Source organism: Rattus norvegicus, chromosome 10 (assembly GCF_036323735.1).
Source record: "Rattus norvegicus strain BN/NHsdMcwi chromosome 10, GRCr8, whole genome shotgun sequence".
NCBI classification, from domain to species: Eukaryota; Metazoa; Chordata; class Mammalia; order Rodentia; family Muridae; genus Rattus; species Rattus norvegicus.
Genome location: NC_086028.1, coordinates 94,819,300 through 94,876,110, shown reverse-complemented (window position 1 = coordinate 94,876,110; position 56,811 = coordinate 94,819,300). Strand labels below are relative to the sequence as shown.

Sequence of the window (56,811 nt, the reverse complement as noted above, 5' to 3'; positions counted from 1 at the left end):
TTGAACAACCCTGGTTTTCTTTTTTTTGGGGGGGGGGAGCGGGTGCCTAAAACACAAATACTTATGATTCCTTGCAAAATTAGCAAGTAGCTGTGAAAATAGTTTTAAGGTTGGGGTGTCACCGCAATAGGGACGGGATACAAGGGTCACAGGAAACCTGCCGAAGGGTAAGCGGTCTGCATTATACTTGACATGGTTTCGTGAGTACTTTTGTGTGGTGTATGTTGTATGTGGTCGGGGGTACATACTTGTGAGTATAGGTGTGTATATGGGTGCATGCAAGCCTATGTTCTGTGTGTGTATGTGTGTGTGTGTAGGCCAGGTCACTCTCTTTTTGCATCAGGCTTCTCACCAACCCCGAAGCTTATATTCAGTCAGGCCGGCCGGCCGGTCAGTGGGCTTCAGGGGTCCATCTCTAGCCCTGATGTTACAGGTGAGAACCATCACACCTGGTTGTACGAGTTTGGGGAAGTCAAACTAAAGTCTTCACACTTAGAAAGCAGGAACTTCACTGAATCCTCCTCCCAGCCAGAGAACGAGGACTTCCTGATGTTCACTATGGTCTCTGGGTTGCTATGTTTGTAAATAGATTTATGGAAATATATAACACAGAAAAAGAGGATACTTCTGTGGTTCTGAACTCCACAAGGCCATCTGATGAAAGTGTCAGAACGGGAAGTGTTAATTGGGGATGTAGTCACAGGGTGAAATGCTGGGAACCCTTGCTACCTCCCTCCCAACTCCCCCCACCTCCGCAGTCTAAAATAAGGTTTATTGGCGGGGGGAAATGAATGAGGGTGTGTTGATTAGTGTTTTAAGGATTAGTTTGATTGCATCAAGCTTAAGTGTAGTTGTGGGGTAACCGGATGCAGTAACTACTAGGGACCCAGAAGCCTTCAGAGATCCAGCAACTCCAAGAGAAGCTGAGAGCAGGAGTGTTTCCCTCCTCTTGCTTCACACCTTAGAGACCCAAGGACTCTGGGAAGGCCAAGTCTCCACCTTCCTTCAGGAACCATTGACATGGAGGGAGACAGTTGGAGGTGCGGAGTAGATCTCTACGCCTTCAGCAGGGCGTGCAAACTTCTGCTTCAGAGGTAAAACGCCTCCCCGCCTTCACGCTCAATAACATCATGCTACCACGTCATTTGTAAATGTTTATTAAATGTCAGTAATTTTTACAAAGCAAATATTAATAGTAAAGAGACAAACTTTTGCAAAATATGTACAAAAGCAAAAAGCCTTATTGAATAGCGATTTGTTTGGTGAAATGAAACCATACCTCCCACTCTTAGACGCCCTGTAGAAATAATTTACTGCTACTCTGCTACTCTCGAACCAAAGCACTGACTCAAAAAAAAAAAAAAATTACAACAGTATCAGATAATGTGCTTAGTTCCTGGAAAGTTTTAAAAAGATGTATGGGAAAGAAAAAAGAAATCCTCAACCATGAATACTTTTACACAGGGTAGTATAAGCCATGTCTTGTTTGGGACAGCATCCATAGGGCCGAGCTGTGCCTCTAATAAGGCTTCTTGTGCCCTGTGAGCTCACATGCAACCAAGAAAAGTCGTTCGGGATATTTTGCGATTCTGCTTTCAAGTAAGAGGCAAAGAGAAGGTACACAGTATAGTATAGTATAGTCTGCTTCATTACCATATGCACCTAACAAGGACACAATGCCCCCTTCCTCCCTGTCATTCCCCATGCCATCGAAGAGGCACGGTTAATGTCAAAGTAGTCGCTCACTTTGGCAAGCGCTGTATCTGTGGATGGAATCAGTTACATACTGAGGTGGTTTATTACCGTCAGTGACCCTCATCGATCCAAAACATACCTCGTGGATTCACGTAGGCTTCAAACCATCTGGCAATTTCATCACTGATAACATAGCAAAGGTCACAAAAGTCACGTTATGGTCCTCTAAACACTACCACATGACTAGTGCTTTACTTAAAAACAAAACAAAAAAACAAGTGGTGATCTCTGCAGTTGGTGAGGTTGGGCCAGGAGGATCTCAAATTTAAGACCAGCCTGGGGTGCACAAGGAGACCCTGCCTCAGGTTTCCAAGCCAACAAATGTAAAACAATGTTATGTGCCACCCGTGACACTCAAAACTGGATGGTTAGACCTGAATGCTTTCATAGGGATGAACAGGTGAATTCAAATGCTGATCTACATCCGGGAGGACGTTAGGAGTTAGTGCGTGAACACTGCTTTGATGAGTCTGATACCCGACTGCCAGTATCGAGCTGATGGGATCAGGAAAGCCATCGTCAGGTCTTGACACAACATTCAGTCCTATTGTAAACTAAGCCCTGAACTCGTACCGTAAGAAAATGGGCATCGGGTGCCCTCGTGCTTCCTAGGCTGAAAGGCCAACCACATCCCAGCGTTACAAAAAAAAAGGGAAAAGAAAGGAGAAAATACTTTCATTCAAGCAGCACAAACCGTGGAATTCACCGTGCTGAGATCACAGGACAGAGCCATATAACAGTCTGATTTCCAAATAAAAGGGACCTGAGAAGCTTTATTCTGTCTTCCAAATAAAATTAAAAGAAATGAAATGGTGACGAAGTGGCTTTCTCTAGGTTTATTATGGAATTTCTTACAAATGTTTGACTGGGCTTTACAGGTAGGATGTATGGGTTCATACAGGAAATTCAAATTAACACGGGCGCTTGTTCTTCTCCAATGAGGAAAATGACATCGCTGCAAATTGCAACCCGGAGTCATGTTTCAGATGGTTTGTTTGGGGTTTTGTCTAAATGTATCATTAAATAATGAAAGCACCAATTTGAGGGTTTTCCAAATAGCTTGAGTTTCAGGATATAACCGCATAGCTTGGCCATTTTATTCTTCATACAAAGTAGGCATAACCGGATGTGAATACCAACACTGAGAAATACATGCCATCAAAACAGAAGCCCAAGCATCGGGCATACACACTGGAAGGTAAGAGTTACTTGGAGGCACATGCTTTTTGCTGCATCTGACAATTCTTATCACTTCTGGCACTAATGTGGTCTTACTTTCTCTTACTTTAAATCACCAGCTGCCACTAACTTAACAAGCGTTTCCCTGCTGAGTCCCAACTTGAGAACTTCTCCGGAGACCCTCTGAGTGTGAAGTACCCACAATGCACTGCGATAGGAAAACAAACAGAAAAAAAACAACATGCTCCTCTTCAGGACACCCCATCTTGCCTGGCTGAAGCTTCCCTCTGGCTATGAGCACCCTTTCCAGACAGAAAAGCTGCTACGGAGGCCTCCACTGAATATGGAGAGCATTTGTCGGAGAGCGACAGCTCAGGCCATTACGGATATCCTGGTGGCAGCTGCACATCTTGAACTAAGATCATAAGAAAACATGGAACAAAGCCCTTTCCCCATTAAAGGAAAAATTAAGGTCTAAATCTGTGTTGTTCTTTTATTTATAAGGCAACTCTGTAAAATATAAAAAAATGTTGAAGTCAACTAAGACACTTGTGTGGTTCTTTGTCAGTAAGCAGGAAGGCTGTGGGACTGAAGATGGAATCTTGAATTAGGCACAATCACTTTATGCACCCCAAGGCATTCGGTCCAGTGCCCAACGGAGCCTCAACTCCGAGGCATGGTTCAGGGGTGGGGAAGTCAGCACACTGAGGGTTGAGCACCTTTTCTATTCTGTCTACTACGTTTCGTCTCCCTCTTCACACAGCAGTATTTCACTTTACAAAAGGACCTGACTTTCGGGGTGTGGGGTCAGACTGTGCAAATGCGGGCTGTGGCTTTTTGGCTGAGCCCCACAGTTCTTTAAATTCTGAACAATCCTGCAGACATTACGTGTAAGTAACCCAACACTTCAGAATGAACCTAGACTACATCGGGTCTGGACATGCTGCCTGCTTCAGAGGAAGCTGCAGATGCCCAGGAGGATGCTGCCTCTAGTCGGGAGCTCTTGTTTTTTCTTGGTAATAGTCACAATGGAGGAAGTCAGAGATCCTGCTCTGTCAGGAAGGATTTCTGTGCTCACCACAGAGCTTACATATAACCAGACAACTGCTTTCTGGAGGGACTGACCTCTGCTTTCAGTGCAGCTAGTTGTGGCCAATGCACAATGTTTGCTAAATGAACACAGAACACATGCTACTGGGCACGCACTCAAATGTCCAGCAGCACCGGGGTCCTCTAACCCCATGGATTTAAATGATAGATTCTTTTTGGCAAAAAGGACCAGATGTAGAACCATCCAAATATCCATCGATCATGCCACCAACGCCTGCACTGGGACACTGGAGTACACACCTTACACTCATGATATTACCAAGGCAAGAAAGCACTGGGCTTTACAAACAGAACAGCAGTCAAAGTTAAAACCAGGACAAGTCAGGTCTCTCAGTATACACTAAGGGCCCGGCTCTCGCACCCTTCAGCAAGGGAAAAGGAAAGCTACTGCCGGCAGGCCTCACTGTTGGCCAGCTTTTCAGCGCCCAGCTTCTTGCCTGAGAGCAGTCACACAGTAAACCAGCAGGCATCGCTGCCCTCCTGCACTCTCCACGGAAAGCAGGCACGAGCTCAGGCTCTACAAACTCACAGGCCAGTTGGCCATGACAGATGGTTTAGTACACCAGTCGCTATAATTAATCACAAGCTACTTCAGGGGCACACTTTAACTTAGTGGTGTATATGTGTGTGTGTGTGTGTGTGTGTGTGTGTGTGTGTGTGTGTAAGGCAAACCTTAAGTATGAGCCAAAAAAATTACTTATCCTTAGATGCATTCCTTAGGCACTCACATGTACCTCAGTGAAGCTGCCATCTCACACACAATGACATCCACAACAGGTACACGCTATATCACAGAGAGTGACACTAGCCATCAACAGGGTACTGAAAGGACACCTTGAACAGTTCACAGGGAAACGTTGCCCAACAAACTCTCGGTGACAGGAGAACCCCGCAATGCCACAGTTCTGAGTTGCTGCGGTTGAGGGGCAAAAGCAAGAAGACCCGACAGCGATTCCCTCCAGAAGGCACAAAATCCAATGAGACAGGACCAAAAGCCTGCACTCTGGAGCCACTATGTTGATTTCTGTTGCCAAGATGTTTGCCCTTTCTAGTTGTTTTGGCCAGCGTGTCTCTAACATGGCACATTAAGTTGGTGACACTATGTATGGCAAAAGGAAACTGCATGAAACTGGTCACCTCAGATCAACATAGCACATGTACCATTTGTGACCACATCAGCGTCAGGCTGAAATCCATATTGTAAACTTAAACACTAAGACATTACCTTCAGAAATTAAAGAAATTGAGGACAAACAAACAAACAAACAAACAAACAAACTACCGCTGTGTGGGCAGGAGGCTAAGCCTCTGTAGGCTGAGATCACTGTTCCTTAAACTTTTCTGTAAAAGCCCTTTCAGACCAGGGCTCCCCCTAGCTAGGCATGTCACTGCTGTGTAAGGCACTCTCTCTTTAGAGCTGAAAGTTCATTATCTCATCCCTACAAGTACTTACAGATACTGCCTATTCTTGGCACTGCAGGAGAATTCAGTTTGCAAGCAGAAGAATTCAAAGCCTGAAATACACCTGGTGTGAGGTTGGCCAGGAAGTTATAATTGGACTCGAATGCAAGCCCCGGTGAAACCGATCAAAGCCCGAATTCCAGCAGATATTGGCAATGTGTTAATTCAGCAGCTGTCAGCCACAAACTAAAGGCCACAGATGGACTAAGATTTCCAAGAAGTTAGACACAGAATTAAGATTTTTCTAACTGCTGATGTAAACTGCTATGTAAAAAGAAAAACAAGACAAACAGAAAACAATCAAAATCACAACAAGGTATTAAAACAGCGAGTCTCCTCATCACTGGAGCATAAGCTGCTTGAGGTTGTCATGAAGGATCGTGTCCTTCACGTCTCGGAACACAAGGCGGATGTTCTCTGTGTTGATGGCGGTGGTGAAGTGGTGGTACAGCGGCCTCTGCTGCTGGTCCCGGCGTTTCCCCCGGAAGCATTCCACCAGAAACTTTTGGACGTCTCTTAAGCAGTGAGGGTCCCCTTCAAATTCTAGGAAATAGTCTTTGATGCTTACAACTTGCACTTTCTCCTCAAGCAAGTCTGTCTTGTTTAAGAAGAGAATTATAGAGACATTGCTGAAAACCCGGTTATTGACAATTGTTTCAAAAATGTTCAGGGACTCTGTGAGGCGGTTGGTCAGGCGGTCCTCCATAAGCACCTGGTCAAACTCACTTGAAGAAACAAGGAAGAGTATTGATGTCACACTGTCAAAGCATTCAAACCAACGTTTCCGTTCTGATCTCTGGCCACCTACGTCAACCATTTTGAAAGGAACATTTTTAATTTCAAAGTCATACTCATGGATGCCTTTGGTGGGTCTTCTGGCAAGCAGAATATCTTGCTGTGACGGAATGTAGTCCTAGAAGAGAAAAGGATTCATACTTAGGAGGCCACAAGTAGCAACTGGCCCAGTACATGGATGTGCAAATTAAATGATTAACAACCAACCACCAAGCCAAGGCTGGCCTCAAGCTTGAGGTCCTACCACCCCAGCCCCCTAGCTGCTGAATTACGGGTGACCGACACACCACTCACACGTAAGTGAACTCCCAGCTGACCTCGCCCACCTGAATTACCAACTCCTAGGTTATGCCAGAATAACCTCTCTGCCTCGGCATCTCCATGCTGGTCCTCGCCCCTCTAGACACAGAGGAGCTGAGGCTGTAGCTCCTGAGGCTCACTTCCCATGCTTGGTTCTGTATTCCATGCACCTTCTTCATTGCACACACCCGCTTCACGGCTGTGAATATGCTCTACGCTGTCCGCAGGGAAAACACCTTATCTAGCATGAATGACTAACCTTATGCATTGCAGACCTTAGGCTAGTCTGTTCCGGGCAATGGTTTAGGAAGCTCTCACTCACCAAGGAGGAGCATACTCTGAGCACCATGTCTGTTCCCACCTGGAAGGCACTCACACCTAGCACACTTGTCAAGACTGTTAGCTCTTCTGAACTCTTTATGGAACCACTGCTATGGTCAGTAGACTGGCATTGAATTTGTCATGATCCACCTGTCTCTGCCTTTTGGTGCTAGGGTTACACATTTACTCTCAAGCACAAGTGAGTGAAAGGGGCGGGAGGAGAGAGAGGGAGAGAGGGAGAGAGAGAGAGAGAGAGAGAGAGAGAGAGAGAGAGAGAGAGAGAGAGAGAGAGAGAGTGTGTGTGTGAGTGTGAGTGTGAGTGTGTGTTCGCGTGCATGCATGTGTTTAAGGCTAAGTCTTACTATGCTGTCTTGGCTGACCTAGAACTCACTGACAATCCTCCCGCCTTAGTTTTACAAATGCTAGGACCCCAGACCCTGGCACTGGGCCTAGCTTTCCAGACTGTGTGACCAGGGAAGCTCTAAGGTCTAGGACAAAGGCAACCGCACCCGGCGGCACCTTCCTCATGCCCCTGTCTGCTCCTCGCTTCTCATGTGGCCTCTGCCTTTCTAAGGGCTCAATGCAGAGCAGGGTTCCTGCAGCTTCAGATGGAGAGAAGCGAATGTGGTTCTCGTTCGCCCTAAGCTCAGAGAATGGCGATAAGATGCAGCACAGTCAGCCTGCTCTCCTCTCTCCTTGCTGATTATGTCATCTCCTTTCAGAACTATTCTAACCCTAACGGTTTAAGCACCTACTATCCATGGCTGGGACTGGCCTATTATTTATCTATAAACTTAAGCACCTACTACCCACCGTCGGGACTGGCCTACTATTTATCTGTAAGCTGTCTGCTGATTGCCTACTTTGTGCCAGGAACTGTCACTAGGCAAGCAAGGTAGGAAGTCCTGGTCCTCACTAAAGAATGGATAAAAGAAAACAAAGAAACCATTAGCGTGTTATATGCAACAAGGAAGCAGGGCCTGATACAGACAGGGAGAGGGCAGCTGTGTTAGCCAAGCCACCATGCCAGCACCAGGCGGAGTTCAAGGTCCTATTTTATAATATGGTGAGTTTAAATCTAACCTGAGCTACAAGAAACCTTGCCTCAAAAAACCCACCCAGCAAACAACACCAGAACCCCAGTGAAGACAACAAGCGTGTACATGATTGGTGTGCTTAGAAAAACCTGCTTGAGAACCAGAAAAGCAGATCAGACAAGCTCTCTTTAGACTGTAAGAAAGCACTGTTAAAAAAAATCATCCCAGCATGCCTTTAACTCAGTGGGAGGCAGAGGCAGAGGCAGGCAGATCTCAGTGAGTTGGAGGTCAGCCTGGTCTACAAAGCGGGTTCCAGGCCTAGGGAATGAGACCCGGTCTCAAACAAAGAACAACAACAAAAATCAGAGCTGGTCTGGGGTCTGACGAGGCTGTTCTTACAGAGGACATGGGTTTAGTTCCCAGCATCCACACGGCAGATGGAACTCTAGTTCCAGGAAACCTAACATCCTTTTCTGGGTTCCCGGGGCACCAAGTAAGCACAGTAGTGCTACATACATGGAGACAAGCACTCAAACAGTGAAATGAATGAATGAATGAATGAATGAATGAATGTAAAACATGCTCAGGGCTGGGGAGGGGAGCTCAGTAAAGTGTATGCATACAGCATAAGCCTGAGGTTCTGAGTTTACACCACATAAAAAGGTGGGTGCTAAGAGAGCACCACCTATGATCCTTGAGCAGGGGACAGCAGACAGGAGGGCTTGCTGACTGGCAGTCTAGATAAATGTGTGAGCTCCAAGTTCAGGGAGAGACTCTGTTTCAAACAAGGCAAGAAACAACTGAGGAAGACATATACCAGCCCTAGCCACTCCACCATCATGTGCACATACCTGTTCATATTCACCACGCCACCCACTGCATACAGGCTGTTCCTAATGCTTTTCTCTGACTGTCTGTATTATGTGACAAACTAAGTTATAAAGAACTCAAGTTCTGGGAGATACTTACATTTGCAGGAAATAGGTAAAAAAAAGAAACTCCTTGAAAGGTAACATACACAATTAAAAATTTAGGTTTCATTTTTTGAAATAGGCTGGCCTTAAACTTATGATCCTCTTGCCTCAGATTTCTGACTGCTATAATTACAGATGTGTGCCATCAGAACCAGCTGGCAAATTCAAATAGAAAATATAAGGACATGTAAAACTGAACCTGCTAGAGAAAATAAGTGTAGTCCCAGTGCGGCATTGGGCTTTCTTCCTTATAGCAGGCCAGCTCTGAAGCCTCAGGACCACGGCTCATCGAACACAGCAGAAATGTAAGAGGAAGCTAAGGCAGCTGCACTAGGCTTCATGACCAACAGCTCTGGGGCAGAGGCTCTAGGCAGTGAAACCTTAAGAGAACAGACAGTAGCGCTCACTCTGCCTGCCATGGGCCTGGGAGAGACAGTGAGTCACTGGCTCTGAGGCAAACACTGGGAAGATAACGGGCTCCTCCCAAGGTGACTCTCTCTCACTCCAAGTCTCCTCTACGAGCCTTGGGAATAGAGCCCCATTCACCAAACTTCAATACCAGTGAGGCCTGTTCTATTTCTGCTACAGAAAACCCAACACTGAAGAATGGCGGTGTGAAATCTCATTTTCAAACACAAATCTCTTCCATGTTGACAAAAATTAGAAATCTGTCAATGTTTGTAGGAAGATGACTCAGGCCACTGGCACTAGAAGAAAAGGAAAAGGCTAGCTGCTGGTGTTCTCTAACTTTCCTAACAATCTGCCCTAAACAGGACCAATGCTATCCCCACTACTACTTCCAAGTATCAATGACCAGAACTACTGTTTTGAAACTTACCGGTACTCCAAGTTTATCCAAGTTATCCAGGAAATACTTTACAGACTCACCCTGAAAAGAAGAAGAAAACAAAGTCAGGAAGGCTTGACCGTCACACAGTTATGTTGTACTGTGGGGCTGTACACTTGGTCCGAGTAGACTTTGGTTAGTCACATTAGAGGAGCTGAAGAGGGGACTACCAAGCGTGAGGAGGCCAAGCCAGGGAGCCAAAAAGTGAACACAAAGACCTTTGACACATACAACGTTGAGGCACCACTAACGGGGCAGAGGGTGCAGCAGAGCAGGGCTGGTCCTCAGCACTACATCAAACAGATACTCAAACAGCCGATAGAAGTGCAGTAGCCACCTCGTTTGCGGCTTAAGGGATGTCCGAGACGTTAGCTCCTGTGCTCGACTTGAAAAGGAAAAAAGATGTCTACCACTACGAATAATGTCACTATAAAAGTTTTCAGGTCACATTGAATTTGGTGGGTCTACTCCTTGAAGGCTGGTCCCTAAGGGACTAGTGACCCTCATGAGCTCTCAGCCCCTGCCATAGGAGGGCCCTGTGCCCTGCACTCTGTGTGGGTCTTTACCTGGCCACAGCTCAGTGGCTCCTGACACTGGTCAGGAACGTAGCAGATCACTTAAGTTATCAAAGCTTTCAGATGCTGGCATGTCTTATTACACAGCATTCAAAACCACATTTCTGTCAACTTTATCAAGTCCATGGGGGAGCTGCCGCACTCACTGGGCAGAGCTGGGTTCCTACATTCTTGCTGAAAGTGTAAGCCTTATACTAGGAGCAATGTAAATCCAGGCTATTTTCCTTGAAATAGTGGGCGACCAAAGCACCCAAATGTCTGTCATTCCTTTAGGCAAAAGCGGCTGCCCTGAAAAGGGCAGCTGGGGCAGCTCGCAATCAGCCTCGTCAGTCACCCTTCAGTTCCTGCAGACACACTTCTGGCCACAAAAACAGGCTGATGAAGAACACAGCCAGCATGCCCTGAGGCTCACACACTGATCTGCCATCTTTACCTGAGGTACAGATGGCTATGAGCTGCCTGATTGGTGCTGGGACTCGAACCTGGGTCCTCTGGAAGAGCAGCCAGTGCTTCAGCCCCGAGCTTCCCTTTTCACAAACTGGGTAGCATCCGTTCCCTCAGGCAACCTGTGTTGTTTGTAGGCTTAGAATCCCTTCCACCCCCGAAAACACACAGTGAAGCCACTAGGCATCATGGGAGCATTTAATGTGCCTAAATTAATTTTAAGGTGATTTCTACAGCTGAACTGAACATTAACACAGGACAGGTCATTTACTATTCCTCCCTCTGTCTCTAATGGGACACATAGTGACTTGTTTTCAAGGACATGGTAAGGGTAAAAGGAAGTTGCTATAAAATTGATATTTCAGAGTAAAAAGCAGGGATCGTGTCACTGGCTGCTGGCCTGCAGCAACTACAATACCCCCAACACACACACATATTCACGAAATAAAAAGAGAAAAATGTGTGCACACATGTGCCTGTGCATTCAAAGTCAGAAGAGGGTGCTGGTACTCCCACCCCCACCCCCGTAATCCTTTTTGAGGCAGAGTTTCTCTCTGAACCCAAGGCTTGCACACTGTAGGCTAGGCCAGCAAGCCCCAGTGAGCTTCCAGTCTCTGCCCACTCACAGCTGGGATGCTTGGTTTGTTGCATGGGTGCCGGGATACAAACTCTGGTCGTAGCGATTGCACAGCAAGCATGCTTAACTGTTGAGTTGACTCTCCATTGCTAAGTAATATCTTTTTTAAACAACAAATCATTTTAGCGCCCGCCCCCCACCCCCGCCACCGTTTCCCGTTTTCTTTTCCCTCCTTCCCTCCTTCTCTCTCTTTTGAGGCAGAAATAGCCAGGGCTGGCTTTGAACTCACAGCAGCAGTCAGCCTCCCAAGTGCTAGGTTCAGGAGTGGGTCGCTGCCTGCCAGTTTTAATACCACTTTGATGATAAACAACTTTGAATACACAACTTTTTGTATCTTTCCAATTATATCTACAGTGATGCTTTGGGTAGAGTTAAACATTGTTTAAGATTCCTGTTAAGCTCTCTTGGGTCTGCCTCTCCACACAGGTGAAAACACCAAGTTCATTCTTCAATAGAGTCTACACGAGGCTAAAAGAAACCAACCGGTGGCACAGCCTGTAAGCCTGGCACCTGGAAAACGGAGGCAGCCTGAGGACCAGTTCGAGGGGATGCTCAGATGGCGGTTCAGTCAGCCCGGGTTATGTGAGCCTTAACTACCAAACTACCTACCTACCTAACTACAACATAAGAAGAAAAAAGAAAAAGTTCCCCATCCAAGGCAACAGTAAAAGTTTAACTTCATACGAAACAGTATTATTTATCTTATGGAGGTAAAGTAAATCAAAGTTAAAATACCCTCACATGAGTATTATCTGAACAGCATCCTCCCTTCCTAACACGGATTTACATCACTGTACTGTGGGAGGGTTTACAGAAAACAGTGTACACATCCTAGTGGCATTACGGATCTATACAAACCTCTCAGAACGATAGGAGCATTATGTCCCAGAATCATTTAGCAGCCTTGTCTGCTCCAAGCAATTACTCAGCATAAACAACAGGATGTACATAAAAGCACAGCGAGGCTGGGAGCGGGGTCCACACTGGAGGCTCAGGAGTCCACAAAACCACGAGTTTTAGATGTCAGTCCAGGATATATAAGACCCTGCCTCAAACACCACCCCAAAGGGAATGAATACATAAAGTATCCTTTATTCAGTGCTTCCTACAACAAATTTGGAACATTATTTTTCCACATAGAATTAAGGAAGAAATATAAAACACCTTAAGCTAGCAAACATAATTATTTGATATCAGTCACATATGAAATACTTGCACTATTAAATGCGTTGACCTGAAAGGCATTCTGTAACTTTGCAAGTGTGGAACAGTACACGAATGGCAGCAAGGCCTGACCCAGATGTATGCCGGGTCTTTAGCTGTTTAGCCTGCGTGGCTAACTTATTCCAATGTTTTCATGCACAGAAAGGGGGGGTCACTGTCTGTGTGCTTGGCCTTGCCTTGCTGTCATTTTAAGAAACCTTAATTTCTCTAGCACATCTTAATTCTAAGATCTGGGAGACTATTAATTAGCTCAGCTGTCTATTAAATTAACTCCTTAAAGTATGGGCAGAGGTAACTCGGTAGCACTGTACTATCTTCTTTCTGAAAACGAGAGAGCTATGCTTGGCAGCCAACTCCTATAACCCAGCCCTGCTGAGGGGCTGCCAAGAGTTTGGGGCGAGCCTACCATATGAGATTAAGTTGCAAGTAGGCTTGGGATACCAGTGAGACCATGAGGAATCAGCTAGCAGGGGTGGGGCTGGGGGAGATAATCTCTGTCACATGTCTTCTTTTGGAACTACAAACACTTTCAATGGTTCAGAGTGCATGCTACTCTTCCAGAGTAGCTTGGTTCCCAGTACCCACAGCCAGCAGCCACACGCACTGGCTCACTGGAAATTCTAATTCCAGTCCAGGGGAGTGGATACCTGTGAGCATAACTAAAAAGTAAATCTTAAAGATCATCTTGTGAGTCCAAATTAGTCTGTGCTTTATTTATTAGAAACTCCAAAATCTCACGAAAACCAAGTGGTAATAACCACAGAAAAAGGTATGTTATACACAGACAAAACAAAACAAAACAAAACAAAACAAAGCAACAATGACAAAGAGACAAGTCAGCCAGGGCTACATCGTGAGATCCCGTCTGAAACGATGAAGAAACGGTGACTGCTATCAACCCTCAGCATCTAGGGACATGACAGAGAGCAATTCTGTACTTTATGTGTTCAAGACTTTGAAATGAAAACATTCTAAATTCCCTTACATTTAAACATACGGATGAACTTCCACTGTTAAGTCTTGCCTTCTCTCGCATGTCAGCCACACCTACTCTAGGACATAATACATTCAATGTTATTCCTGTGGCAAGCATATTTTGGTTAAAATTAAGTCACTAGTCAAAAAGAGTTGGGGCTGGAGAGAGGGGGCAATCTGGCTTCATTCTTGCTCTCCCCTTGCCTGCTGCCTGTGCCCCTTTCTGACAGGGTCTTGCTGTGTAGCCTACAGTGGCTCTGAAGTCAAGACAGTCCTGTCGACACCTTTAAGTCCTCATTTATTTGCAGCTTTGAAATTTTATTGAGAAGAAAACCTACAGGAAAAAAACTTTTATGATCTCAAAAAATTAAAACCAAAAATGTGTATAATCTGCAGTTTACCCATGGACACTAACAGGGGCTCTGTACTGGGGGCCTAGGGCTTCTGTTGGTCCTGCTGATGTGTCCAGTGTCTGGATTCAGCAGCCTTTCTCTCTAAGACCATGTGAGAATGGCGAGTGAGCCAGTGAGAACGAAGGCCGCCCTAACTACCTTTTCCTAATACGCTCAGAAGGGCTCAGCTCCTCTGGCTTCCCAATGCTACTATGAAGGAAAGGTTCTTTCTATCACCCCAAGTAAGTGATTTGATTAAGTCTCCAAACTCCCCCAGGTCCCAATTTCCCCAACTTCTGTGAAGTAAGGCAAAGAAGTCAGTGCTTCAATAACCAACCCTTTTCTGCATAAGGTCCACTGACTAGAGTTGCCGTCCAGCAGAGGTCATGTTACCGATCTGAATCGAGCTCCTGCTGTCTTGTTATTCAAGCGACACACCTTAGTCTCTGCAGACACAATGCAGAAGGAGTCCATGGAACACAAAAACACTACAACCTTAAGACTTGAAATTGGGTTAGCTTTTCCCAGTCCATTCTCCACTACTGAAAGAAATTTAAAATCAAATTTCAAATTAAAACCCATTTCCTAGTTAAGAGTTAAATGCTATGGTGATTTATGTCACCTCTAATTCTTTTTTCTCTGGACATTTAGGCTCCACCTGAACAGGCCACCGTGGCCTGTTGGCAAAGTCAATGGTTTCAGTGGGCTTCGGTTACTTTCTAATGTTCAAACCCTGGGAGGTTACAAACTTTACTTCTTATCAGTTTCATCAACTTGCACCTAAGCTGGAAATAGCTTCCTTGTCCCTCATTCCCAAGAATCAACAGTTAAAACAAGCTTTCTTTGCTTGTAAATACACACTGGTTCCAGGAATCTAAAAGCTGAAACTTAAGAAATTTCTATAAAGCAAATAGACAGTCCATGTTCACGGGACACCTACTGCCCAAATGAGAGATGTTTTTAGCCATAGAGAGTCAAGCATAGACAAGAAGAAACTACTTTTTTTTTTTTTTTGGAGAAAAAACATACTAAGAATACTGTCAGCTTTATGCCAATAGGGAAAGACAACTTTACTTAGCAGATAGGTTAAGAAGTAAAGGTCTTAAAACCTTAGCCAGGGTTCAGTGGTTAAGAGGTTGTCATTCTTCCAGGGGCTCCAAGTTCAGATTCCAGAACCCAAGTCAGGTAGGTGGCTCAAAACAACCTGTAATTCCAGCTCGGAGACGCCAATGCCCTCTTCCAGCCTCCGTGGGGACCCACAAACACGACACAGGCACGCACAAATAAATCTCATGCTAGAACACAATCTGGCAATTTGTAGCAATGCCTTTAAAAGACTGTCACTGGAGTAATACCAAAAGAATCTGCTCAGCTTCAACCATGTAGTCAGTTACTGCTGACAGAGAGGCACTGGATTGTTTTCATTTATCTAGACTGTAGATCAGATGTCTGCTCCCCACAAACGATAGCAGCCCACAGGCCAAATCCCGCCCACTGCTTGTTTCATGGCTCATTTCTAAGTGATTGGGAAAACATGAAGATGGTATTTTTAACATGTGAAATGGTATAAAATCAAATTTCAGGGTCTAAAAATAAGACTATACTGGAGCGCAGGCAGCCACACACGGTTTACTCGCTGGGCATCTCTGACTGCGTCCACACCCTGCGCGAGCAGGAGCAGTGGAGGAGGAGCCCCCGGGCGACGCTTTCAGAGCTTTGCACCACTGCACAGGGCACTGAGTTTGAAGCTGATACTTCAGATGGCACCAGCATGGCCAGCTGACCCCGACCTTTGCCTCTCTCACACAGGTTAAGTTCATATTCATCACAAAAAGAAACAGAAAGAGGGTTTTGAATGCTATGCTTTTAATATACACCAGATGCCAGCATTTGCAGTTCCTGTGTAGTGAAGGACACTGCAGCGGACTCAGAGAACACAGAGCAGGTGGGCACTTGCAGACTAACCATCTCCACCCACTTCCGGAGTTTCCCTGTGGCTCACTGTTATCCAAACAAGGAGTGCTGTTTCCTGCTGGAGAATTAAGTTGTGCTCACTGCAGCAGCCAAACAAGTCTGTGCAGAGATGACAGACCGTTGGCTCTTCAGTGAGAGCGGATGTTCAGAGCTGAGGACGGCAGCCACGCTCCAAATCCCAGGTGGACTTCTGAGTCCCTGGGCCCGGCCAGGGCTACACAGCAGGACCCTGTTTCAAAACAATACTAACTGCTACTAACAATAACAGACTAGTGAATTCTGGGACTTTCCTCATTCTTGCTGAACAACTCTACTACCAACAGTGCTTACTCAGCTGTCTGTGAAGTTTGGAGTACCTGGAACCAGCCTGCACAGACGGTCTGGATGCATATCTGTCCACCCCAGGAGAATCTGTTTAAGAAACTGAGACAACTCAGTCAGCATAGCTGCCACTGGACTCTGATGGGGAAAGCGGAGCAGAGCAAGAAGGAAGTGGTGGGACAAATGCACAAAGCCATGAATCGGTTGGCACTGGATTCCTCACCAACAGGTACTCTGTGGGAAACACACTGAGTCTATCAGTGACAACAAGGAATTTAATTTACTCTTGGAAATTGAACATCACTATGACCAGGAACTTGGTCAGAAATAAGAGTCACTCTTTTTCTGGGAAATGCAGCTCAGTAGATGGAATGGCCTGCCTGGCATGAATGATACCCTGGGGCCTACCCCAGCATCAGAGTGCAGGAGCGCGTTACTAATGTCAGCACTTGGACAGAGGCAGGAGGGGTGGGGGTGGGGGGTCTAAGACCACCTTCTGCTTCACAGCAAGTCTGAGCTTAAAATGAACAAGATGAGACCCAGTCTCAACAGAGAAGGGTCAGATAGATGTCTGACTCTGACACACACCTTACAAGTTCAGTGTCTTGGGCTGGAGAGATGGCTCAGTTGTTAAAGGCTGTGCTCATGACCAAACCAAATTCAATGGCTCAAGAGTGATGACTGTTTACTAAATTTTCTGAGCACTGGGATGAAATGGACTTGTTCTTCTGCATAAGAACCATCCTTGGGGCTGGGGATTTAGCTCAGTGGTAGAGCGCTTACCTAGGAAGCGCAAGGCCCTGGGTTCGGTCCCCAGCTCCGAAAAAAAAGAACCAAACAAACAAAAAAAAAAGAACCATCCTTAACCACTGCCACCGAAAACTGGGTTTTGAAATTAGCTTTGGGGAAAAGTAGATTCTATTCTTGAAAAAGTTCAACCTAAAATTATAAGGCAAAACAGCCTTTTTTTGGTGAAGCTTATACTCTGGAAAACTCATCTCAACAACTGGCACTGACTGAATCTCTAGCAACGTCAAACTGTTTTTATACACTCGCCTGTGGTCAAAAGGAAGTGAAACACCATCCACACAGTCCAGTTCCTGCAGTATCACTCCAGTCCAAAGCCCATTCGACTGCAAATTAAAGCTCCCCCCAGCATCCCAGGAGGAGTGATTAGTACACCCAGAAGCACAGGGGGAGGGCCGAGATTCTTCTGCACAGTAACTGCCCAACAAGATCCTGTGCTCTGAAGGTGGACCAGGGCCTCACACATGCTAGGCAAGGACTCTACCTTTCAAGGATGAGATCTATAAAATATTATTACATATCAACATTAACGAGTGAGCATCTGTGATTGGTTGGAAGGTAAGCACTGAACCTGAATAGGAAAACACCCAATCCTTCTGACCATAAAATCTCCCTTACAAAAAGCTATACATAATTTTATTACATTTTGAATTGCATTGCTAAAAGTTTGTGGGAACTTCTATTCTCTCCTATGCTATGAGTGCTTTCTGTAATGTTCGTCACTTTACGCCTTGCCACGAGACGTCTCGACTATATTATCTAGTCCTTAGGGAATGAATATGTTCTAGGAATTTTATTTCAAGACTTGAATAACTCTGACTGGCCAAACTCGCTATGTAAATTAGGCTGGGTCCAAACTCACAGAGACGCAGTGGTTTCTGCCTCAGAAGCTCTAGAACTTCAGTGTGTGTGGTGCCACATCAAGGACTTTTGTTTTGAGGTGAGTCAATGTCCTCCCTCCTCAGCCTCCAAAGTATTAGGGATACACAGCTCATGCTGCCACGCCCAACTGAGAAAAGTGGTTCTTCTTACTGGTATGGACTAGAATTGCTTGATGTACTATTGAAAGAACAGATTCCCTGCTCTACTACAAACCCGCCATGCTCTTAGTAAGCTGCAAGAAAAATGACTATGAGGTAGCTATCCTTGGGGTCACTTCACGGTGACATGCATTTTAAAATTAACTTCATCTTTTGTGACTATAGGAAGTTAACTTTAAAAAAGCCTGATATGGGTTAGCAAGGTGGCTCCAGGGTTAAAAGTGGCTGCCCTTCAGAGGGCTGAAGTTTACTTCCCAGCACCTCACAAATGCCTGCAACTCCAGCTCCAGGGGAACCATGCCTCAGGCCTCCACAGGACTTACCCAAGTGCACACATGCACTGATTTACTAAGACTTAACTAAATTAAAAAATATAAAAGTAAATCTTTAAAAGACCGGTAAGAAGAGTTAGAGATGGCTCAGTGGTTAAGGGCACTGGTTATCTTGCAGAAGACCTGGGTTCAGTTCCCAGCACCCATGTGGTAGCTCACAACCGTCCATGACTCCAGTTCTAAGGGATCCCAAGTTCTTTCAGTCTCTGAGGACACCAGGAATATAAGGGATTTACAGGCATAATGCAGGAAAAATATACATCTGTATAAAAATTAAATAATAAAATAAAAATAAAAGCCTGATTAAAAATGCCAAGCTACTAAGAAACTAGGCTAGACATTTATTTTTATTTTATTGTAAGAGTAAGTTTTAAGCCACAGTGCATATTCTTCATAATTCAATTAAGTCACAATTGTGTGCACACCTAAACAAAGACTCTATTTGAGTTTAAGAACAGCTTGGTCTAGAATGAATGAATGAATGAATATATGAATGAATGAGTAAATGGCTAGTAGATAGGGTTAGACACAGGTTTAATACTGAGAAGTTCATCTGACTAGGAATTGGTAACATACAGATTTTAGAGAAAACTCTGGGATCAATAAGGTATCAGGGATCCAATCTACATGTGTTGCTTGGTTAAACTCTACGAGCCAGCCAGCCAACTCTATAGCCACACATGCAATCCCAGAACAGTCTGAAGCGGGAGGATCTGTGAGTTCAAAGCTAGCCGACAAGCTAGAACTATACATACATATAAAGACTTTGTTGACAAAAACTAACAAGCTAGCATTTTGTATTTTATATCATCTCCTATATTCTATACTATAGTTATACCATACTATAATCATAGTAAACTATAATGTACATGCTCTTAAAAACGAGCCCTGAGCCAGGCATGGTGGCACATGCTTGTAGATCCCAGCACTTGAGGCCGAGACAGGGAAGGCACCTTGAGTCCTAGTACAGGCTGGACTATACACGGCTGAGAAGAGCTTGAGTTCTGACCAAAGGCCCCTCCCTGTGCATCCTTCTCTCTTCTGTGCGGCCATCATTGCCAGACACAGCTCCTTTCATTTCTGGCTGAGGACCTTATAAGGAGAGACAGAGGGATTCCCAGTAGAAGAGTCTGCAGAACAGCTAATCCTGTTCATTTTACAAATTTTGAAAAGTCTAAAAGTCAAAAATTACATGGCTTATCCAAGACTAATTTAGGGGGTAGAAACTGAATGATAACTATTTTAGTAGCAAGAACTGAAAATCTTGTTGTCCCAGTAAGAATTGGTTCTTGAGAAACGTGAACTGAAGACATTCATACCCATTTTTACTCTCTTTCCACTGACTGTGGTTTTCGCCAGCTGCCCCTGACCCAGGACCATCCTGTTGTGTGCACTGAAGGTGTGCACCTTTCCTAGCATCTTATTTTGATCTACGGCCCTGTGCGGAAACACCTAGACTCAAAACTTCTTCTTCCTGCATCCCAGGATGGGATTGTTATCTTGTACAGGGTAACGGCCCCAGGACCGTCTGCTGGGTGCATTGTATGGTACTCGCCTTTCTGACATCCTCCTTTCATCCTGTGTTTCTCCAAACTTCAGTCACCGAAAGGGTAATATTTGGAAGGATGGTCACTGGAGTTACCAATTACTGTGTTACATGTGCTTAAGAAGATGTAGGCGGACTAGAGGAAAACCAGCAGATAAACCTCCATGTAAACAGCTCAGTTCTTCCAAGGCATAAAGCCCATTTATTTTTTGCAATATATCTGACTGTGGGAAGTTACAGTATCAAGATGATATAAAGAGAACATTCAAAGATCTTCTGGTACGAGGGCAAACATTAAATGCTACCACCAATTAAAAAGGCATGCAAGAAAAGTACTAAGGGCTGCAAAAGAGGACATACAAGTAGAATTTAAAAGCACATTTATTCATGTGTGTACATGTGCACATATGCATAAGCTGTGGCACATGTGTGGAGGTCAGAGAACAATTTGCAGGAGTTGGTTCTCTCCTTCCACAGCATGGGTTCCAGTCATCTTGCTGGCCCTCAAATAGGACTTGAAGGGATTAGATGATGGTAAATCTTCAGAACTGCCCTTTTCTCTAAGTAGATTTAAGTTTCTGAGTACCTGTCTCCTAACCAACAGCCAGGCAGGGCGGGGCCTAGGCCAGGTCTCCATCTGCGAAGAAGAGGAGCAGCAAAGATCGAATCAAGTCTGAAAGGCTTCCCCACACAGGAAGGAGCCATTCTAATGCTAACACCAGTACAGCTGACAAATGTCTAAGTCTGACAGCAAGAACTGTAGGTAATATGTATCATATGTGTTTTAATATCCAGGACTGGGTTATTTTTATAGACTCTGATGAGAGTCTGAAGACAAACTGAAATCTGCCATTCGAAGCCTGTTTGAACACTAGGAATTAGCTCAGTGACACAGGGTTTAACTGGCAAGCCTAAACCCCTACATTTGGTCCCCAGCACTAAGGGAAATAAAATGTTTTTGAATGTGAACCATCATTGCTTAATCTCATAAAATGTGAAAAGCTTAAATGCAAGGCAATAAATATGTTTCAAGTAGAAAAATAAGTTTGCATTAGAAAAAATAAGGTTTTTAAAAGATCACATTTTTATTTACTGAAGGTTTTTAGCTGCTACCACCATCATCTAAAAAACTTCTGCTTAAAAAATAAAATCATTGGGGCTGGGGATTTAGCTCAGTGGTAGAGCGCTTACCTAGGAAGTGCAAGGCCCTGGGTTCGGTCCCCAGCTCCGAAAAAAAGAACCAAAAAAAATAAATAAATAAAATAAAATAAAATCATTAAAAATATTAGAATTAAAAAAAAAAAACCCAGGCTGGAGAGATGGCTCAGTGATTAAGAGCACTGACTGCTCTTCCAGAGGTCCTGAGTTTAATTCCCAGCAACCACATGGTGGCTCACAACCATCTGTAATGAGATCTGAAACCTCTCTTCTGGTGTGTCTGAAGACAGCTACAGTGTACTTACATATAAAAAAAACAAAACAAACCAAAACAAAAAAAAACCCTTCCATCCATTCTTCAATATTCACTTTGCATAGATGTGTAATCAATCAATCAATCAATCAATCAATCAATCAATTTTCCCTTTGCAGGGCCTAGTGACATAGGCTTTGTGGAAGGCTGAGGAGGTGAGGCAGGTGCACTGGCGGACACTTCAGTCCCAGTCTGTTCCATTTCTGCCTATCTTGCCAAGGGACTTTTATTGATTCTTATCTTAGAGGTTGCTTTTGGTTCTTTGCTTTAAAATCTTTTACTATTTCACTTTTTTCTTGGAAAGCATTTAACATGATTACACAGTACCATTTTCGAGAAGGACAGTGTTGACTGCAATCTCTGTAAAACTGCAGAGGTAAAGCACCTCACGTTGTTGGGATTTGTTTGTTGTTTTGTTTTGTTTTTTGGTTTGGTTTACAAGGAGCATAACAATATTTACAGATAGCGAAAGGAACTGATTTTTTTCCCATTGCTGTCAATATTCTAAAACCAACTACACTCCAAGTTAATAAAACTTCAAATTTCTTACTAGTATTTTCTATGTCACAGTTAACAATTCTAAGAGCCAAAATTAGTCATTTATGTTAACTCTCATTATTTGAAAATTATTTTTCAAAATAAATCTTTCTAAACTAATCTAAGATAATTTCCTAAAGAATAATATCTTCGGCTTCCTTAGACCACAGCTCAGTCCAGTTCTTCTACCACAGAAACAGTAACAGCAAGTTCACAATGTAAAAATACCTATGGGAAGAAGCACGTCACCAACTTTATTGTGCAGGCTGCCTCTGACTTGTCACAACTCGGCCAGTAAATGCTTCTTTATGTCACGTGTTTTCCATTTATCACAAAGTAATTTGTGGCTCGTAATCTTTTTTTTTTCTTTCTTTCTTTTTTTCGGAGCTGGGGACCGAACCCAAGGCCTTGCGCTTGCTAGGCAAGCGCTCTACCACTGAGCTAAATCCCCAATCCCGTGGCTCGTAATCTTAATGATGTAACTTATGCACAGAACAGTAATTCTCCCATTACAAAGTCACAGAAAGCATCTTATTTTATTAAGATGCTCTATCCTGACTCAGCTATACCTCTCCTGAGCATTCTGAAGTGCATGTGCTCGAGATCCTACCTCTCGTCAAAGTAAAACTTTACACAGGAATGACCTTCATGCTGCAAAAGTGAGCTAGTTCTGTCCAACAGGGCAGAAGTATGGTAAGACTTATCTTAGGATGCTTCCTAAGACTCTCTGGCTTATAAAAAGTGTACGCCCATTTCTGAAGAATCTGCTGGTACTGAGAAAAATCACTGTCAGGAAATGCTAATGCTGTAACCATAAAGGAGCAGGATGTGAACTGGACAGAGAGTACAGAAGAGTCATCTCGATACCCGACATGTATTCGAATCCCAGAGGCAGAAAAGCGAATGTCAACACAGACGTCTCCCCGTGGTGCGGGGGAGCATCACTCCCGGTTCTGGCCTCTTTGGGCACATGCACACACATGATGTACCATGTGTACGTTCAGGTACACGCAAATAAAACGTGACAAAGAAATCTTAAAATAAAGTAAAATTTAAGCCATTCCCTCCAAAAAGTTCATTTTCCTACTCTTCAGTTTTCACAAAACACATTTAACACAATACAGGTTAGGATCCTAAGTTTTGACAAGTGTTTCAGTGTTCAATATAGTTTTGAGAAGAGCCAATCACACACAATCTCAGAAACTGTCTCCATCAGATGGTATGCAGGAGCGTGTGGACAATTAGTGAACGCATGCAGGAGGGCCTGGCCCTAGACAGCAGTGCCACCGCTGGACAGGTGGTCCTGGTGGTTAAGAGCAGAATGAGCACAGCACAGGGAGCAGGCCATGGAGATGCTTTCCCCATGGCCCATGATCCACACAGCACCTGCCTTCGGGTTCCTGCCTTAGCTTTCCTCAAACCCTTTCCTCCCCCCACTCCAGTTCTGGCCAGTGTTTTATCACAGCAGCAGAAAAGCACAACAGGACAGTGGGTAAAGCACATGCTGTGCAAATCCTGACATACAGAGTTTAACCCCTGAGCCCACACAGTAGGACAGACTCAACTTCACAGCTGTCCTATGACCTCCACACATGTCGCTGCGCATGCACACGCTCTCACGCCTCTTACACCACACACACACACACACACACACACACACACACACACACACACACACAAAGAAAAGAAAGATTATAGTATTGAGCTTTGCCACTAGAAGTCTTCAGTAGTTCATTGGTTTTTATTTTCTCTTTTTCTTTTCATTTTTCAAAATTTAATGACCTCACCTTCAGGCAGGCAGGAAGGAAGGAAGCGGAGTAAGAGAAAACAGGCAGCATTCTTACATACCCTGTCCTGGTTCAATCCCTTGCAGTCTCCACAGAAAGCACTGTCACCCACAGGCCCTATGGGTGCACAGCAGATAGAAGCTTGGCTCTGCAGTGATATACTGCAAACCCTCAATGCCAACACTGCACAGTAATTAACATTAATTAAGAAATGAGAAACAGGTGACAGGAAAGCCCACATGGCCTTAGTCCCAGTTTAGCATTGGCTCTATATCCCTAAGCTCTCCTGCCAACAGTGAAGTCCCACCCAGCCTATTCCTCTCATCCCCAAATCCTATCAGACAGCAAAGCAAGGTGACCGGAAACTATTTCAAAATACTGCAAATGAGCTGAGAACGTATCTGGGCACATCAGTTCCTGTCTCCAAAGTGTGATCTGATGAATCCTGTCAGCATGAGAGGCTGAAAAGCAGGGACTGAGTAACAGGCCCAGCTATGGAGCCCTTCTGCCTGGGTTGGATTGTGAGCCGCCTGCATTCTCTGAGGTCCTCTCAGTCAGAGAGCAGCAGCAAAGAGCACAGTGAGAAAGAGCACTGTCAACTGAAGACCTGCCGCCTCCTCTTCACGAGCACTGACCACTCCCAGGAAGGCAAATCAGCGGTGCCCTCGCTCCTGTGGACTCGGTCTCATCTGGGCCGCAGCATAGGGCAAAATTCAATACATGCTTGGTGAAGACCTAAAGGGTACCAGGTCTATACTGCTCACGTCCCTGCCCTCAGAGCACTAAATGGAAAGTGACCACGTGTAGTCACTCAGTACAGTGTGCATCCATGGGTTCTACAACCTTAGTCTGAAACACCTGACGAGCCAGGCATGGTGGGCAGCACACGAAACGCTGCAAAATTAGAAGCCAGGCTAGGTAGGCTACATAGCAAAGCAAGAATTCCATCTACACTGAACACACATTCTCTTTTTCTCTTGTCATTATTCCTGAAACAATAAAGTCCAATGCTGCTTACACAGCCCACACTGTAGGAGGCAGTAGAATACAGTAGAGGTAATTTAAGCACATGGCAGGCTATACTTAGGTTATATGCAAATACTAGACCAGTCTATACCAGACACTGCACACTGAGATTCTGTTATTCCAGGACTTCGTTGCCAGACCCCTGAGGATATGAAGGAACAGCTGTACAAAACAAAAAAAACTCTTGTATATTTATTTACATAATAATTATTTTGAGACAGAGTTCTCTCATGTGTCCCAAGCTGGCCTTGAACTTGTTACATCACGGAGGAAAAGGGCTGACTTCCTGCCTCCACCTCCTAAGTGAAGGACTAGAGGTGTGGTGCTACCACACACCGTTTATGAGATGCTGCACCAACTTTGGGCAGGTGAGCACTCTACTAAGTTATACCGGTAGTCCTCACCTTGGCCACTAACTCACACTTCCCTCTCCTTGAGAGCACTACTCCAAGATACCAGGCAGTCTGCTTAAATGTTAAAAAGGTCTGAAAAACCACAGCTCGCTAAGCCAGGTGGTTGAAAGTGCTGCAAAGGGAAATGAGAACAGCCAGCCTGACTTCAGTGAATCTTCCCCGCTTCCTCACCTCTCGCCTCCTCAGGCACTTCCAGCGAGGCTCCTCCCTCCCCGTGTCACCTGCCAGCCAGCACTCAGAACCCTGCAGCCAGCTCCTGCCAACACAGCCCGTTCTATCTCAAAGCACTTTCCCAAGCTCTTGCAGCATTTCTTCTCTTAAACAAATAAACAAATAAATATACAGTTTTTCAGACATATTACTACGCAACTAGGTGATTCAAACACGCAATCCTCCTGCCTCAATCTCCCAAGTGCTATGCCAGTCCACTCCAGAGCACTTCTCCTTTTCACAGCAGATTTCTGCTTCTGAACAGTCTCAAAAGACACCAAGGTTCTTTTCTTTAAGACTCTACTCTGAGCAGCCCCTGGTTTTACACCCTTACACTGCAAACAAAGTTCACTAACTTCTCCCTCTGGTCCCAGACTCTTCCCTGGGCTCCAGACCTAGGGTCAAACTCTCTTCAGTGTCTCCCCCACCAGGATGCACTGCTCCTCCTGCAGCTCTCCCAGTCCAACTGCTGCACCCAGGGCAGACCTGGGAGCAGGGCTCTCCGCACAGCAGCTTGCAGAAGCTTGCCCAAGGTCTTCCAGTGAACACTTCTGACTAATACACAGGTTATTTGTATTTGGTCTTCTAGCAAACAAGCCTCCAAAAAGATACCTGTCTCACCAATAGGTGTGCAACGGCATGCGACTGACTGCAGGTGCACCCGGAGAACTGTTAGAGTCTGCAAGCCTGCACCCCACTTTTCTGTTACCCAGGGCTTCCTACCCCCACCATCTTTTTATATTTGCTTTTTTTTTTTTTTCTTTTTTTCGGAGCTGGGGACCAAACCCAGGGCCTTGCGCTTGCTAGGCAAGCGCTCTACCACTGAGCTAAATCCCCAACCCCTTATATTTGCTTCTTATTCCACATTAGAGAAGAGGTAAAAAAAAAAAACGAACAGGTTATAAGAAATTAGACATTTTAAAGCACCTTAACATCTGCACACACACACCAATATAAAAGCATCAGACATATAACTCAGTGTTTATCTATTCAATAAAACATGGCCGCCATGCAAAAAAATTAGTTCTATAAAAATTTAATTGCTATAAAACAAAACTTTTAAGTCAGATTAAGATATCATATGTTAAAGTCAAAAGTGCAAATACTTTAGAATGAAGGAGGGGAACCTTGGTTCTCTAAATTGTAACATCATTTTGTTTTTTATTTTTTGTTTTTTGAGGCAGGGTTTCTTTGTGTAGATGTGACTGTCCTAGAACTAGCTGCCCTTTCCTCTTGAGTGCTCGGATTAAAGGCTTACGACACCACTGGCTGGCCTATAACACCAACGTTTACACTGGATGGTATGCTGGGTAGTTTTATGTCAACAGAACACAAGCTAAAGTTATCTGAGAGGAAGAAAAACTGAAAAAATTCCTCATAAGACCAGGTTGTGGGCAAGCCCGTAGAGCAAACATTTCCTTAATTAGTGACTGATGGAGGAGAGCCCTACTTATTGTGAGTGGTGTCAGCCCTGGGCTGACAGTCCTGGGTCCTGTAAGAAAGCAGGCTGAGCAAGCCATGAGGAGCAAGCCAGTAAGCAGCACCCCTCCATGGGCCTCTGCATCAGCTCCTGCCCGGCCTGAGTTCCTGTCCTAACTTCAATGATGTGTTGTGGACGTGTAAGCCAAATAAACACTTTCCTTACCAACTTGCCTTTGTTCCTGGTGTTTCGTCACAGGCCATTCATGTTTAGTGCCACATGCGGTGGGTGACTTGTGCACCTGCAACCCAACACTGGGGAGACTGAGGAAGGAAGAGAGCTGTGACTCTGAGGCCAACCTGGGCTATGTAGTGAGCTCCAGGCCAGTCTGCACTATAGAGTAAGACCCTGTCTCAGGAAATTTAATCAAAGTCTACCTCAAAACAGTGAAAAGCATTTGGGAACTAGGCACAGTAGATGAGGGAGGAGGTTTACAAATTCTAGGCCAGGCTGAGCTACAACCAGACCCTCTCTCAAAAGCCAAACAAAGGAAAACCTGAAAGCATGAGTCTGATGTCCACTGTGCTGGAATCCCTAGCACTGGGATAAACAAACAACAAAGGAGGGCTGGAGAGACGGCTCAGCAACCAGGAGCGAGGGCTATCATTCCAGAAGATCCCAGGGTTGAGTCCCAGCATCACAAGTTGGCTCACAACCATCTGTAACTCAGGAGACCTGCTTCCCTTTTCTGGCCTCTGAGGGCAGCAAGCAAGCGCGTGCTGCACAGGCATCGGCCCTCCCATAGGAATGAATGAATGAGTGAATGAATGAATGAATGAATGAATGAATAGCTATCAGTATGGTGGTGCATGTCCACATTCCCATCACCGAGGTGGAGTCAGGGTTAGCTCAAGACCATCCTTGACTGCACAGTTCAAGGTCAGCCTGAGTGGTAGAGACCCTACCTGAGAACAAAGAGCAGGGAGGTGGAGACGGAGACATTCACTGAAGTTATTGGGCTGGAAAGACAGCTCAGTGGGTAAAAGCACTGGCTGCTCTCCGAGGTTCAATTCCTGGCACCCACATGATGACTAATCACCCAGAACTCCTATCCCAAGGGACCTCACACCCTATTTTGGCCTTCATGTATACTACATGTGGCTGGGCACAAACACAAGCAGGCAAGACACTCATGCACGTATATTTTCTAAAAAATTACTCCAAGACTAGAAGACAGTATCCCAGGATTAAAAATAAAAGTTCCTAGAGCGCTTGCCTAGCAAACGCAAGGCCCTAGGTTTGGTCCCCAGCTCCGAAAAAAAAAAAAAAAAAAAGAAAAAAGAAAAAGAAAAGTTCCTATTCCAAATAGTCATTTCTATTCTTTTTCTTCTTAAAAAAAAAAGAAAGAAAGAAAGAAAGAAAGAAAGAAAGAAAGAAAGAAAGAAATTGTTCTAACTAAATAAAACTACAAACTAAATATAAATGCTCTGGTTCAAAGAACCCCAAACCTTTGAAAAAGTCAAGGCACGATAGGAATAATGTTTTAATACTATAATCAATGACTATTTTCTTTTTCTTTTTTAAGGAAAACAAATGTGAAATCTGTTTTTCTTTATCAAAAGCAAGTAGAAATTCTCTATTAGATTAATGGGTTTTTTTTAAAGTTATCTTTGTATAAAATGCTAAGTTTATCCTACAAAAAGCAACATAAAATCATTTTTAACACTGAGCATTGAAAAATAAGAACGTAAGGAATTTTTTTTAACCTTGGAAATGAAGGCTAATTTGCCCTCTGTAAACTGGGAACTCACGGGACCTCTGCCAAGTCACAGGCAGGGGAATGGCAGAGCAGGAAAGGGGAGGCTTGTGTGCATGTGGAAGGGCCACAGAAGGGACAGAGACAATGGGCAAGGGGATGAGAGTGAGCATGCAGTGGGGTGGTGAGCAGGGCCCCTGCACCTGTGGAAGACACCTTAGCACACTTCCGGCAGGGCACAGGGATTTACGCCCTTCTCCCTACATGACTAGGGCTTCTCAGTGTCTAGGAACTCCACAGTGAGTCAGTTCTAACAGCGCTCTATAGAACGCTTTACTACTTAAGTCACTTTATTTTCAATGCCAGTAGAGTAATCTCCAATCTCCAAAATACAAACTTCCGAAGCTCTGATATGATGCTGCAAGTGGAAAAGCCTGTGCCTGGCATCATGTGACATCATGTGACATCATATGACATCATGTCTCAGTCAAACCCAGGCTCGCTTAGAAAGCTACACAGCTGCTTTCAGGTTGTCACAAAGTGTGCGACAAGGATACACACGTCACAAGGGTGAACATCACCTGTAGGCCTGCGCTGCCATCCCTAAAAAGAGGTGAACTCTGAAACCCAAATGTGTCTGAGCCCAGGCATTTCAGACCAGGGATATATCTGATTCTTTAGGATTAAAGAATTTATTTTTAAAACCATTCACAAATATGCATCCAACAGCAAGTTCACAACTGCCTAGAACCTGAGTTACACTGAGAGGGGGTTCAATGCCCTCTTCTGATGTCTGTGGGCACCTAAGTACATGTGGTGAACACGGTTTGTACATAAACTCACATAGGCATACACATAAATATTTCTATCTGAAAATCAAGCAAGGCATTGTTAAAAGGCAACAAGAACCAGGGTACTAATGATCACCTCAGCCCTCTGGAGCTGAGATCCTCCTGGACACACAATCAGTCACATTCCACCGACTCAGAACCCAGTGACTCCATGTCACCTTAGCAATCAAGTTGAGAAGAGTAAAAACCAACCACAACCTACTGTGTTTCTTCTGACAGCTACTTGTGTGGCTGGGATATAAGGAATATCAATAGCTAACACTAACACCACTAAAAAAGCCAGGCGTCGTGCGAAGGTCTTACATGCATGGCTCATCCCATGTCATCCTCACAACAGAAAACAGAACCCATAGTCTGTATTTTATGGTCACTGAAAACAAGTCAGAGAGGCTGGGGACTTGCCTTAACTCACGGAGGAGACTGACAGTCAGGAAGGACTCTGGCTGACCTGTCTCCTTGCTCTGCTTTTAACCCTCCAGCCAGAAACCGCCTTAAGGGGTTACATTAACACCTATGTCCATTCTTTGAAAGCAGCTAGCTTTTTAACAGTATGAGAAAGAAAAGCATATGCAAGTACACAAGTGAAACAAATCAACAGAAATTCTACCCAAGGGGTCTATGTCCATTACAGACACCGTAAGATGAGAAAGTTCTCCCACCACACTGACTAAAACCCTGAATTGGGCATGGTGCAATAAGCCTGCGCCCCTGCACTCAGGAGTCTGAGTGAGAGGATCACAAGTTCAAGGCCAGGCTGAGGTGTCCCAAACAAACAAACATTTGGTGCATTTTATAAAAGAACAACAATTAAACGTGAAAGATTGACTACCCTCACTACGATGTCACCAACTTTAGCCGAGTCACAAAAGTCTAGTTCTCGAACTATTTCTTTGATCCCTATCAGCCCAGTTGAAACTGCTCTGCTCCTGTGACTGTAACAAATTCTTTTGAAAAGAAGCATCTTGTTAACAAAAATAGGCTTAAATGCAAAGATAAACGGTATCACAAGGCTAGAGCTAAGAATGACGTATGCTCAAGCAAGGAATAAAAGAGACTGCAAGTATGAAGAGATAGGGTTTTTAAAATGACGGAAACACAAAGTTGTGAGTAGCAGCAAGCTGGGTGCTCACACACAGTATGGGCAGGTGACGGACGTCCCCACACGAGAAGCATCATCAAGGAATTCTGTGAAAATGGCCTGTCTGATATTCCTTCCTCCAAAGCAAGAGCAAATCTGGGAAACAGACACGCATGGGGCAGGCACCACTCTGCAGTGACGTTTCTGAGAACAGCACCTCGGATGAGGACTCCATCACAGTGAGGAGCCTTTACAGAATGGAGACTCAAACCGAGCCTGCCCCAGATAGACCTGCACACAGGAACACTCCAAGAAGGCAAGCTCGCTATCAGTGCCATCCAAGGGTGCTTGCATCCCACTGTGAGTTAGCAACGTACACAGGGAATAAACAGGAGCACTACGGACACTCAGAATGTAAAAGGGATACGTGAATATCACTGCGAGGCCAAACATTAACAAAACCTTGCACATACTCAAAACTATGTGCTGGAACCCAATAGAGGGTGCTGGAACCCAATAGAGGGTGCTGGCTCTCCAGGAAGGAGTCGTCCAAAAATGCTGAGAACCAGAGGGAAAGAGACTGTTTCAGGGACATAATGTTTGAGTGCTTGCAAAGTGGTTCAGTGACAGGGCGAGGAGCGATGGACTGGGTCGGCAGGCAGGGCTCCACTTCCAGTCTATGATCATTTACTAGGTCTAAACCAAAGCATCAAGGACTGTGCCCTGCCTCACTTTTCCATCTGTGAGATGGGAACAGCAAGTATCTTGTCACTGTTGGTTGCTGAGGGGTCAGGGGATAACACATGCAGCAGTGACTGGTGAACAGACAACTGTCCCCAGCATTAAGGCACTAAACAGAAACTGTAGTTAGCAGCACCATCAATGAACTCTCTAGAAAATTAACAGATGCCCCGACTTGTTTAAGCTCAGGCCTGTCTGTAGGGGAGAACTGGAGCTTCCATCCAGGAAGTGCTTCTGTTCTCTTTAAAGTGAGCTCATAAACTGTTGCCCCGGAATAGGTTCACACACGGAGTAGAATTCTGAAACTAAAGCCCAATTCTCACAAGACTGTATCCCTGCTCAGTCACTTTCTTATTTAATCAACCTGTTAGCCGCAGTGCCAACTCCTTACCAGAAACTCTGCCCTCCAAGGTGATACAAAGGCACTATGCTACTCTCTAAAAGCATATCCCCTAGGGTTGCTGGCTCTGTCCAGGGTCTCCAACACAACCCTTACATCCCAGGCTAGTTTCCAATCCAAGACCCTCCTGCCTCAGCCTTATGAGAGCAGTGATTAAACAGGAGAATGTCTCAATGCTGGCCTAAATCATCTTTTAAAGCAAATCCAAATTTGTGTTAAAAGAACAAACAAAAGATTTGGATGGTATTCTATTCCCAGTATGCGCTGCAGTACAGAAAAATATTTTACAAACCAGAACAGAGGATACTAGTTTTACTTAGTTGAAACTCAGCTCCTTTTTACAGACCACTCATGAACCAAAACAGCTACTTTGCTACAGAGATTGCAGAAGAATCTGTCTTCACCAGTAACAATCTCAGCTTAGAGAAGTGAAGCCATCACCAAGCACAAACCATGCCATCTGAGCAAGAACACTCAAGCCCCTCTGAGGGGACAAGGAGAATAGTTTTGGTTTCAAGAGCTGTAAAGGCAGACTGGCCATTACAGGAAGCTGTACTAATGCTGACAAAGTTAAACTGTTTACAGAAACTAGGAAGCTGTCCCCTGTTCCTCCCACTGTCACACACCCTGTCCTGTCCTCTGTGGCCAGTGTTGCTTATACTGCTCAACTGTAACTGTAAACTGAGCTGGGAGACTGGCAGGCGCTGACTCCTAGGCACTGGTTAGTGTGCGCTGCCAGCTGTATCATATCCAGCCAGCCCTCCACCACCCACCTCACCTAGACAGGCATCCACATCAGCAAGTGCCCTAGCCACTGCCAGCTGAGAAGCTTTCCAAGGGACGACAGGTCTCATAAGCACAGTGGTAGGCTTCCAGGACTGACACCAAGGTCAGGTACATGCTAAAGGACCACTCCTTCTGACAGATCACCTGCATGTGCCAGCTACAGCCGGAAAGCCACCTGACGTCTGGACACAATGTGACACTGAGGTTTTTCTCTTCCATGTAAGCTATTTAGTTTCCCACAATAGAAACTCACCAGAGAGGGACATGTTTGATGGTGAGAATTTTGAGAAAAACATATCAGCACCCAAAATTCCAGCTAACAAAGGAGTGTTCTACTGCAGGGTCACTTCCATCACCTTTTGTCTGAAAACCAAGAGGTACTCGCTCATCTGAAGCAGAATGTAAGATGTGACAGGCGCTCTAAAAATGCAACTCTTCTCATTTCGATTTCCGTAAGAAGTCTGAAAGAATCAACCACAGGCCGAAAGGAAACCTTTTAAAAACATTTATCTAGTCACTGAGGAGAGGTGCTTATGTCACAGCTTGAGTGTGGAGGAGGGTCGCAAACATCCATAAATTCAGCTCTAGGAAATCTAATATCCACTTCTGACCTCCATGGGCACTAAGCCTACATGCAGGCAAAAAACACATTAAAGAAGAAAGAACTAAAATAAACAAGCAAATAAACAAATAAACCAATAAAAATCTGATTATCACTGTTCCAAATAAAGATCTAATGTATACATGTGACCCAGAAAAACCATGGCAGAACTATATAAAGAGAGCTAGGGAAGTGGAAAGTCATGCCACATGGGAATTAGGAGGTTACGAGGGTATGTGTGGCTACCTATCAATTATACTGTTGAAATCATGGGTAAGCTAACTGGAGCCTTTACCCACAACAAGAGGTACATTCTCCAGGCAGAAGTGCGCTCTCTGAGTAATCCCATGCTGTCTCAGGGAGACCACTTCTGAAGTGTTAGAGCAACAAAGAACACCACAAAAAGACGTGAATGAACTCCCAAACTTTACGGAAGAGAAGACAGCACGTGGGCCTCTGCTCTACGAGGGAAAGGTGCTGACAGTGACTTCAAGCAAGGTGCTCTCTCAGTGCCAAACACCATTACCCATTCAAAAAACACAATAGTCAAGTACCCACCAAGGCCAGGCACTGCTGACAGTGCTGAAACACTCTCAGGGTAGGACAATCCTCAATCTGCTTTACAAGTAGATGCCAACTTTATTTTCTTGTCTGTCCCTCTACTTTTTTATCCGGGGTGGAAAGGTATTTCTGGAGCCTGCCTCTCCCTGGTGCTGATAGCATTCTTCTACTGAAACATTAGCTGGCCCGAGTCAAGAAGACACAGGCCTTCTGAGTAGGTTTGTTTATTCGTAAATAAAACACACACACAAACCTTTCTCAACAAGGACACAGACCTTAATATGAGACTCAGATGTGAAAGCACAGATTCACAATCTGTCCGTGACACCCCAACTTCAATTAGGTAGGCTTGGGACAAACACAAGTTTCTTTCCCACAGGGAACTGTCAGGTCCACTGTTGTTCCTTTATTCATGGAGGGTGTACTGACTGCTTACTGTGGGACAAGCTGTTTTCTCCCTGGCCTTTGGAAGATAAACATCTGAGAAAACACTGGAAAGGGAGTCTACCGAGAAAAGAAACTAAGGAGGCCAAGAAGCTACCCTCAAACAGGAGGGTGGAGAAGAAAGCAAGGAAAGGGGATATGTGGGGAGCAAGCCCAGACTCCAGAATACAGTGACGACAGGGACCAAAGGTCAAAGCTAGCCAGAAATCTGGTGACTCCATGTCACTGATCAAGTTAAACTCATACTTCTTGATATACAATGCTGCCAGCACTCAATGAGATTTAACATGATGTATATCCACGATGAACTATACTAGCCAGACATACTACATTAAACAGTAAGGAGCACAAGACATGGGTTTAGCCAAAAAGATACCATAAACCTTCCTTGTAATTGTTCTAGAAAGCATAGACTGTTCCTGAATACTGACGGCACTAAGGAAGTCTGGTGGCTGTACATCTCTGTCTAGTCACACCCATGAGGATCTCTTGAGTGTTCATGACATCATCAAACAATTTCCTAAGCAGTTTTGCTTTAACTGTCACTCTACTGTAATTACATTACAGGAAAGTGCTTAGGACCTGAACTATTGCTAAACTGCACACTGACCACATTGCTACTCTGATGGACCCTTTCTGGTTTTCGGCAAATAGAACCAAATACAATCAAAGCGCTCACAATTAGATTATAAACCATTTGATTAAAAATTCCATCTCAATTCTTTTTTGTATCTTTGTTTTTTAAGTCGGGGCCTTGCTGTGTCACCCAGGCTGGCCTGGAACTTGTGATCCTTCTGCCTCTGGTTTCCAAGGAGCTAAGATTACAGGCATGAACCACCACCTAACCCAGTCCATGTATCTCTCTTTAGCCCTGGGTTATATCGGGCTTTCCTACTCTTTCTTCAATGGTGTATAACAGCTACAAAGTATCTTATAGTCTTTTTTAAGATAAAGGAGGGAAAACAAATGGAAATTATTTCCCATGAAAATAGTACTTTGTTTCTTATAAAGAAAGAGTTCAGTCTCTCAGCTAGCCACAGTGGGACTCATGTCTATAATCTCAGCACTTAGGAGGCAGAGAAAGGAGGGTTACTGTAAGTTTAAGGCTAGCCTGGTCTACATAGCAAGAAAAGAAAAAGACTCTAATCTCTCTATAGCAAACTCATCTGTGTCACTGGGTAAGTGGTTCAAAGGCTGACTGGAACACGTAAACCACCACATTCACCAACCAAACTTCTATTCTAAAAAGCCATCGCTGGAGAAGAGCATGGAAGTCACAGTTGTAAGAAAAATAACTTTTTAAAGAGAACAAAATTAGAATACCGGGGAAAGTCATTCCAACCTTACTTTCTAACCAGTAAAACAGCTTTACTACACCTACAGAGTTGACCTCATTTTTAACCTTGCTTAGTAAAAGGCACACACAGCAAACCGAGTTTCTGAGGCTACAGTTTTGAATTGATACATTACACTGTGGAAGTCTATAACAGTGTGCTAAACCTGACATTGCTAAATGTCATTAAACAGAAGCACCTCAGGGTTAGGGTGGCTCAGCAGGTAAAACACTTGCCCCCAAGCCTGAGGACCTGAGTTTAATGCCCAGAACCCATACCCTAGGAGAGAACCATCTCCCACAAGTTGTCCTCTGGCGCCTACACATGTTCTGGGGCATACATGTACCCACACACACACATAAATAAAACCTCGAAAAATAAAAATAGATAAATAAAAACACATTTTAGACAAGCGAATGTCTTACCAGTTGGAATTCCCGGCGCCGATCGTAGGCATTCTGTATGCCACTGTCATCCCATAAGGCTCTTATAGCAGGAAGATACTGCAAAAAAACTCGAGTCTCCACCATCCCCTGGGCAGCCATGGGAGCTCGGGTATCAAATGCCATCAACTTGTCTCCGTGGACCTGGTTTTTGTTATCTCCCCAGGGAATATGAAGCTTCTCTCGGGCATCTACCAGCACCCTCATACCTTTGTTTAAAAAGAAAAAAAAAAAAAAACTGTGAGGAAGAGTCATGAAGATACCACCAGAGGCTTTGGCCCCAGGGTTGGTCAGTATTGGTTCCTTAATTTTTAGCTATCACAGAAGCCCCACTTCCAAAATGGAGACCAAAATCAAAACAAAACCTTTATGTTCTCAGAGTTAAGAAACAAGTAAGTGTTCATTGTTTCTCAAAACCAGAAGCCTTGAAAATATTAATAACAAGAACACTTTGGGAAGGATTTTAATATGCTGCGATTCATAAAAACCATTTCTGGAGGAGGGCAGTCAAAACCAGAGACGGAAAAAATAAATAATGTTGTCTAGCCTGAAGCCAGGCTAAAGTCAGCCTGGCACACGCTAAGAACGGTTTACGGTGTGCAGTCGTAGTCCTTCAGCTCCCTGCCCACACTATCTTCTAGGACACACTGAACCTCAAAGCTTCCTCAGTCCAAGCTTCTAATCAGTGCAGTCACACACTGGCTGTAGAGTTACCCAAAAGGAAAACCAACTGCAAAATAATCCGAGACTGCACTTACACAGGTTAGCCCGAACTCCACGACCCTGTGGCTACACTGCTACTTCTGTCACCGGGAAGTCATTTCTTAGGATACTCGAAGAAAAAAAATTAAGCTTTCACTTTTCTGACCACGGCGATTGAAGAAAATAAGATGCCTAGTTAGACTTAGACTTGATCACACAATAATGCTCAAAGTAGCTCTTAGGCCCAGTGTATAAGGAAAAGCAGGTGATTTCCCTCACTCACAAGTCTGTTCATTAACATAATTCTTTTAAGTTCAACTGTATCAGGATACAAAGGTACCTTCAATTAAGGGCTGGCAAGGTGCAGTTTACAGCCTTAGAGGAGACTTTAATTAGTTTTGTGCTGAGCATTAAGGCAGACTACCCACAACCATCCTTTTCACTTAACAGCAAAGGTACAAGGTCTTAAGTAAGAGCAAGCCATGGTCTGCTCTTGGCCTCGCCCTGCCCTCTCCTCTCACTGCCCAGCAGCGAATCCTCTTTAGTTCTTCCCTACTTGAAACACTGATGGGGGGAGGAAGGGACCCATGAGGGAGTTTGCTTATGCACTTCTTGAACAACAACAAAAAACTGGCTTTGAAACAACTCCCTGAAAAGACCTACAATCTTACAGTTTGCTTCTGAGCCCAAGATTTAATAGGGTGACTCCTCGACCCCTCAGAAATCGGCTGCTGTGCCCCAATCCTGCCAACTTCTCTTACACAGAAAATATTTGACACTAAAGGGGAAAAAAGGGCGATTCTTTTAAATGACAAAATAAAAAGCCACCTCCGCGACTTATCTGAACACTAAGGAATACTTTGTGTGGTTTTCACTTAGGAACAGTCTTTAAAACACTGTTCAACAGGATTTGTAAAGCCCATCATCCAACTCAATGCATATTCCCCGCCTCTCACTAACTTGTCTTGGATGGTCTTCTAAGACTTTTATGCCAAAGGGTCTTTATATTTAAACATGAATTCGTTTAAGCATTGGTAACGATGCCGTTTTTCTCCTGCCTCAAGTTATTAAGCAAAAAGAAAAAAAAGTGTGCAACATGTTGGGCTGTAATTACAAACATCCTGTAGCAATGAGCCGATAAAACCACTGGCGCTATTTTTTTTAATAGACTTTCCTGATGCCAGTTCAGTAAACGCGAGTTTCATACTCTTACCTCAAAAGGCTCTAGAGGCTGTCACTCTATGCCCTTGACAAGAGTCTCAGGGCAAAAAAAAGTTTCCTCATTACGACCGTTCCAGAACTTGCTTAAGTCAAGAGGTGGCCTAGGACGCCCAGAGCTGTAAGGGTGACAGACCGGGTTACTAGAGTCACCCACTCTGGACGGGCAAATAAGGGAAGAAGAATAGAACCTAAAGCTACTGATGGGTGGTCGTGCCTGGAGTTCAGGGAGGACACAAGTTGCCCCGCTGCCCCGAGTCACTCTGCTCGCCGCACTTCCCTCTCGGAGGGGGCGAGGCCAGCCGCGGAGTGCGGGGCCGACCGTGACCCTCACTGGGGTAGCACGGGGAGGGGGCGGGGGGACAGCAGGGCGTCCCGGATCGAAGGGACTCGGGCACCGCAGCGCACAGGACGGTGACCGAGGCGCGCCCACAGGATTGCCCGTCCGATCTGGTCTGGTTCGGTCTCCTCAGACTTGGGACCGGCGGGTGAGGGCGGTGCCCAGCCCGGCTCCCCTGGGGTCCCCAAGCCCCGCCGCGCCCCGCACCTTTGATCACGTTGCTGTAGATGGTGGGGCGGAACTCCTCGCGCGCGCGCTGGTCGAAGTCCTGGCCGTGGATGATCCGCATCTGCTTCAGGAAGGTGGACTTGCCGCTCTCGCCCGCGCCCAGCAGCAGGATCTTCACCAGCCGCTTCACGTAGGTCTTCTCCCGCGACAGGCATTTGTCGATCTCCTTGGACTTGCGCTGCTGCTCGGCCTCGCCGTTCGTCAGCACGCAGCCCGGGAAGCACACGGACAGCACGGAGCGCGACGGCAGGAAGTCCGCCATCTTGCCGCCGCCGCCGCCTCGGCGGGCCCCTGCGGCTCCTCCACCTCCTCCTCCGGCAGCGGGTGGCTCCGGCAAGGCGGCTGGAGGGCGGGGAGCGCAGCGGCGGCCCGAGCGCGCCCGGGGAGGGAGGGAACCCGAGGACTGACTCGCCAGGGCGGGACGCGCCGGCCGGGGGAGGGTGGGAGGGAAGGAGGGCGGGCCCGGGGAGGGGCGGCGGCCCTCTGGGCGTGCGCGCGCCCGCCGCCTGCCGGGTGCGCGCACGCAGGCACGCAGCGGGGGCTGGGGGGGGCGGCGCGAGTCACGCGCTCGCTGGCCTGGCTGAGGCCAGGAGCGCGCGCGGAGAACTGCGGAGTCCGGGGTCACGTGGGCCAACCTGGGCGCGCGCGCGCCTGCGGATCCAGAGTTTCTGTTTCCCTTTAGTGCCACCGTTTCCCGGAGCCCCGAGGCGAGTAAGCAAAGCCCATCCAGACCCCTTTCCGTTAAGGCATCCTTATCTCTACAGTTTCCACTGCTCTTTCCCATAGTTCCTCGCCCGCCGCTTACTGTCACCTTCACGCGACCATTGGCTGGGACATCCCTGCACGGACCAGGGCATTCGTTACATTTTGCCTTTTTTTTTTTTTTTTTTTAAATTCTTGAGACAAGTTCCCTGCGGCTGTAGCTGGCTTAAATCTGTGACAATTGTCTTATCTCAGCCTCCCTGTCTACTTCTGGTATTACAGGCCGGCCAGGGCTTTATTTCAAGCTCGTGCACTTAATTAGCAGCGGTCACCGCCTCCCCCCCCCACGGCCCTCACCCTACCCCTGCCATCCTAACCATCCCGAAGGATAAGTAGATGTCGGATGTCCTTATTGATCAACACCTCTTCCTAGCAGCTCAGGGCACTATTGATAACCTGCCCTGGCTGGCTCACTAATGTGGATTCCCAGCCGGGCTGCATTTGTGACTTGGGTAATGCCTGCTGAGGTCAGTGAATGGTGGAGAGGGTGAGGTCATGTTGAAAATCCCCCTAAACCGGACACTATGATGCGATGCTCATTCTTCCCAAGGAAGCAGATAAGCGTTCAGCCTAGGACTGCGGCAGGCACATTTTAGGTTTCCTGCCAGACTTCAGAGGATATGACAGACAAGAAAAATTTTTTTTTCTGTCACACCAGCAGATCAGGCCTAACACCTGAAAAGACTCCCAGGGAACACGTGACAAGTGACATCTGAGTGACTGTGTAGCAAAGACCTCAGAAGCCAACTTCTTCATTCTTTGTCAGTTTCAAAGGGGAAAGGCGGTTTGATGCCTGTCTGGTTTTGCTCCTGGGTCCTGGCTTGTGCGCAACTTGGGAACTTCCTGTGTGTTAGGGAGCTGGGGTAAGAGGTCAACACCGTGATATGCGCAAGTTTAAATTTTAAAAACCAGTGCTGTAAATCAGTCAGTCAGTTACTGTCAGTTTGGGCCAGTGACTGAGAAGCTCATGACTCACTACACTGGCTGCAGTAAACAATACCTGTAGTGGAATTGTCTCCTGTTACACCCACAGAGACTGTGAGTGGATCTAAGCCCACAGACTAGACCGGCTGCAAAATAGGCTGTGCTCACTTTCAGAATCTGTGGATTGCTAAGGTCAGGCCTGATTCCAAAGTCTGCTATGGATGGATGGTCACTATATAACCTTGACCACTGTTAGAGATGCCCTCCCTGTTCAGGGTCCATGGAAAGGCTACCCAGGACAGGTAGGTGCGAAGCCCTTCGGGGTGACCTCCGTGTTCTAATCTGAATTCTTTAGCAGAAACAGAGGAGGGAAATGCATACGTTAGATTAAGCATCTTCGTTTTCCTGAGGTGTGCACAACATAATGGGAAAGCAAGCATGCCTAGGAGGCAGGAAGGGATTCCTGCCTGGCCAGTTCTTGTCGGGACTTGTAGTACAGCAGGGAGGCTGTTCAAAGCCCTGAGTGGAACCTCGCCTCGGAACAAATTTGACTGGAGTTGAGCCTGGCTGCTCTAATCAGGGTTTCTGAAAAGAAACGTTTAAAGCCGGGACCCGGCTTTGGTTGCTGCGTGTAAACCAGTGATCAAGACACTTTGCAAATCATAAGCATGAAAAAGTCAGTTTAGTGGTTCTTCAAAAGCTAAACACAGAACTACCACGTGACCCGGCAGGTCCACACCTAAGTGTATACCCTCAGAAAACCGAGAATGCTGCTCAGGCAAAAACTTGGACACCCATGGTCCTGGCAGCGCTGTTAAGAACAACAACGACAAAATAAATGAATAAAATTTAAAGGGGGGCGGGACTTAAAAAGACCCAAATGCCCATTGGCAAATGAATGGCTAAACAAAATGAGATTCATCCAAGCAACAGGTCTCCCAGTCAGAAAAAGGGTAAAAGTGCTGCTAGAAGGGACTGAGGAGGTGACTCAGTGTTTAAAGTGCCTGATGTTTAGACATGAGGGCTGTAGTCTGATCTCCCGGAGCCCACAATAATGCCAGGTAGCATAGTGGCTTAGAAGACAGAGACAGGAGGTCCAGAGCACACTGACTAGCGAGGTTAGCTAAAGCAGCAAGCTCTGGGTTCAAGTGAGATCCTGTCTCAACGAATAATGAATGCATGCTCGCAGGTACACGCGTGTGCCTCTACAGACGTGAACATTTACCAAACATACGCTGATACACGTTACAAGAATCAACTTCGAGAATATCACCCTCAGCGTGGGAGGCGCCTATGGTATGGTTTGGTTTCTGTGAAATTTCCAGACTAGGTAAACCTGCAGAAATGGAAAGCCTAGTAGTCGTGAGGGCTTGAGAAGCAGGGAGGAATGGGGAGAGCTTAATGGGCTGTTTCCTTTGAGGGCGAGGAAAGTGTCTGGAAACCAGAGAGTGGTGATTGTGACAGACCACTGTGACTGTACCAAGAGCTGAGCTGCATAGGTGAAAATGGCCAAGCCATTCATATGTAAGGCGAGTCTCACTACAGAAGGAAAAAAGTGAATTAAGAAAGAGCTTTGTTACATAAATGATACTTGGCATCAGCTGACGCTAACTTTATGGAAGCGCCAGTCTGTAACATTAATGAAAGAAAGGGCCACTATGTAGCATCTAATGAATAGGGATGTTACACTGTGCAACCTGTCCTGAATGGCAGTGCCACTGTGTCAAACTAACACGGAGCAAGTGATTTACAGAAGAAGTGGCTGTCTCCCCTTACGGTGTCATGCATTGGTGATATTCTCAGTCACCGTGTTTTTCTTAGAGGGAAAAAATAAAACTCTAACTTCTAAGGGATGGCAGAGCCTACCTGTTAGAATTGAGCCTGCTGGAGCCTGTTTCTAACAGATCCAAATGTTCATTCTTAGGAAAGGTGGATATCTAGACTAGTCAGTCAATCCGTATGCAAAAGAGTGGTTTGGCCCTGCCCCAACCCCAAGCTGGGTTACAATGATAGGGACACTTGAGCAGTTGCACTGTTTTTTCTGGAAGGTCAAAGTTTAGTGGCAAGACGAAAGGAGCCCTTCCTTGTTTGCTATCTCCTTCCAAATCGGTCCACAGTCCTTCAGAAGCTGAAAGACTTCTGTCTTGAAGTCACTGTTTATGTTTAATTTTTGAAAAATGATATTACTTAGCTTATTTACCAATCTCTGTGCCAAGTAACTTTGGCCTGTTTACAAAAAAAAAAAAAAATCAGGATTATCCACAAAGGACAAAAATGTGTCACCCTCAGACATATTCAAAAGAATGTGTCAGACGCTCCAGCAACAGTTCCAAAGAGGAGCTAAGAAAGAAAAAATAAAAAGGTCTTTCTTTTGAACGATGGCAAATATAATTCAAATAAAGGCTTGGCTTACCAAGGTGACTACTTACTGGTCAGGATGGGCCAACACCCATTTTGACGTGTTTATTTAAAAGTCAGTCACATCAGTTGGCAGTTAAATCTTGAGTTAACTTTCTAATGGGGGACAATGACACATGCAGCGTTGGACTTGCGAAACTCTCACCGCGTGAAATAGATGGATTCTAATCCTTCCTTACAGATAAAGTAGGCATGAATACTCTCGTGTGTCCCTTTCTCTTCCAGGAAGGGAAGGGAGCAGGGGATTCCTGAGCACACTCCCCCCCTCCCCCCCCCCCCCCATAATACAGGCCTTGCAGTGTGTAATGTTTAAAATGCCTGCAAGCACTCTGACCTACTTTATCTCATTCACTCCTCACAATAGCCCGACTAGGAACACTAGGCCCTAGCCTCCTGCTCTTTGGCCACCGCAAAAAGCTGCCAGGAGGAAAAGCTTAAACGACTCCCTTAAAGTTTCGCTTACTGTGGCCAGCTGCAGAGCCTGCCAGGACTGGAAGCACACACTATTTTGATTGGAGGGGGAGAGGGAGGGCGTGAGACAGAGTGCCTTGTAGCCCAAGCCGATCTCGAGCTTTGTGTGGTTGTTGGTTCTCGTTAATTGGTTGAAACATTTTAAATTGATTTATGTGTGTAGGAGTGGTTTTTGCTTGCATGCGTATATGTGCGGCACAGGCATGCATGGTGCCTGAGGAGGTCAGAAGTCATCGGATCCTCTGGAACTGAAGTTATAAGTGGTTTGGAACCGGCATGCGATGCGGGTGCTAGGTACAAGAGCAGCAAGTGCTTTAGACTGCCGAAGCCTCTCAAAAGCACCTCATATGTATATGCATGTATGGTTTTATTGAGACAGGCTGTCATGGTTTGCAGCCCAGGCTGCCCCCCCCCCACCCTGTGTGCTGCACAACTGTGCTTGTGCAGGTCAAAGCCAAAGGGGAGCTTTGGGTGTCTTGTTTCATAGCACCCCACCTTATTCCCTTGGTTCCTTATCACAGGTCTCTTCACTGAGCCTGGAGTTAGACTAGCAGCCAACAAAACTCAAACCATCGCCCCCAGCCAAGGGGTTACAGGTCCATGAGGCCACAACCTATTTTTTATCCTGGGTGCTGGCAATTCACACTCAGATCCTCATGCTTGCACAGCACTTAGCCTCTGACCTTGAACTCTTTATTCCCAGACACTGGGATTTCAGGCATGAGCCACTGTGCATAGATCCTTCTTTGACCGCTATCACAGTGTTCTCTCTGGTACTCCCAACTAAGCCCAAGGCTCAGAATCCCTGGATGGGTAAAGCTCAAGTCTGAGACAAGAAGCAAACTGTATTTAGCTTTAAGGGACTGTAGTGTTCTGCCGTTTTGTTTGTGGGTTGGTCTGTCTGTTTTTCCAGCCCCATCCAGGCTGGCTGCCATCTTGAAGTTCTCCAGCTGTTAGACTGATTCTAGTGAAATGTTCCCTACTTCGAGCTCAGGCTCTGGTTTGTAAAATGTTCCAGGTGGCTGATGGAGGAAAAGAGAGAGAGAGAGAGAAGAGCAGAGCTGGTGGCAATATTTACCTGGGATGTAAACCCCATACGTTACTCGCTTAGCAGGGGTTAGCGCTAAAAAGACAATGTTTCTGTTTTCTCCAATGCAATCTGATGTGGCCCTTCCCAGAGTAAGCTTCTCATGTGGAAAGATTCAGATGAGACCAGACATGTGGAAATAAACGGTGGGTGGTTTTGTTTGTTGTTGTTAATAACGGAAAACATGACTTTAATTCTTGGTTGTATTTTTCTCAGCCTCCAAAACACATCCACGAGCTGCCGATGACCAGCTGAGACCTCAGCTCATCCTCAATCAGAGGTTCAAAGACAGGCATGGGTGACCACAGACACACCTTGCTCTGAAGCGTCAGACCCATCACAGACAAAGCCCTGCCCACACATCCCAGACTCTTCCTGGAGTGTCCTAAACTTGCTGTTCACTCTATCTCATTTATTTTCTCTTAGCACTGTGTGTGTGTGTGTGTGTGTGTGTGTGTGTGTCTGTGTCTCTGTGTGTGTGTCTGTGTGTCTGTGTGTGTGTCTGTGTGTGTCTGTGTCTCTGTGTGTGTGTCTGTGTGTGTCTCTGTGTGTGTGTGTCTGTGTGTGTGTCTGTGTGTCTGTGTGTGTGTGTCTGTGTCTCTGTGTGTGTGTCTGTGTGTGTGTCTGTGTGTGTGTGTCTGTGTCTGTGTCTGTGTGTGTGTGTCTGTGTGTGTGTCTGTGTGTGTGTGTCTGTGTCTGTGTCTCTGTGTGTGTGTGTCTCTATGTGTGTGTCTGTGTGTGTGTCTGTGTCTGTGTGTTGTCTGTGTGTGTGTCTGTGTGTGTGTCTCTGTGTGTGTGTGTCTGTGTGTGTGTCTGTGTCTGTGTGTTGTCTGTGTGTGTGTCTGTGTGTGTCTGTGTGTGTGTGTCTGTGTGTGTGTGTCTGTGTCTGTGTCTCTGTGTGTGTGTCTGTGTCTGTGTGTTGTCTGTGTGTGTCTGTGTGTGTGTCTGTGTGTGTCTCTGTGTGTGTGTCTGTGTCTCTGTGTGTGTCTGTGTGTGTGTCTGTGTCTCTGTGTGTGTCTGTGTGTGTGTGTGTCTGTGTGTGTGTGTGTCTGTGTCTGTGTGTTGTCTGTGTGTGTGTCTGTGTGTGTGTGTCTGTGTGTGTGTGTGTGTATGCTCGTGCCCCTCTTTGATGTACATGCTGAGACCAGAGAAGGATGTTGAGACAGGGTCTCTCATTGAAGTGGAAGTTCCCCATTTTAGTTAGACTGGCTGGCCAGTGAGATCTGGATAGCAACCTTTTTTTGTCCCTGGTGGACACATCAGCGATGACCAGCTTTTTTTTTTTTTGTACAGGTGCCATACATACATTTAAACTCCTGCTTGCTTGCAGAGCAAGCATTCTTACTCACTGAGCCATCTCCCCAACGTCCTCCACTTTCCCCCTCCTTGAAATAGGGTCTCACTGTGGAGCCCAGGGTGGCCTCATACGCAAATCATCTTAGCCACCCGGGTGCTGAGGTTATAGGTGTGTGTCACCATGCCTGCTTCTCTTGTCACTTTAAAAGATGACAGGTACTTGTTTCTTACCAGTAACAAGAACTGTTTAAATACAAGTTCTCCTTCCGCAGGGAGAGTCATCTGCTCCCAATCTGATGGCAGCGGTTTGGTTTCCAATGGAACGCCGGGTGAGCAGGCTTGGACCTGCCACTTCCATCCGCAGGCAGCCACTCTCCTGTGGCTGGCTGGCTCACAGGCTCAGTTTTCAGGTATTGTCACATGTCACGGCCTGCTGAGCTGGCCTTTGCCTCACTGAAAAATGCCGGGATAGAGTACGTCAGCCGGCTGTGTTTGTCTCACAGCCATAAAGGCCCATCCAGCGGTGCTGAGAGAAGGTCCACATGGCTTTTGTCTGTCTGTGACAAGGCTCCCGGAGCAAATAATGTCACCGGCTCATCCTTCTGACTCCAGTGTCAGCTGCTAAGGAAAAAAAAAAAAAAAACGTCGAGGAAAGAAGGATTCAGGGGAAGGCAGCAGATGCTGAGTCAGAATCATGGTGTTGGAAGGCTCACAGGAGAGGCTTTCAGTCCAGACCAGGTTCCTTCTGCTTGAGCGTCAGCCTCATGCCACTGCCTGCCAGGACCCTGCGGGAGAGGGGAGGAGACAGCAGAAGCCAGGGGAAGTGGCTCAAGAGGTGACCAGGAATTTTGTGCTTGTGACCTGGAGTAGGAGAAGCTCCTTTAGGTAGAGACCTCAGCTACCCTCCCGGCTCCTTCTACACAGGTGGGACTCTTATTTTTTTTTTTTTTTAATTATATATGTGTGCACTGTAGCTGTCTTCAGACACACCAGAAGAGGGCATCAGATGCCATTACAGATGGTTGTGAGCCACCATGTGGTTGCTGGGATTTGAACTCAGGACCTCTGGAAGAGCAGTCAGTGCTCTTAACCACTGAGCTGTCTCTCCAGCCCAACACAGGTGGGACTCTTAGATCACTGGCTGTCCATTTTCTAATTCAGAGAAGGGACCATTGCAGTGGGGGAACTTAGTAGACTCAGTTGCCTTTCTTATCTGTAAAAGAGCCACCGCATGTAAAGAGTGGTGAAGATTAAACAATAGGCACGTGTGCTCAGTGTCCGTTCTGCAAACGGGAGGCATGATTTCAGACTATTACAGGAAGAAGTGAGTCAGTGGTTTGAAAGCCCTAGGGAACTTAGCAGCGTTCTTCTCCTGAGGGCCACAGAGATGGCTCAGTGGGTAAAGTCGCCCACCACCAAACCCAATGACCCGAGTTTTGATTTCCAGAACCCACAGGAGAAGGAGAGAACCAATTCCCACAGGACCTTTGACCACCACGCTTAAACACCGTGGCACACGTGCACAGCCACACACGAACACACAAAATAAATGTAATGATAATAATAGAAAAGAGGAACAAGAGTGTTGGACCCTTCCTAAGCCTCCCTACCTATGGATTAAACATGTTTTTGTTTGGTTGGTTGGTTTGTTTTTTTTCTCTTTCCCATGCTCAAATTTACTCACAGACCTGTTCCCCAGTAAGATCTGTTTCTGTTTGCAAGGGCCTGATACAACTAGGAGGAAAAAACAGGCATATTAAGAGTGTCCCCGGGGGGGGGGGGGGGGGGGCTGGGGATTTAGCTCAGTGGTAGAGCGCTTACCTAGGAAGCGCAAGGCCCTGGGTTCGGTCCCCAGCTCCGAAAAAAAAGAACGGAAAAAAAAAAAAGAGTGTCCCCGGGCTGGAGAGATGGCTCAGCGGTTAAGAACACTGACTGCTCTTCCAGAGGTCCTGAGTTCAAATCCCAGCCACCACATGGTGGCTCACAACCATCTGTAATGGGATCCAATGCCCTCTTCTGCTGTGTCTGAAGACAGCTACAGTGTACTTATAGAATAAATAAATATTTTTTTTAAAAAGTGTCCCCTAAAATGTCAACATAGCACTTCCACCAGAAGCCTAAGGAATTTTCAGCCAGAACAGAGGTGTAAGTGGGGATATCGGGATGGGACACGAAGAGCTTGGGCGCATGGTGGCACACATCTATAAAGAAGGGAAGTCACCACAAGTTTGAGGCCAGCATGATCTACTTAGCTAGTGAGACTTTGTTTCAAAAAAAAAGGAAGCGGGGTTGGGGATTTACCTCAGTGGTAGAACGCTTGCCTAGCAAGCACAAGGCCCTGGGTTCGGTCCCCAGCTCTGGAAAAAAAAAAAAAAAAAAAAAAAAGGAAGGGAGGGAGAGAGGGACAAAGGGAGGAAGAGTTTTCCCATCTGTTATGTGGGTCAGCAACCTCACAAAGCTTTCGTAGCAGTTTTAGGAGATGGCCAAGCAGACACTTTGTCCTGTTGGAACTGTCCATTTGATGAACTGGCATTTGTCATCAAGGGCAAGGTCATGGTTAGTAAGGACATTTCTCCATCTCACATCCACATGTTCAACAGCCACCATTAGCCCTCAGCCTACAGCTGAGCGCACTGAGCCCCAGCTACAGCAGACTCATCCCCAGGGAAGGGGACTTGGCCTGGTTGAATAAGGAACTTGGGGATCTTGGCAGCAGCAAGTTAGTGTGGAAGGAAGCATAGGTCTTGACGGTTCCTTTCAACTTTGTCCGTTTGTACGGACAACATCGGGAGATAGCTAGAGTGGAGCCTTCGAGGCATGGCCGACTGGAAGCTTCTCTTGTCTGGAGTGAAAGGCTGCTGCTGGCCGGGAGGATGCCCCTTTCCCAGAGCCACACTAGACCTCAACAGCTTCCAAGTTCCCAGGCTCTCGAGGTGGACCTCAGCCCAGTTACTCCATCTCAGTCATTCACTAGCTGGTCCTCAGCTCGGGAGCTGTGAGTGCTCTTCCCACAGGAGCCCGGGGAGGCTCCGGTTATCCCCACCCTTCCCAAGGCCACCCTGGGCAGGGAGCCAAAAAACAGTTTCTGGAAAAGGCAGAGACAGACTATAAATTATTTTTTTTAAACCATCCTCCAGTTATCTGATCACCCGGGGTGTCTGCTCAGTGAAGAAATCCCAAGAGTTAAACAAGAAGAGGTAGCCTCACTCTTTTGGGGGTGCAGGGTGTGAGCCCGAAAGACTCTCCTCTGCTGAGCCACACAGTGTAGTGAGAAGGATGGAGAGGGCTGGGGTTGCACAGCTCAGCGGCAGCGCATGGGGCAGCCCCTGGGTTTGATCCTCAGCAAAGGGACAGGTCAAGAGGTGGGGATTTAAGAGCAAAGTGCTTAGAGTTTAAAAAAGGAATAACAAGAACTGTCCTGGCTTTTTTTTTTTTTTTAAAGATTTATTTATTATATTTATTATATAGAAGTACACTGTAGCTGTCTTCAGACACACCAGAAGAGGGCATCAGATCTCATTACAGATGGTTGTGAGCCACCATGTGGTTGCTGGGATTTGAACTCAGGACCTCTGGAAGAGCAGTCAATGCTCTTAACCACTGAGCCATCTCTCCAGCCCTGTCCTGGCTTTCTAAGAAATGAGTGGATCGCTGGGACTCCCAACTCATTTGTTTTAAAGAGTTGCGGAGCTGGGGTTGGGATGCCTTTCAGCCCCTCCCGGGACAGACAGATGTTATGATTAATTTGCCAGGGGAAGCACAGCAAGCTCCCAAGGGAAGGCCGGAACCAAGCACCTTCCACCCAGAACTTGTTTCCAGAGACATTGGCTCCCCCATGCCCTATGGAGAGTGATGAAATCTCAATCAATAGGGAACGTTGTTAATAACCAGGAACCATGTGATGTTTCTGAAAAGCTTTCCTGCCAGAGCCTGGTGTGGTCTCCTCAGAAAGTACTAGCACGTCCTTACGGAGACGTTTCTGTTAACAAATTACTTTCTTGGTTAATCTTTCTCCCTTTCAGCAGTTCTAGCCATTTTGTGTGTATGTGTGTGTGTGTGTGTGTTGCTTTTCATATAATATATAATATGTAACATATGTTATGTATGGTATTATAACATTTAACATATATATTGTTTTTTTTTGTTTTTTTTTTTTTCGGAGCTGGGGACCGAACCCAGGGCCTTGCGCTTCCTAGGCAAGCGCTCTACCACTGAGCTAAATCCCCAACCCCATATATATTGTTTTTAAAGTATTTATTGTGGGGAGGAGCGAAAAAAAATTATTGTTTTTACTTATGTATGTGTCTGTTGCTTTTATATATATATTATATAAATTATATGTTATGTATGGTATTATAACATTTATTTAGCATATATATTGGTTTTTTAATATTTACTTATTGTTTTTACTTATGTATGTGTGCTGCTTTAATGTATTATATGTTATGTATGGTATAACATTTATTTAACATATATATTGTTTGTTTTTTAAATATTTACTTATTGCTTTTGTGTGTGTTTGTGTGTGTGCGCGTGTGCGTGTGTGCGCGCGCATGGTTCTATGTGCACACATGCATGCAGGTCCCTGTAGAGACCAGAGAGCATCAGATCCCCTGGAGCTGGAGTTCCAAGTTGTCTTAGGGTTTGTATTGCTTCGATAATACACCATGACCATAAAGCAAGCTAGGGAAGAAAGGGTTCATTTGTCTTACACTTCCATAGCATTCTTCATCACCGAAGGAAGTCAGAACTGGAACTCAAACAGGGCAGGATCCTAGAGGCAGGAACTGATGCAGAGGCCATGGAGGGGTGCTGCTAACTGGCTTGTTCCTCATGGCTTGTTCAGCCTGCTTTCTTATAGAACCCAGGATCACAAGCCCAGAGTTGGCACCCCCCCACCATGTGCTGGAGCCCTCACCTATAAATCACTAATTAAGAAAATGCCGGGGGCTGGAGAGATGGCTCAGCGGTTAAGAGCACCCGACTGCTCTTCCAGAGGTCATGAGTTCAATTCCCAGCAACCACATGGTGGCTCACAACCATCTGTAAAGAGATCCGATGCCCTCTTCTGGTGTATCTGAAGACAGCTACAGTGTACTTATATATATAATAAATAAATAAATCTTTAAAAAAAAAAGAAAGAAAATGCCTTCTGGGGGCTGGAGATATGGCTCAGTGGTTAAAAGCACTGACTGCTCTTCCAGAGGTCCTGAGTTCAAATCCCAGCAACCACGTGGTGGCTCACAACCATCTGTAGTGAGATCCGATGCCCTCTTCTGGTGTGTCTGAAGACAGCTACAGTGTACTTATATATAATAAATAAACCTTAAAAAAAAAAAAAGAAAGAAAGAAAAGAAAAAGAAAAGGCCTTCCAACCAGATCTTTTTTTTTTTTTTTTTTTTTTTTTGGTTCTTTTTTTCGGAGCTGGGGACCGAACCCAGGGCCTTGCGCTTCCTAGGTAAGCGCTCTACCACTGAGCTAAATCCCCAGCCCCCTTCCAACCAGATCTTATGGAGGCATTTTCTCAATTGAGATTCCCTCCATTCAGAGAACTCTTATCTTTGTGTCATGTTGACATAAAACTGTCCAGCACATAAGTGGTCGTGAGCTTCCTGATATGGGGTGCTGGGACAATGAATTGAGACCCTCCTGCAAGAGCAGTAAGTTCTCCTAACCACTGAGCCATCTCCCCAGCCCTTGGTTTTGTTCTTAAGTTGTCTATGAATCCTCTTGCCTTAGTCCCCAACTACCTGGGATTATAGGAATGTAACATTGTGTCTGTCCTAACCATTCCACTGGTATAGCCATTAGCATCGGAAAACCACTACCGTCCTCCCTGCTATGGTGTCCATTGGACCCCTAAATGAACAAGGTACCTGTGGTGTCCTTGCTTCTCTCCATTATAGCATTCGTCACACTGTTTTATACCTGTGATGTCCATTACCTACCAACCCAGAATGTACCCTCTTGGAGGCAGGGGCACAGCCAGCATTCCTGTGTTTGGCATTTGCTGTGGCATCTAAGAAAGTCTCAGTAGGTGAGTACACATTCAATCAGGCTACGCCATCAGCTACGGTCTACCCTTTGCTTGCACTTCTGAGGGCTTAGAGAACATGAACATGAAAATGAGGGTGTGACTGCTCCAAGGTGTGGGTGAAGAGAAGGGTTTTATTGTAGAAATAAGGGAGAGAACAGTCAGCTGCATCTGGAAGAGTCCAGCCAGAAACAGGCTGTGAGAGGAGAGGGGGGAGAGGAGGGAAAGAGGAAGAGAAAAGAGGGAGGGGACCAGGAGCTAAGAGTAGAGGACCAAGAGAGTATGTGGCTAAAGTAACAGGTTTGTAGAGTAGTGAGAAACTGAGGGAAGGGAAGGGAAGCCTAGCCCCTGGGCTGGAGAGGTTTAGAGGATCCACCCCTCCCCCCACACACACAGACAGACAGACACATACACAGAGAGGGGGAGGGGAGGAGAAGGAGAGAGAGAGAGAGAGAGAGAGAGAGAGAGAGAGAGAGAGAGAGAGAGAGAGAGAAGAGCACTTGAAGGAGCCACAGGTACTTGGTGAGTCTTGTTCTGGGTTTCTTTGGGATCTGATATCAGGAATACAGAGTCCCAGGAAATGATCTAGGATGGGGGAGGGGTGGGAGGAGCTTTTGGCTTAGACTCATTTGTCAATCCCAGGGTCCTAAGATTTGCTATACGCTATGCCCATTTGGGGTGGCTACATAATTTACATGATGGGCTACTCAGGCAATGAAGGGTACATGCATATTGCCATGATATTGGAGGGTTAGGATACAGTAGGACCCTGCAACGTTTAGACACCATAAAACTTTCAGGGAGCAAAGCTGAGGCACAAAACCAAGTTGTTTCAAGCAAATGTGTTTACATGTTTCCTAGTAAATGTACGACATAAGTCTTTATGTTAAAATGTATCACAGTAAATGAAATTGAAAGTTCAGTTTCTCTCTGCCACATTTCAGGTTGCCAATAGTTACATGTAGCTGCTGGACATTTCCCAGGTCATTGTACAGAAATCAGACAACAGGAGCCCCAAATGACTGGATGGAAGGCAGGGGGTTCAAAGCAGATGAAATAGCCCAAGAGCCCATGTGTGCAAAGCAGCGTTTTCTCAAAACCAAGTAGCTGAGGCTGGAGAGGCATGATTTTGTTCTAAAGGGAAGGAGTTTAGATCCCAAACCATGAGACCAGGATCCTTCTTCGTTATGGCAAGAGTCACCTATATGCACTGGGTGAAATCATATGCCTCTGGTGCCTGAGAGATGCAGACAGCCAGAGGGAGAGGTGTGGGGTGTGCTGTGATAGTGCCTGGCCCTGAAGGAGAGATTAGAACCCATCGGGGGGTCTTTATAAAGCCGAGTCAACAGGATGCAGACACCAGCTTGGCTTTTTAGGAAGGGAAAGGGGTGGGGACAGGCTTTGGGACTTTGCTCGGGAGGTGGCTTGGTGGTGAAGCTTAACCACAGTAGTTCAGCCAACTCCCTGGGACGCACAGCAGAACTGAAGCTTCCCCTGGAGGCTGGATTTTTTTTTTTTTTTTAAACTAAGGTGTAATTTCTATCTCCAGCCCCACCCTCTGAATCACAAGGGTGACCCTGGACTTTACCCTGAGTCTGAGATTGTAAGAGACACTCCTTAGTCCTTGGGAACTTTGAGTGCTGGGTCCAGACTGGGACAGAATTAAGGGCTCTTTGTTCTCTCAGAAGCCGGGGCAGCAGAAAGCCTCCTGCTTCCTGCCTAGCTGGCTCTCGTCCTTTCTCCCTGGGTGAATCTTCCTGCCTCACATGAGTTCAAGTTTTGCTCCAGTGAAAGGGAAAGTTCACCTCACCTCACTTCCCTGGATTCCCCTCAGACTCCCTGTTACCTCTTCAGCCCTAGGTCCCCCTGATCCTATCCTCGTTTGTGTGTGTGTGTGTGTGTGTGTGTGTGTGTGTGTGCATGCATGTGTAGGAGTGTGTCTGTGTATGTCTGTGTGTGTCTCTCTGTGTGAATATATGTGTCTGAGTGTGTGTGTATGTGTACATGTCTGTGTGTCTGTACACGCATGTGTGTATATGTGTCTGTGTGTGTGACTATGTGTGTCTGTATGAATGTGTAGGAGTATGTCTGTGTATGTCTGTGTGTGTGTCTCTCTGTGTGAATGTGTGTGTCTGAGTGTGTGTCTAAGTGTACGTGTTTCTGTGCATGTGTGAATGTGTGTGTCTGCGTGTGCACGTGTGTATGTGTGTATGTATGTGTCTGTGTGTATATGTGTGTCTGTGTGTGTGCATGTGTGTATATGAGTCTCTGTGTGTGTCTGTGTGTATGTGTGTGTTATGTACATCAGGTGCGTGTGCAGTAAGTCCCCATGATTCTGTCTGTCTTCATCCCTATGGCATTAGGATTATAGGTGCATACCGTCATCTCTTGCTTTTTCCCTGGGTGCTGGGGAATTCAACTTCAGGCTCTCATGCTTGCACATCAAGTGTTCTTACCCAAGAAGCATTTCTGTAGGTCCCCATAACCCACCCAATTGAGTCTCTGTTCTTTTCCCATGTTCTGTTATCTATTAGCAAATTTTCAAAATCTTTTTATTTTATGGGGGAAAAAGCCCGTATTCCCTTTTGCCCTGCTTCCATCCCGAGATGTTAACTTTTTGTTATTGCAGCTGCCACATCCTCCTCTTGCTAGTTTATGTCACATACTAATAGTTTTACTCCCTTGTTTACCTCCAGCGAATGATGGCTCTCCCCAATCTGCTAGGGAGTCCACTGTGGGCTGTGAAATGAACTGCTTGAAAAGTGTGTCTCTTTCAAAGCTGTAGAGTTCTCTCCATTATGAGGTCATCTTTCGTGGTGTTTCCTTCACCTAGAACTCCATTGACATGTTATGTCAGCTTTCAGTTCAAGCGTATGGCCCATCATGGTGGGGAAGGCAGGCAGGGGTGGGGAGGCAACTGGACATGTTTGCATCAGCAGTCAGGAAACCTGGCTTGGTTTCTGAGACAGGATATCACTATTTACACAGCCCATGCTAGTCTGGAACTCATTCTGTAGGCAGGCCTCGAACCCTGAACGATTTCTCCACTTGGCCTCCTGAATGTTGGGGTTTATGGGGCCAGCTCTGCTGGTTCCTGGTTTCCTGGTCTCTTGCTGTGTGCTAGGCACCATTGAAGGGTCTCTCATCTGGTGAGTGTTCTCCCGTCCTGCAAGAGAAACAGAGACTCCCTGACCTAACTGTGAAGCTGCCCAAGGTCAGCGTCAAGGGGTGGTGTGGATTCAAATCATGAGACCACCCCCCATCATCTTGAACAAACCCACTGATGTGCAAACCACAGATGCTCCTTTGGGGGAACACTAAGGACATCCCTTTGGGAGTATTTAGGGAACCTACAGTAATCTTCATTAAGTTTTATTGTTAGATGTGTGGACACATAGCATACATCAGGGACCTCTTGCATTATTTCCTGCTGTTTAACAAGGGAGTGAGCAAGAGGAGTCTCCTCCCCTTCCCCCTCACTTTCTTAGTGGTGCTGGGCATCGAACTCAGGACTTCTAGTTGACGTGCAAGCATGTTACTACCATTGAGCTACGTCCCTAACCTGAATTATGAGAGCTGAATGGTTAGCTCTCCGAACATCATCAAGGCTTTGCTTAACCCCTGAGTGCATCCTGTGTACAGTCTGCAGTGCACAGGGAGTCCCCACCCCCACTCTGAGCCCCTGGGCTGGGCAGGGCTGGGCAGAAGTCCCATCCCAGTGGTGGGTTGGGAACCGTGCCCAGACTTAGGCTTTTCTGGGTCAGGCCGTTCTATCTTCAGCCCTAGGATACAGCTTGTGTAAAGTGCAGACGTCGAAGGCCTGCTGTGTAAACACAGACTATCTCCCTCTCCAAAGTTTCCTTTTGGGGAAGCTCCTCCAACTGGGAGACTCTGTTCCAACTCCTTATCTGTTTCAGTTTCCTACACTGATATAAGGGAGCTATTAAAGTCCGTTTCCTGGTATTGCCTTGACCCCACCGGGACCAGCTCCTGAAATGTCCCTTGGAGGAGAATTTTTTTTTCCTTTTCACACTCCTCAGATCCATTTACTCAGCCTAAATCCCCACATCAAACAGGCCTGCAGGAACTTTGAACATGTTTCGGCCAAACCCTATGCCCTCACTAACGTTTACTGCTCTACTCCAGCTGGCTTAAATATGTTTGTGTGACTCTTCTTGAACAGTCTCTCGGCCTCCTCCACTCACATTTATAAACATTTTCTCTTCTCAGTGTTCGCCAGTCCCGTCACAATCCCTCACGTAGTTGTTTTAAAATAAAAATCGTGTGTGCGTGCGTGCATGCATGTAAGCATGTGTGTGTGTGTGTGTGTGTGTGTGTGTGTGTGTGTGTGTGTTCATGCATGAGAGTACAGGCATGTATACCATGCTGGGCATTTGGAGACAAGAGGACAACTTCAGGCATCTGTCCTTACCTTGTACCTTGTTAGAGACAGGGTTTCCTGCTCACTGCAGTGCACACAGGAAGGCTGGTCTCTCTGCCTCCATGGATTCTCCCGTCTCTACCTCATGATTTGCCTTAGAGACCGTAGCCATGCTACCTGGCTCAGCTTTGAGTGGATGCTACCTGGCTCAAACTCAGGTCTTCACACCTGCCCAGCAAGCACCTAACTCATTAGGTCATCGCCCCCAGCTTCACAAAGGTTGGCTCTGCCTATATAAACAGTCTCATTCTTCCCTGCCTTTCCCTCTTGCCCTTCTGATTCTAAAAGTCTGTCCTCACCTCTGACTGAAGGAAAGAAGGGGTGTGGGGCATGAGGGGAAAGGCAAAGGGTATTAGGAAAACTGAGTTAAGAATAACCCTAGTCTTTCCTAGGACTCTTTCTTTCTTTCTTTTTTTTTTTTAAAGATTTATTTATTTTATTTATATGAGTACACTGTCTCTGTCTTCAGACACACCAGAAGAGGGCATCAGATCTCATTACTGATGGTTGTAACTACCATGTGGTTGCTGGGATTTGAACTCAGGACCTTTGGAAGAGCAGCCGATGCTCTTAACCACTGAGCCATCTCTCCAGCCCCCTAGGACTCTTTCTTTTCTCCCTTACCCATCTGAACCATGGGACCCAGTCTCTGGCTCACACAGGATAGCACTGTGCCATGGCTCCTTTTCTGATGTGATTTGGATGTGAAATGTCCCCCCACAGGCTCCCGTGTTTGAGCACTTGGTCCCCAGTTGGGGATACTGTTTGGGAAGATTGTAGAACCTTCAGGAAATGGAACCTTATTGGAGGGAGCAGGTCACTGGGGGGCTCTGACCTTGAGTTCTTATGGCCTGGAAGCCCCACTTCCTGTCAGTTCTCTGGACCATGTAGGTTGATGTCACTATGCAAGTGAGGGCACGAGTTAGATCAAGGCCATGATTGGACGGTAAAAGAATAAGGCGCGGACAAAGCTTTTGTAGGGAGG

The 56,811-nt window shown here is 46.0% G+C and overlaps 1 protein-coding gene and 1 long non-coding RNA gene across 3 annotated transcripts; one reads left to right on the top strand and one right to left on the bottom strand.

Moving 5' to 3' along the window:
* Window positions 1-5,820: 5,820 nt before the first annotated feature.
* Window positions 5,821-38,840, bottom strand: Gna13 (G protein subunit alpha 13). 2 transcript variants are annotated; one of them, NM_001013119.1, is made up of 4 exons: window positions 38,373-38,655; window positions 35,888-36,114; window positions 9,771-9,821; window positions 5,821-6,418 (listed from the first exon to the last, which is right to left on the bottom strand). In NM_001013119.1, the coding sequence occupies exons 1-4, from the start codon at window positions 38,653-38,655 to the stop codon at window positions 5,846-5,848; spliced, it is 1,134 nt and encodes a 377-aa protein (NP_001013137.1). In that variant the 3' UTR covers window positions 5,821-5,845. The 2 variants fall into 2 exon arrangements, 1 of the variants encoding a protein (NP_001013137.1); XR_010055190.1 differs by having other exon boundaries at window positions 6,330-6,418; window positions 32,776-36,114; window positions 38,373-38,840.
* A 424-nt stretch (window positions 38,841-39,264) lies between these two features.
* Window positions 39,265-49,555, top strand: LOC134480892 (uncharacterized). Its single transcript, XR_010055858.1, has 2 exons — window positions 39,265-41,375; window positions 44,272-49,555. It is a non-coding gene; the product is annotated as an uncharacterized LOC134480892 (long non-coding RNA).
* The last annotated feature ends 7,256 nt before the right edge of the window (window positions 49,556-56,811 follow it).

Bases quoted from the DNA above. Each gene is read 5' to 3' on its own strand.
- Gna13 (NM_001013119.1), bottom strand. From the start codon at position 38,655: ATGGCGGACTTCCTGCCGTCGCGCTCCGTGCTGTCCGTGTGCTTCCCG. The intron at 36,115-38,372 runs GTGCGGGGCGCG...TTTTAAACAAAG, and splicing joins CTACAGCAACGTGATCAAAG to GTATGAGGGTGCTGGTAGAT. The intron at 9,822-35,887 runs GTAAGACATTCG...TCTTCTTTTCAG, and splicing joins GGCGCCGGGAATTCCAACTG to GGTGAGTCTGTAAAGTATTT.